Genomic DNA, 72,089 nt, shown 5'->3' on the forward strand with positions numbered 1-72,089 from the left:
TTGGAATTCTAAGCAGACACTCATTTGAGGATCTAAAGTTACGATTTGGAATATAAGGTGTCAGACATTCCAATATATAAAATGGAGCGAGATTATTGAAGGCTTTGTAAACAATAAGCAGAATTTTAAAGTCAATTCTAAATGACACAGGTAACCAGTGTAGTGACATCAGAACTGGAGAAATGTGCTCGGATTTTCTTTTCCTAGTTAGGATTCTATCGGCCTCATTCTGCACTCGTTGCAATCGATTTATGTATTTTTTGGGTGGTCCTGAGAGGAGTGCGTTACAGTAATCTAGTCGACTGAAAACAAAAGCGTGAACTCATTTCTCAGCATCTTTCAATGACATAAGAGGTCTAACTTTTGTTATATTTCTTAAGTGAAAAAATGCTGTCCTAGTAATCTGATTAATATGTGATTTAAAATTCAGGTCACAGTCAACAGTTACCCCTAAATTCTTTACCTCCGTTTTGACTTTTAATCCTAATGCATCAAGTTTATTTCTAATAATCTAATTATATCCATTATTGCCAATCACTAAAATTTCTGATTTCTCTTTATTTAGCTTGTGAAAATTACTACTCATCCATTTAGAAACACAAGACAGACATTGTGTTAGTGAAACAACAGAGTCGGGGTCGTCAGGCGCGATTGATAAATACAGCAGCGTGTCATCAGTATAGCTGTGGTAACTCATGTTATGCCCTGAGATAATCTGACCTAACGGAAGCATGTAAATCGAAAAGAGCAACAGACCCAGGATAGAGCCTTGGGTGCTGTTTAAGGAAAAAAGAATCAATTTGGCGGTCAGAGTTTAAAGAAAACTTAATTAAAATAAAGGGAAATAGTTAATTAGCAGCAGAAACTGGTCACTAATTAGGAAAAGAGTTCGAATAAAAACTTGCAGCCACAGTAGCTCTCCAGGAGTGGAGTTGGAGACCCCCGCTTTATAGATAGATAGATAGATAGATAGATAGATAGATAGATAGATAGATAGATAGATAGATAGATAGATAGATAGATAGATAGATAGATAGATAGATAGATAGATAGATAGATCATGAAAGGCACTATATTCCCATAGATAGATAGATAGATAGATAGATAGATAGATAGATAGATAGATAGATAGATAGATAGATAGATAGATAGATAGATAGATAGATAGATAGATAGATAGATAGATAGATAGATAGATAGATAGATAGATAGATAGATACTTTTTTAATCCCAAGGGGAAATTCACAAAAGGACATAAAACGTTGCCTTTATACTTTGTCTGTTTATCGTGGCAAAACAAGAAGACAGGTTACAAAATGTGCACGTGGCATATCCTTGGGTTCACAATTTTTGAAGTTTTATTATTTATTTTTTAATTAAAGACGTAGATATCACTTTTTCTTCCTTTAAATATTTAGTTAAAGGGATGTGGCTGACGTGTAATAGAGATTTGCTCAGACCGCCACCCTGCTGTTTGAACAGGCCTAAGCAGCATGCTAGCACGGAACCCTTGTTTTAAGGATTGGCGACTTGCAATTTAATTATTGTATTAGGTTGTGGCCTTAAAAAATGTTTGAGATGAAATGTACCCTTTATTGGAAATGTATTTTAGTAGCACAGTACTGTGACAGGCAGCCAGGAAGCAGGCAAGGCAATGCGAAAATTTGGGGAACCATCCTGGTAAGCTTAGCTCAGATTAAAGGGAAGAAAATAATAGTCCGGAAAATAATGAAGACAGGCTTCAAAAGAACTGAAACGATCGTCATCGAACTCTCAAATATGACATGTAATCACTCACCCGAGCTTCTCTCTACTCTGTGAGTCCTCTGAAGACGACGCCACCTTCCCGGGATTCTGCTTCTAATGTCTCTGGGATCGGAAGGTTGCAGGAACTTCTTCTGACCTTACTGATGAACCTGGTTGCCCTCACTGGGTGTGTTTTCTGGGCTGTGGAAAAAGGAGAGGAGACCAATAATGAAAGTGCCCGCTATCACCCCTGCTCTATAGTTTGCACAGTCCTGAATATTGCCCTTCTCCTTATAAATGGTTACAATCCCACTGTTCCTCCACTCCTCTGACAGTCTCTCCTGTTCATAGATCTTCTGCATTAGATCCCACAACACATCTACTTCCTCTTCTCCTGAACTCTTCCACACTTCTGCTGGTATCTCATCCCATCCTGTCACCTTTCCATTCTTCATTCCTTTCAGTGCCTCCTTTACCAGTACCCAACTTAATCTTGGTACTCGTCCTTCATTTGGGACTCCATCTCCAAACACTACTCTTGGATTTTCTCCATTCATCAGTTTTTCAGAGTACCCTTTCCATCTTTTCTTGGTCCTTTCGTGTCCACTCAAGACCACACCTTGCTCATTATCCATCTATTTTATTGAATTCTTTCCAGCCTGGTTTCTAGTCTTTGCCGGCCTTCTAAAAATCAGGGTTTCAACATTTTTGTCGTGACCCAATTTTGCCCATTCCTAGTATTTCTTCAGTGAATGCTGGAACTCAAAGCCGTTGAGATAAATGGAGGTTGTAAAACTAGAGACGTGATAAAAATTTTGGGCACAATGAGGGCGAACCCTGTATAATTGATAAAAAAAAAAAGAAAAGAATTGATAATAACAGCAAGGTCTTAATCACACGGTCGTCAAATAACAATCAGCACAAAATGGCAGCAGCACCATTTAACCCTTGTGGGAGTTCAGCCCGGACACAGACAGACAGACACCAATAAGTCCAACACACGTGTTTATTTACAGTATTTACATGTGCCAAGTCCCGCACAGCACACAGTGCCCAGCACCAATCACCCATAAGTCTGGGCCTTCCAATGCCTTCCTTCACTGCCTCCACCCCTCACCTCCGAGCTCTGTCGTCTTCCTCCCGACTCCGACTGTTGACTGGAGGGAGGCGGCCCCTTTTTTCTCCACCCAGACGTGCTCCAGGTGCCCCCCTGATGAGCTTCCTGCGGCACTTCCTGGCCCCTATAGGGTTGAGCTTCCATGCTGAATTCCCGTGGCCCCCACACAAACCAAGGCGGCTGCCCTCTTGTGGTCCCGGGGAGGCATAGTCCCTCTCCCAGTCCTTCTCAGCGTCCTGGCTGGGTACAGCTGCCCACCACACCCTTAAACTGTCACATACTTGGTGGTTAATGCACCCCTGGACCCCTAATACTTTTTTTGCTGCACTTTTTAAGTAAACGTCACAAATCACCAAGAAAAAGTGAAATTTTAATGGAACACATTTTTTTTTTTTCATGCGAAGAGCATCACGATTACTGCAACACTGATAATTTTACACACTGCCAATGAACTGTAAAAACTTTAAAAAAAACTACTGCAACAATCAATTATTATATGTACAAGGTGCAACTGACGCCATTAATGAGATTCAGTCAATCACCAAGCCAACTGCACTTGAACTGGCTGCACGCTAACACACAGAGGCCAACACTGATGGTGGCAGGCTCGTCTAGTGCAGCGGCTCAATCTCGAGGACAGTGCGGCTGCAGTGCTGCAGGGGGCGCCTGTGGTCATCAGCTGGCTGCTCAACGAATGTACGGCACTGACTGATCAGCTCCGGCGTGCTGGCAAATTGCATTGGGAACCGACTATAGCCGGTTCTGGCAGTTTAAGGGTTAAGAAGAAGGTCAGACTGGAAAGGAGGTGGAGCCAAAGGAGTTGGCCCAGAAGTGACATCACTGGGACTGCCGGTCGTCTGATCTGTAGGTCTGTAGTGGGGAAAGGAGGAGAAGCATCAGGCAACAGCGCCAACCCTCGACTCGGGGTGGAATTACAATCACATGAGCATTTAAGTTGTCTGCCAAGCAGATGTGTGTGACAAGGTTTCAGGCTAAATGGAGGTTTGATTATAGGCCAGAGAGAACAAAATCCAGCAGAAGGATGAGTGGATCCAGTTAGGTCAGGTCACTCTGCTAGTTTTGTCTGTTCTGAATCTAAATCATCTACCAGTAAAAGACTTGAGAATATTACAATATTTAGTCAAGAATTTGTAAAAGTGTTTAGAGATCTTATAGGAAAGGGGGGAGAGGTCACCCATGCTATTAGGACGTTGTGAGCTTTCAGGCCTAACGTTTTGTTTCTGTTCGGGGTACTCCTTACAATCTCTAATTTACGATTTAGGTGGCCATTTTAATTTAATTTCTAACTTGTCTCTTGACTGATTCACTTTTAAGGATGAAGCACAGGTTTCAATGTATAATCCTCGCTATAAATCCCAAATTACACCTTTTGCAGATGTAGTCATTTATGTCATATTCCCTCCTTTTTATTTATCCATCCATCAATTATCCAACCCGTTATCCTCACTACAGGGTCACGGGGGTCTGCTGGAGCCAATCCCAGCCAGCATAGGGCACAAAGCAGGAACAAACACCGGGCAGGGCGCCAGCCCACTGCAGGGCACACACACACACACCAAGCACACACATTAGGGGCAATTTAGGATCGCCAATGCACCTAACCCGCATGTCTTTGGACTGTGGGAGGAAACCCACGCAGACACGGGGAGAACATGCAAATTCCACTCAGGGAGGACCCAGGAGGTGAACCCTGGTCTCCTAACTGCAAGGCAGCAGCGCTACCCACTGCACCACCGTGCTGCCCCCTTTTTATTTAGATTTTTATTATTATGTCCATTTTTGCTAATAGAGTAAAATCCAATAAAATGTTGACAATTTTGAAATGAAGAGCTGTAATTGCTATATACCTATTCGAGTTTGTTAGCCAAGGCAGGTAGGAGTGGGGAGCCAGTGGTTGACGGTCAGGGGAAAACCCCCAAAACCAGTGCCATTTATTGAACAATCTGGAGAGAGGCAAATGGTTTAACTCACCTAACAGAAGACCCCCTAAGAGGTCCAGTTGCTTTAACTCAACTAACAGAAAACCCCCTAAGAGGTCCGGTTGGTTTAACTCGCCTATCAGAAGACCCCCTAAGAAGGTCCGGTTGGTTTAACTTGCCTAACAGAAGACCCCCTAAGAGGTCCGGTTGGTTTAACTCACCTAACAGAAGACTCCCTAAGAGGTCCGGTGGGTTTAAGTCACCTAACAGAAGAACCCCTAAGAGGGTCCGGTTGGTTTAACTCACCTAACAGTAGACCCCCTAAGAGGTCTGGTTGGTTTAACTCGCCTAACAGAAGACCCCCTAAGAGGTCCGGTGGGTTTAAGTCACCTAACAGAAGACCCCCTAAGAGGGTCCGGTTGGTTTAACTCACCTAACAGAAGACCCCCTAAGAGGTCCGGTTGGTTTAACTCACCTAACAGAAGATCCCCTAAGAGGTCCGGTTGGTTTAACTCGCCTAACAGAAGACCCCCTAAGAGGGTCCGGTTGGTTTAACTCACCTAACAGAAGACCCCCTAAGAGGTCCGGTTGCTTTAACTCGCCTAACAGAAGACCCCCTAAGAGGTCCGGTTGCTTTAACTCGCCTAACAGAAGACCCCCTAAGAGGGTCCGGTTGGTTTAACTCACCTAACAGAAGACCCCCTAAGAGGTCCGGTTGCTTTAACTCGCCTAACAGAAGACCCCCTAAGAGGTCCGGTTGGTTTAACTCGCCTAACAGAAGACCCCCTAAGAGGTCCGGTGGGTTTAAGTCACCTAACAGAAGACCCCCTAAGAGGGTCCGGTTGGTTTAACTCACCTAACAGAAGACCCCCTAAGAGGTCCGGTGGGTTTAAGTCACCTAACAGAAGAACCCCTAAGAGGGTCCGGTTGGTTTAACTCGCCTATCAGAAGACCCCCTAAGAGGTCCGGTTGCTTTAACTCGCCTAACAGAAGACCCCCTAAGAGGTCCGGTTGCTTTAACTCGCCTAACAGAAGACCCCCTAAGAGGGTCCGGTTGGTTTAACTCACCTAACAGAAGACCCCCTAAGAGGTCCGGTTGCTTTAACTCGCCTAACAGAAGACCCCCTAAGAGGTCCGGTTGGTTTAACTCGCCTAACAGAAGACCCCCTAAGAGGTCCGGTGGGTTTAAGTCACCTAACAGAAGACCCCCTAAGAGGGTCCGGTTGGTTTAACTCACCTAACAGAAGACCCCCTAAGAGGTCCGGTGGGTTTAAGTCACCTAACAGAAGACCCCCTAAGAGGGTCCGGTTGGTTTAACTCACCTAACAGAAGACCCCCTAAGAGGTCCGGTTGGTTTAACTCGCCTAACAGAAGACCCCCTAAGAGGTCCAGTTGCTTTAACTCGCCTAACAGAAGACCCCCTAAGAGGTCCAGTTGGTTTAACTCACCTAACAGAAGACCCCCTAAGAGGTCCGGTTGGTTTAAGTCACCTAACAGAAGACCCCCTAAGAGGGTCCGGTTCGTTTAACTCGCCTATCAGAAGACCCCCTAAGAGGTCCAGTTTGAGGAATCAAACCAAAAAAAAAGAGAGAACACAGAATAGTATGAAGGGTATTAGTTAGAGGAGCATATTCTGTGGGGGTCCCTGTAAAAGTTGGATTGGAAGAATCTCATCTCATATTCTAAAAAAACATATTTATTTATTTACTCCCAATATATTTACTGTTCTCTTTAAAGGCGACGAGCAGCCAACGTACACAAGCAAGTAAAGAGTTAGTGGAACGTACTGAACCAGTAGATTCCTATTTAGTTTTTAGAAAACAAATCAAATGAACAAAAATCACTTACTGTATCTCCAGATTTCCAGTTATCTTATATATAAACATCTACGCGTGGAAGTGTGTCTGTCTGTCTGTCCGGCCTGAAAGTGAGAGGTGGAGTCGGGGTAAGAGCTGCACCTCCGAGGAAACAGAAACTCGCTTAGCCGCTAATAACACAAGCGTGTCGAGCACATTGGTAAACGATGTCCCTTTTACTTTTCCTTCCGCCGCTAATGCACAAACGATGTGAGCACGTCGGCAAAACGAATCCTCCTAGGAGAGACATGCCCAGAGTAGTTCCTCTCAATTACCTGACATCTCAACATTTCAATTTTTTTTTTGACGATTTCAATAGTTTCTAGAACCTCAGGCTTTTTACAGCACGGGCTTACACAGCTAGTAGAAGATAATGTTCTCCCTGTATCAGAGTGGGTTTCCTCCGGGTGCTCCGTTTTCCTCCCACAGTCCAAAGACATGCAGGTTAGGTTAATTGATGATCCTAAATTGGCCCACTTGCGGGTGTGTGTGCCCTGTGATGGACTGGTGCCCTGTCCAGGGTTTGTGCCCTGTGCTAGCTGGAATAAGCTACAATAGACCCCCACAACCCTGTTCAGGACAAAGCGGGTTAGAAAATGACTGACTGGACTGTTGAAGTATTTGCATGTTTCATTAGAATATTAGAACAATCCGGAACAGGCCATTCAGCCCAACAAAGCTCGCCAGTCCTGTCCACTTAATTCATCCAAAATAACATCAAGTTGAGATTTAAAAGTTGCTAAAGTCCTCCTGTCCACCACACAACTAGGTCACTTATTCCATGTGTCTGTGGTTCTCTGTGTGAAGAAAAACTTCCTAATGTTTATGTGAAACTAGACAAAAAGCCCGTTTCGACAACGTAAGATGAAACGGGCACGAGTTTGTGTCAGTAGTGTATGAAGAACAAATGATAAGTAAGAAATAAATAAGAAAGTGATGTAAGTAATGATAATTAACTAAGAGGTTTGGGATATGTATGACTTTATCACGGCAAAAAATACTGTACACTTAAAAAAGACATGCTGTCTATGACAAAGTTTTTTGGTTGTATACTGGAGGCCTGTCAGTATGCAACTAAAGTTGTAAAATCTCTCTGTAGACTACATTATTTGTGACGACACTCTCACTGTTTGGTAGTAATTTCCCTTGATGTGGCCCATCTTTAACTTGCACCTTCACATCACTCGCCCGCTGAAAGTACTTAATAATACAGTAATCCCTCGCTATATCGCGTTTCGACTTTCGCGGCTTCACTCCATCGCGGATTTTATATGTAAGCATATCTAAATATATAACGCGGATTTTTCGCTGCTTTGCGGGTTTCTGCGGACAATGGGTCTTTTTACTTCTGGTACATGCTTCCTCAGTTGGTTTGCCCAGTTGATTTCATACAAGGGATGCTATTGGCGGATAGCTGAGAAGCTACCCAATCAGAGCACGCAGTTAAGTTCCTGTGTGCTGCTGATTGGCTCAGCGATGGAGTGCTGCATTAACCAGGAAGTCTCATCTCACTCATTCAGCATTAACGTGCTCCTGCTTCAGGAGCCGTGTCCAAGCACCAACAGAAGATGCAAATGATTGCAGAAAAGGTAAAAGTTTTGGATATGTTGAAGGAAGGGAACAGCTACACCGCTGCAGGACACCATTACAGCATCAATGAGTCCACGATTCTTTTTATTTAAAAAGGAGTAAAAGCATATAAGATCTACGGCTGCAGTGTCCTTTAACCAGGGCGCAAAACGAGTTGCAAGTGGACGTGATAAGGCAGTAGTCTGCATGGAATCTGCTTTAGGGATTTGGATTGAAGAGTGCTGGAAGAAGAACAATGGCGGTGCTACACAGTCGCCTGAAGAGGCCCCTTTAGAAGAGCTGTAACGCTATCCTTTGTAGTGCAGTAAAATTAAACGCATCGTAATCGGACAAGTCGTCGTGTCATTGTGGTGAGTAACCATAATTAATTATCTATGTACAGTACTTATTACATGTACATAGTTTAGTGTCACTGTACACACATTTTACTGTATACAATTTTTCTTGCATTGTACGTATTTATTGCTGGTGGCCTGTCTGTCGTAATGGCTGTAACATATGTGATATCGGAGACGCTCGATATCTTCAAAATAATATTTAGGTTTTACTGTATATAAACAATGTGTTTACATACTGTACATAATTTCAACGACTCTTACCTAATATCTAAGAGAATACAAAGGGTTTATGCTGCATAATTGTGCGGGAAATGTTTATAATAGTGTGGGAGAGTTTATAAGGGCTTAAAATATATAAAAATAACCATATGAACATATGGTTTCTACTTCGCAGATTTTCACCTTTCGCGGGGGGTTCTGGAATGCAACCCCCGCGATGAAGGAGGGATTACTGTAATATGTTTTTGTAATAATACGTATTATTTTGAGTTTGAGGGTTGGCTGTGATCGGGGCTAATATCCTACGACTGGGCGGAAGGATTTGGGATTTCAGAATAATAATAATCCTGAAATGCGTAGGCTAAATCCGCCGCATGCCGCGATGTTGGGGTTGGATGCGCAGAAGGCGACTGCGCATTCGGCTTCGAACGGATGTTCGTCGGATGAAGCAAATTTTCTCTTTGGAGGCATTTGTATAAGTTGGAAGTGAGATGAACTTTGAAATGTTTAAGTCATGAATGTACCTGTTGAGTGTCCTGCGGTGGGTTGGCACCCTGCCCAGGATTGGTTCCCTGCCTTGTGCCCTGTGTTGGCTGGGATTGGCTCCAGCAGACCCCCGTGGCCCTGTGTTCGGATTCGGCGGGTTGGAGAATGGATGGATGGATGTACCTGTTGAAGACAGTTGTATAATGTGTAGGCTAAATCCGCTGCCTGCTGCGATGTTGGGGTTGGATTTCGGTCTCGTAAGTTTTTTCGGGCAGCGGCGCAGAAGGCGACTGCGCATTCGGCTTCGGATGGATGTGAGTGAGTGAGTGAGTGAGTGAGTGAGTGAGTGAGGAGGCAGGCGAATTATCTATTAAGATTTACCCTTAACAAGTTTCCAACTGTGTCCTCATGTTCTTGATGAACTCATTTTAAAGTCACAGTCTTGATCCACTGGACTAATTCACTTCATAATTTTAAACACTTCACTCAGGTCTCCTCTTAATCTCCTTTAAAGGCTCAGCTCTTTTAATTTTTCCTCCTAATTCATCCTCTGTAGCCCTGAACCAGCCTAGTCTTCTCTGGACTTTCTCTTGTGATGTTATGTCCTTTTTTTAGCCTGGAGACCAAAACTGCAACCCAGTACTCCAGATGAGGCCCCACTAGTGTGTTATAAAGACCTGAGCAGAACCTCCTGTGACCCGTACACCACACATCAAGGCGCTATATGACCTGATATTCTGTTAGCCTTCTTGATGACTTCTGAACACTGTCTGCCAGTTAATAGTGTCGTGTCCACTATGACTCCTAAATCCTTCTCAGAAGGCGTACTTTTGATGTTCAGACCCCGAATTGTGTAGTCAAACCTGTTTCTCACAACATAAAGGAAGGACAACAAAATAGAGAGAAATCAATGTAACAAATAAGCTTATGTACTCCAATACCGAGACAGGACACTAGCCCATCATGCTACACACACACACACACACACACACTTGAGTTGGTTTAGCCTTGTCAGTTCATGTATTTACTTGTGGAAAGAAGTCAAATCCAATCAAACACAGGGAGAACATACAAACTCCATATTGGGAGCACTTGGTGGGCAAGAACCTCGGTCTCCTTGTTACAAGGCAGCAGTACCAACCACTGCCATCGTGCCGTCCTTATTTGCTATTGAACCCTTAACTAATACACAGAAGAGATTAAGAGGATTCCTATAATAGAAGTCTGGTGTTTTCTTTACAAGAACATTTTCCTTTTTCTTCCAATCTGTGTATTTTTCTACTTAATGTCCAAATAAACAATTTCCAAATATTTTGTCCAAAATTGGTCAACTAAACAATCTTCTCATGCATACGTCAGCGAGTGGAGGGTCCCACTTGCTACTCTTGGAGAATCGTGGACAAGCGGCAGAAGAGGGTGATTGTCAGAACAATATCAATTGTTTAATCAACCTACCGTGACCCATTTCATAAACCATCTGTCATCCATTCCCATTACATACAACAGTATCTTGTGACCCAATGGCACCAACCTGCCACCCATTGTTAAAGACACCCTGCTAAAAATGATTTCTCTCTCCTTGGTTTGTCTCCAGTTCTCCACAGCTCATACTGTGGCTCTCGCCACTGCCCCCTTTGCCACCTTGCTAGACATTTCTCAATCTTCCTCCCTCCTTCCCTGATTGGCACCGTGTCATCTTTGCATCATTCCTAGCCTTTACCATAACTTGCACCTCTCTGCTCCACCACCACGTCTCTCTCTTCCCATCATCCCACCTAAGACCTCTTCACCTACACTGAGTCCACCTTTGCTGTTCTTCTCCCAGCATTCCTCCACACTCTGCTGTATAGAAATAATAAATATAAAGCAAGTCTAATCTAATTTGCTCAGCACTCCAAGAGGAACTCACCCTCTTCCAGTGGCCATTCCTCCCTATAACTCCATGCCCTCCCAGAAGGTGTCGATTGTCTCATGTGAAGGATACGGGGGCATCAGTGAGTTCTAAACCCCCAAACACAAACACACAAGAGTCCTGGGTTCAAATAATGGAAAGTTTATTCAATTTACCTCCATTAAGTATCAAGCCAAGTCAAGTTGGGGAGCGTGCACTGGTACAGTACATTGCTGCACCCACTACACGACGAAAAAACTCCCGGTTGGCAACCCCCCCAGGCAGACACGCGGTCCAGTCCCACCCTCCGGAAATGACCCTCTATCTGCTGCAGCCAGGTGTTACGTGAGCGACCCCTTGGCCTGGTCCAGCCACTCAGGTCCCCAACAATGAGGATTCTACGAGCTGGATCACCCTCGGGTAATCGCGCCACATGACTGTAGTGCTATAACTGACGCTTCTTCACAATGCAGGTCATATGCCTCATTTAGGACTCCATGAGCAACACAAAGTCAAACCAGCGGTACCCAAGGATTTTCCGGAGAGACACAGGACCAAAGGAGTCCAGTCTTCATCTCACGTCACTGGATACCGTCCATGTCTCGCAACAATATAGCAAGACAGGAAGCACCAAGACTTTAAAGACTTGGACCTTCGTCCTTTTGCATAGGTATCGGGAGCACCACACACCCCTTTCCAGCGACCTCATGCTCCCCCAATCTGTCTACTGTCTTCATAGGAAGAGTCACCATTCATCATTCATGTCCTATTAAGTATCACAAGCAGAAAAACACAAGTCCTTAATTCTGTCACCACCGCACTGCCCTCCTCCAGTCAAGTGTTGCCTCTCTACCTCTCAGCTCTGACTCTCCTGGATAAGGGAAGTGCGGTTCCTTTTATTACAGACCCGGGAGTACTTCTGGTGCCAGGGTGATTGCCTGATGCAAGCACTTCCGGGTTACTTGGAAGTCCATTATAACAGGGAGCTTGTCTCCCTGCAGCGCCCTCTTACGGAACCCAGTGACCCCAGCAGTGCTGCCCTGTGGTTCTATTCAATAAGGGCGCACACAAAAAGGCGAGCTTCAAAAGGGCGACCTCAATTGGGAGCAGCGAATAAAAGGCAAACGCAACAAAATTATTACAGAAAATTTATTAGATAAAGGCAATGATTGAATGTATAAAATTTGTCCTCACAGGTGGCGCAGTGGTAGTGCTGCTGCTTTGCAGTAAGGAGACTGTGGAAGATTGTGGGTTCGCTTCCCAGTTCCTCCCTGTGTGGACAGCGCTTTGAGTACTGAGAAAAGCGCTATATAAATGTAATGAATTATTATTATTATTTATTAAAAAGACGGAAGCAAGAATATTAAAATGCCGCGCTCAATTGAAGTCGCCCTTTTGAAGCTCGCCTTTATTTACACGCGCCTTTATTCAGCGTACCCAATTGAGGTCACCCTTTTGAAGATCGCCTTTTTGTGCGCGCCCTTATTGAAGGATACCCTGCCCTGTAGGACTACACTACCCAGCATGCCCTGCTGGCTCCCCACTGGGCACGGATATCTGGGGTTGCTGCCTTCTAGTGTGCTGGGGGAGAAAAAAGCCCCCAGTGACATTTTTCCTTTTCAGTGGGCTGTCCTGTCCTTCCTTCTGGGTCTGATCCTTTTCTCCTCCCTGGCCAGGACACCTGTAAGGAACCATCCCCTCTTCTGGTCGGGATGCCTGTCCAGTACCCTGTGGCACCTACACTCGTTATCGATTTGCTTTCTGCGTCTCATCCGTCTACAATTATTCAGATTTTAAACTTACCTTGGAAACCCACCCCACAGCCCCACTTCAAAAAACATTCATCCCTTCTGCGTTCCCATTCCTCCTTTATTGCCCGCGCCTGCTGATGCCAAGTCCATTTCACGTTTCAAAATTGTGAATTCCATTCATCACCCGTTTCCCATTCCTTCCACAAGTGTCATCCGCTTTGTTTAATTATGCACCGTCTCGCGGCTCGATGTCACTTCAAGCTGCTCTGTAATAAGCCGCTGGACTCGACTCGGCACATCAACATAGTGCCTCTGGCTACCCCTCAGAGTCCGCTTTGAAAGCTACATTCTTTTTTTCCTTGCAGACATGGCCTTCCATCCCAAATTGTTTTATCTTTAACTTTAATATTTTGTGGCAGCCTATCAAATCAGTACACGGGCTTAAGGCAGGAGATGCAGAAGGTAAAATGGGAGAATGTCCATTTCTTTATTACAAGGTACAGGTCAGTCTCTTTCTTTGTATTATATGCTTGGCGAAGGCGCTACATACGGTTGATTGACTGCCGTCGTTTCCACATGATGGATCTCCTTTATTATGGAAGTGGTCTGCTGGGGCCTGGAGCTGCAATTTCCAGGGGGACACAAAAGAGTTAACCTTCAAAAAACACAAGAAAAAATTGAGAGAAAAAGAAAAAAGGAACGTCAATAGCCGAAGCTAAGGGACAGGAGACAGAGGCAGAAAAAAATGAACATCAAAGAGACGCGTGACACAAATATAATGCAAATTGGCAATTCAAATGTGTCATTTCTTTGGGTATTTTATCAAGTGAATTAAAAGCATAATGATGATTGTGCATTGAGCCCCCTGCCTGCAGCTCCCAACGAGACGAAGCCGGGAGAGAACTTGTCACAAGGAGTTACCGGAGTCTTTTCCTAACCGATTCAGCAAGCTTGACGTTATCGGTGGACCATTCGGTGGCGCCAGGCTTCTCTCTTCTGAGGGAAGGTTAACAAACACCGCATAGGAGATCAGCCTGGATGAGGGGAATGGTGAGCCTCAGGGGTTTTGACCCCAAGTCTATAAGGGGGGGGGGGGGGATTACACAAGAGAGAGCAGAGAGAAATGAAGAAGACATAACAAAGATCAAAGAAACATCAGGCCTCCCTGGGGCCTCACTTTGAACAACTTTCAGGAATTTGAATCACCCGGTCGTGTTCTGCTCAGGTCAGGGCTTTTTCAGGTGGTGTAGCCTCAGAAGTTATGGATTGGAAAGATGACCTTAGAACCCTCCAGAGGATGCAGGACTTCAGAGTCCAGCTCAGTTATGGAGGAACCAAGCTAAGCCACTATGGCTATGAATAGGCAAAGGGGAGGTGATGATCCATAAAGTTTGTGGCCTGTATTCTAGCACCACCACGATTGGATTGGATTCGCTCTTTTAGGTAGTTTGCTGTCCTTTGAAGGATGACTCACACAGCCATGATCTGTGACCAGGATTCCATATCTCGTATCTGAACCTCAGGATTCTCCAGGAAATCCTCAGAACACCATAGCAAGTCTTTTCTGAGAGGGACTGTAGGTCTTCTCATCCTAACTTTTGGCATCAATGTAGCGCCGTGCACTGACCTGATGGGTCCTTGCTGTTTTCCTTGTTCTTTTCGGTAGTTTGCTATTCTTAGAAGGATGGCTTGCTTACCCACACTAGTTGGCGATCAAGCAAACTGTGGCAGGATTGCCATTTTTGGAAGCTCCCCTACAGCTGGCGCTGAAGCTATTCATATAAGTGATGAGAAGCTAGCTCATTCTGTTGGTGAAAACCTGCACGAAATGACAACAATTGAGAGGAAAACCCCGGTGAACTGTCGGTACTGTAGCGTTAAATGAGAAGATCGGTGGCAGCATGCAATTTGTCGTCAGCCTGTTGTGTTTTTAAATCTTTAATTATTTCAACAGAGCAAGATGACGAGGACAGGAAGATATGGAACAAGATGATCCACTGTGGCAACCCCTAACAGGAGCAGCCGAAAGAAGAAGAAGAATTATTTCAACAGTGTCCATGTCCCACTCCTGTCCTTCCTTAACATTTCTTAAACATCGAGGTCAGAGTTGATGGTAAGAAGACGTTGAATCTTGAAGCACTGCATTGAGATTGTGAAACCACTATTTTAGTCCATCCATCCATCCATCCTCTTCCACTTATCCGAGGTCAGGTCGCGGGGGCATTCGATGCATACGCACAAACAACAGTTAGGACCCGTCCCCCCACCCGAAGGCGGAGGGAGGCTACCCTCTCGTCCACCGGGGTAAACCCCAATGTACAGGCTCCAAGTCGGGGGGCAATAAGTATGCCCACACCTGCTCGGAGCCTCTCAACAGGGGCAACTCCAGAGTGGTAGAGAGTCCAGCGCCTCTCAAGGAGATTGGTTCCAGAGTCCAAGCTGTGCGTCGAGGTGAGTCCGACTATATCTAGCCGGAACATCTCGACCTCGCGCACTAGCTCAGGCTCCTTCCCCTTCAGAGAGGTGACATTCCACATCCCAAGAGCCAGCTTCTGTAGCCGAGGATCGGACCGCCAAGGTCCCCGCCTTCGGCCACCACCCAACTCACACTGCACCCGACCTCCTTGGCCCCTCCCATAGGTGGTGAGCCCATGGGAAGGGGGACCCACGTTGCCTCTTCGGGCTGTGCTCTGGCCGAGCCCCATGAGTGCAAGCCCGGCCACCAGGCGCTCGCCATCGAGCCCCACCTCCAGGCCTGGCTCCAGAGGGGGGCCCCGGTGACCCGCGTCCGGGCGAGGAAAAACGCCGTCCAAATTTTTTATTCATCACAGAAGGTCTGTTGAACCGCACTTTGACTCATCCCTCACCTAGGACCAGTTTGCCTTGGGTGGCCCTACCAGGGGCATAAAGCCCCGGACAACAGAGCTCCTAGGATCATTGGGACATGCAAACCCCTCCACCACAATAAGGTGGTGGTTCGAGGAGGGCACTATTTTAGTTATTAAAAATGTTTTTTTAAATCTATACAGTCCGGAGTGAGGACCCCCCAAGCTCGTAGTCCCTTGTACTTTGCACAGTCTGCACAATCCATTGCTACACCATAGGTCTTCACGTTATCCTGCTTCTCACACCAATGTAGTGCTATGACTCGCTGTCCCTGGCACAAGGGGTTCTCGCTGTTTACAGGGCTCTTTTAGGTAACGTGCTGCTCTTACAAGGAAAGTTCAATGGTGCCATGCCAGCTGGTGATCCCATGGCTGGCACTATAGTTACTCATTTGAATGACAGAATGCCTGCTCATATCGTTCGTGATTCATGCCCAGGCGGACACAACCTGTCAGCACCATTACGTAGTCCTTCCTTCAAAGTTAGCTGTCCTAAGCAACCACCTCCATCTCCTTTCAATGGAGCACAAAGTGGTGAGATGGTCTTCTCTTCTAGTGTAGATCTGCACACAATGCAGTGTGTTGTCAGGTGGCACAGCAGCGGTGTTAAATATTGATCTTCTATCAATCATACGTGGACAGGTGACCCTCCTTGGGTGGAACTACAGATGTAGTGGTCTTCTGGCGGTCTTCCTTCCTGAACTCCAGATTTAGGATCTCAGCCTACCGACGCTCTCTCCTTGGCTGCCCTGTGATGCCGTTATCATCTGCCTCATCCACCGCCTGCACACTCTCACCAATGGCTGTGCCTCACACCATTCACCTGGGGTCAGTGGCCACATGGTCTTCTACACTTTTCCCTGACTTTCTAAAACTCAGCCAACAGCCACACACCCAAGCCAATAGATCTTAGAAGATGGTGAAATGGTGAAGCTGCTGAGGTAGCCATCTCATCTCTCTTGTGCTGTTATTATTTTCATTTTTCTTTTATTTTTTTTTGTTTTCTGAAAAAAGATGCATATAATTGGGTTTTTTTTGGACCTATGCATTTTGGACCATTTTTTGCTCTTAAACTGAAATGGAGGAACACAATGTCTTAACACTAGCAGCACCACAGCCAACACTGATTGCTGTTGGGTTTCCATCCATCCATTTTCCAACCCGCTGAATCCGAACACAGGGTCACGGGGGTCTGCTGGAGCCAATCCCAGCCAACACAGGGCACAAGGCAGGAAACAATCCCGGGCAGGGTGCCAACGCTGTTGTGTTTTTAAATCTTTAATTATTTCAACAGAGCAAGATGACAAGGACAGGAAGATATGGAACAAGATGATCCACTGTGGCGACCCCTAACCGGAGCAGCCGAAAGAAGAAGAAGAATTATTTCAACAGTGTCCATGTCCCACTCCTGTCCTTCCTTGACATTTCCTAAACAGCTCCCCATGTTGTTGCAACACTGAAATTCTACTGAAAACATGTGATTGATATTTTTCTTTTCTTTTTTAATTTATTTATTTTTTGCATGAAAGACCCCCCCGATTGGTCTCTCTGCTCCTGCTTGCACTTGACTGCATTGGCATCTCCTTTTTATCTCAACAAATTCTCTGCTGCCGCCGTTATTGAGATTATTGGACCTTGCTGCCCGATGTGAATTGCTGTCCGCCTTCAAAAGTCAACTATGAAGAAATCGATGCAAAAAATGACGCCCGTATACTCACTCACATTGCTTCACTGCCTGTGATGAAGAAAAAAAGAAAAACATTTTTGGAGATCCTGTTATTTCAGTTAGGTAGAAAAAGCACTCTAAACTCATTTGAAATGGCATCACAATAATTTTTTAAAAGTACACAGCCAGAATGAATTTGACATGGGGAAGGGAGAACATGCAAAGTGGCACACAGGGGACGAAGCGTTGGAGTTGCAAGTGAAGAGCGCAGCAGTGGCTGGCAGCTCACTCACAAAGTTTTCACAGACACGGCAAACTTGACAATGAATGCAAAATCAAGAATAAACTGTGGGAAATGGAAGGAATGAGGCAACGCGGTACTTGACCTTAAGTGCAGCACCTTTTAGGAGGAAAAAAAAAACTTTCTCAATTAGCAGCGTTAAATAAAAATGAGACAACTGTAATCCTTGAGTTTTAAAACCCATAAATTCAGCCGTGAAAATTAATAAAAAGTGATTATGGGTACAGATTACAACACTGGCCATTCCATCCAATACACATTCCTGCAAAATGCCACCAAACTGAGATTTGAACATTCCTAATGTATTTCTGTCCAGCACACTACTTGGGAACTGGCATCAAATGTCTCTGTGTGAGGAATCTGTTTAAATAATTTATGTAAAATTTAGGTCTAATCAGCCTCTGTGGTCTAATTGACAACATAAGAACATTAGAAAAGTTTAAGGGAGACCAAGTGGTGCTGTCTGCCATTTACTTTCCTTACTTTCCTTGTTCAGTCAAATGAAATGGGAGCTAAATCCTTAAATATCTGATTAGTGGAGAGATACTGAGGTAGCCAGCCTCATCCATTGCTGAGATTTAACGCTCAGGTAGCCAGCCTTGGCTATCATGACATTGAGGGAACCAGCCTTGACCATCACTGAGATACTGACAGTAAGGTGGTAGGCAGCCTCATCCATTGCTGAAATCTGACACTGAGGTAGCCAGTCTTGGCTGCTGAGACATTGCAATAGCCGACTTTGACCATCGCTACAATCTGACACTGAGGTAGCCAGCCTTGGGTATCATGACATTGCAGTAGCCAGCCTTGACCATCACCGAGATATTGACGCTGAAGTACCCAGTTTCATCCATCGATGAGATCTGATGCTATGGTAGCCAGTCTTGGCTGTTGAGACATTGCAATAGCTGACTTCGATCATCGCGGAGATATTGGGACTGAGGTGGCCAGCCTCGAACATCGCTAAATTGGCGTTGCAGTAACCACCCTTAGCGATCACTAAGATATTGACAGTAATCTGACGTTGAGGTAGCCAGATACTTCGATCATCGCTGAGATACTGTATTGACACTGAGGTGGCCACCCTCGAACATCACTAAATTGGCATTGAGGTAACCACCCTCAGCGATCACTAAGATATTGACAGTAAGGTGGTAGACCGCCTCATCCATTGCTGAAATCTGACGTTGAGGTAGCCAGGCTTGATCATCACTGAGATATTGACGCTGAGATAGCCAGCTTCATCCATTGCTGAGATATTGATGCTGAGGTAGCTAGGCTCGACCATCACTGAGATACTGGCGCTGATGACTATTGCTGAAATATTAGCATTGAGGTAGCCAGCCTCAACCATCGTGGAGACATTGACACTAAGGTAGCCAGCCTCATCCGTCACTGAGATCTGATGCTGAGGTAGCCAGTCTTGGCTGTTGAGACATTGCAATAGCTGACTTTGACCATTGCTAAGATATTGGCACTGAGGTGGCCAGCCTCGAACATCGCTAAATTGACGTTGCGGTAACCACCCTTAGCGATCACTAAGATATTGACAGTAAGGTGGTAGACCACCTCATCCATTGCTGAAATCTGACGCTGAGGTAGCCAGTCTTGGGTATCATGACATTGCAGTAGCCAGCCTTGACCATCACTGAGATATTGACGCTGAGATAGCCAGTTTCATCCATTGCTGAGATATTGACACTGAGGTAGCCAGCCTCATCTGTCACTGAGAGCTGATACTGAGGTAGCCAGTCTTGGCTGTTGAGACATTGCAATAGCTGACTTCGAACATCGCTGAGATACTGGCGCTGATGACTATTGCTGAAATATTAGCATTGAGGTAGCCAGCCTCAACCATCGTGGAGACATTGACACTAAGGTAGCCAGCCTCATCCGTCACTGAGATCTGATGCTGAGGTAGCCAGTCTTGGCTGTTGAGACATTGCAATAGCTGACTTTGACCATTGCTAAGATATTGGCACTGAGGTGGCCAGCCTCGAACATCGCTAAATTGACGTTGCGGTAACCACCCTTAGCGATCACTAAGATATTGACAGTAAGGTGGTAGACCACCTCATCCATTGCTGAAATCTGACGCTGAGGTAGCCAGTCTTGGGTATCATGACATTGCAGTAGCCAGCCTTGACCATCACTGAGATATTGACGCTGAGATAGCCAGTTTCATCCATTGCTGAGATATTGACACTGAGGTAGCCAGCCTCATCTGTCACTGAGAGCTGATACTGAGGTAGCCAGTCTTGGCTGTTGAGACATTGCAATAGCTGACTTCGAACATCGCTGAGATACTGGCGCTGATGACTATTGCTGAAATATTAGCATTGAGGTAGCCAGCCTCAACCATCGTGGAGACATTGACACTAAGGTAGCCAGCCTCATCCGTCACTGAGATCTGATGCTGAGGTAGCCAGTCTTGGCTGTTGAGACATTGCAATAGCTGACTTCGACCATCGCTGAGATATTGGCACTGAGGTGGCCAGCCTCGAACATCGCTAAACTGGTGCTGAGGTAGCCAGCCTCAGCGATCGCTGAGATACTGATAGTAAGGTGGTAGGCAGCCTCATCCATTGCTGAAATCTGACGCTGAGGTAGCCAGCCTTGGGTATCATGACATTGCAGTAGCCAGCCTTGACCATCACTGAGATATTGACGCTGAAGTGTCCAGCTTCATCCATCGGTGAGATCTGTTGCTGAGGTAGTCAGCCTCAGCTATTGTGACATTGTGGTAGTCAGCCTCAACCTTTCGTGAGATATTGGTGCAGAGGTAGCCAACCTTGATCATCACTGAGGTAGCCAGTTTCACCTGTCACTGAGATTTTGACGATGAAATAGCTAAACTTGAGCATCACTGAGATATTGGTGCTGAGGTAGACGGCCTCGATCATCACTGAGGTTATTGCTGTTGAGTTACTCAGCTTCATCCATCGTTGAGATTTTGCCACTAAGGTAGCCAGCCTCACCCCAAGTGACATATTGACACAGTGGTATTTAGCCTCAGCTCTTGCTGTCTGTGATGAGTGAATGTCCCATAGCTAAGTATTGCAGGATGCACATGTAAATCAAGGCTAATAATTTAGACATTTCCAATACTAACTTGTTAACTAACATAACAAGAACCTTAGAAGTTTAAATACTTTTTGTGAACACTTTTACATGAAAAAAAACATGCCATGTATGGACTGCCGGGGAACACCCACATTCCTGTGGAGGGAGTTGTCCCTTGAGAAACTGTTGTTGGTACAGGGTGGTCTTGTCTGTCTCAATTTTTGTCCCTCAAGTGGGTTAGCAGTTGGAGAGTGAACATTTAATCCCCCCGATTCACTATTGGATGCAATGTCACTTGACCTATGAACATTTGGGGGGATTCCCTGGGAGGACCTGGAAACTACTGTGAGGGAAAATGAGTTGTTCAATAAGGTGAAGCCATTGACACATGGTAGGAAATCATTTATTTCAACTGATTTTTATTTTAAAATGTGTTCCAAAAATATGCAGGAGTAAAAAAAAAAAAAAAAATCACAATCCAAATTCCATTAAAGAAAAAAAAAATCGATACGAACAAACATCTCAACTCCAGAGCCAAAAAATTCTTGTTCAGCAAGTTTCGCTTTCACTGACGTGCCAACGAGGAATTAGGCCTCGCTCTCCTTAATGACAGAGTGAATGATGGCTGTCAAGAAATGGATTATTTTTGCCCATCTAGGAATAAATTATTTACAACTACGGAAGGAAGCCAAGAGGCCAACCCAAAACCCAATAATTTGGATCAGACAAACGTTATAAACAAGGAATATGTGTTCTCTGCACTGACTGAGAGAGAGACCAGCCCTTACATTATGTGGGAGCCATTACACTGCACCGCCCCACTCTTCATCAGTAAGACTGCCTTGGATGTAGGCTTTGCAAGTCTTTGTGTACTGAGGGCTCACCAAATGTCTGGTGGTGCGAGCGATCGATGTACACTGTCAAGTTAATGGGAGACCGAAGTTGCCAGCAGTCGGTAATTCTCATCAACCCTGGCCTAGAAGACCTGATAGAAGGTTTGAAGCTCAGTCTCCCAAGACCCTTCATGTCTTTGATAGAATGTTGATTAAGACTAGAAACGATACAAAGCTTTGGTCCTCTCAAGATCAGATGACGCAGCTGTTATTCTTCTTCCTATCATGTAATTGGCCATTGCAATTTGCTTCACGTTCAGCAGATGTTGCTGCTCTTCTTTTTCATCTACTGTGTCACCTTCTCGATCAGTCTGCCTATGCAGTTAACGTCACAGAGGTTAATGCTAGGTACATTTTCTTGCTTCACCAGGGTGTATCATATCATAACTTTTTGATTAAGACCAATGGTTTGCGAGTAATTTACATGATAGACAGACACAGCCCTTAGCATTCTTTATATATAGACTAGCTGTGCTACCCACCTAATATGGGTTGAAATCTAAGTAATCGACGTAGCCCTCAGCATTAAAGTTTACAGTGCACCATCTATTGTAATGTACAGTGCATCCGGAAAGTATTCTCAGCACATCACTTTTTGCACATTTTGTTATGTTACAGCCTTATTCCAAAATGGATTAAATTCATTTTTTTCCTCAGAATTCTACACACAACACCCCATAATGACAACGTGAAAAAAGTTTACTTGAGATTTTTGCAAATTTATGAAAAATAAAATAATTGAGAAAGCACATGTACATAAGTATTCACAGCCTTTGCTCAATACTTTGTCGATGCACCTTTGGCAGCAATTCCAGCCTCAAGTCTTGTTGAATATGATGCCACAAGCTTGGCACACCTATCCTTGGCCAGTTTGGCCCATTCCTCTTTGCAGCACCTCTCAAGCTCCATCAGGTTGGATGGGAAGTGTCGGTATTCACAGCCTTTGCCATGAAGCTCTAAATTGAGCTCAGGTGCATCCTGTTTCCCTTGATCATCCTTGAGATGTTTCTGCAGCTTCATTGGAGTCCACCTGTGGTAAATTCAGTTGACAGGACATGATTTGGAAAGGCACACACCTGTCTATAGAAGGTCCCACAGTTGACAGTTCATGTCAGAGCACAAACCAAGCATGAAGTCAAAGGAATTGTCTGTAGACCTCCGAGACAGGATTGTCTCGAGGCACAAATCTGGTGAAGGTTACAGAAAAATTGCTGCTGCTTTGAAGGTCCCAATGAGCACAATGGCCTCCATCATCCGTAAGTGGAAGAAGTTCGAAACCAGCAGGACTCGTCCTAGAGCTGACCAGCCATCTAAACTGAGCGATCGGGGGAGAAGGGCCTTAGTCAGGGAGGTGACCAAGAACCCGATGGTCACTCTGTCAGAGCTCCAGAGGTCCTCTGTGGAGAGAGGAGAACCTTCCAGAAGGACAACCATCTCTGCAGCAATCCACCAATCAAGCCTGTATGGTAGAGTGGCCAGACGGAAGCCACTCCTTAGTAAAAGGCACATGGCAGCCCACCTGGAGTTTGCCAAAAGGCACCTGAAGGACTCTCAGACCATGAGAAAGAAAATTCTCTGGTCTGATGAGACAAAGATTGAACTCTTTGGTGTGAATGCCAGACGTCACGTTTGGAGGAAACCAGGCACCGCTCATCACCAGGCCAATACCATCCCTACAGTGAAGCATGGTGGTGGCAGCATCATGCTGTGGGGATGTTTTTCAGCGGCAGGGACTGGGAGACTAGTCAGGATAAAGGGAAAGATGACTGCAGCAATGTACAGAGACATTCTGGATGAAAACCTGCTCCAGAGGGCTCTTGACCTCAGACTGGGCCGACGGTTCATCTTTCAGCAGGACAACGACCCTAAGCACATAGCCAAGATATCAAAGGAGTGGCTTCAGGACAACTCTGTGAATGTCCTTGAGTGGCCCAGCCAGAGCCCAGACTTGAATCCGATTGAACATCTCTGGAGAGATCTTAAAATGGCTGTGCACCGACGCTTCCCATCCAACCTGATGGAGCTTGAGAGGTGCTGCAAAGAGGAATGGGCCAAACTGGCCAAGGATAGGTGTGCCAAGCTTGTGGCATCATATTCAACAAGACTTGAGGCTGGAATTGCTGCCAAAGGGGCATCGACAAAGTATTGAGCAAAGGCTGTGAATACTTATGGACATGGGATTTCTCAGTTTTTTTATTTTTAATAAATTTGCAAAAACCTCAAGTAAACTTTTTTCACGTTGTTATTATGGGGTGTTGTGTGTAGAATTCTGAGGAAAAAAATGAATTTAATCCATTTTGGAATAAGGCTGTAACATAACAAAATGTGGAAAAAGTGATGCGCTGTGAATACTTTCCGGATGCACTGTAACTAACCATAATGTAAGCGGGCGTATCGCCTAATGCCGCTGATTTATGATGCAAAGTGACAACCTCCTCAACAGAGCAGAGTTCTGGAGGTCTTTTGCTAGAGTCTATTGGAGCCCTGAAGGTCTGCAGCTAGTCTATTGGTATTCATGGCCATGTGCAGCATTCCGAGAGGCCTGTCACCCATGATCAACACACGAGATTGAGAGACAGCAGGTCTGTGATGCCCTTTCATGTTCAGGGCTACACGTGAATTACATTGAATAGTTTAATGAGTATCTACCCGGAGCCAAGAGGTGTTGCTAAACCGTTGAACTCCATTCATGATGGGGACTGGGATTTGCTATTGTTCCCCACAAGCAAGAAATTATCTTTCATCATAAACTTGCACTGGTTAAGTCCCTGCCCTTTCGTACACAGTGCCCATCATTACTATCAATTGGGTGATTTAGTGAGGTTCTCAGATCACTTCCTACTGTGGTCGCTCACAGCCTCTGGTGGAACACCTAGAAGATTCTCAAACTTGACTAATGAGGAAATAAAAGTTGTATCAAGGCTTTTGTAGGCCATTCTTACTGTGCCTCAAGGAGCGAGACCAGAGAGTGCCATGTCCAACCGACCCTATCTCCTCCACCGGTCCTCCCACCAAGCTGGCATTGGACCAGAACCTAACCCCATTTTTCTCTTAGGATTAATGCATTTTCCGTATCCACTGGGTGTTTCAGGAAAATAGCCCCTGCAGAAATCGAGAACTAACTGTAGTATAGAATAAACAAACAACAGAGAAGACTCAAAAGTGGAAAATGAATATAAGCCAGCGACTTACACACCCTGGCTATAAAATGCCATCGAGTCCATCTGCAGTCAGGACAGTTTTAGGCGGCTCAAGACATTCTGAGGCCCCTGTCAGCCGCATCTCTTTTGACTCCACCCACTTTCCACGCCCCCCCCCCACTCCCGTGTTTGCGTTACACTTTTGTGCCAAATGTATATTTATAGTAATTGTGGCAAACTGAACATGTGTGCAAAAAAATATTTATTATAAATAAAAAAAGCTTCACCAGAATAAACTGTCATGCTAACGTAATAAACTTGCTGCGAGGTCGTGAGTCATCATCCCCAGTGGATACGCACAGCCGCTCGGCTAACAGAGAAGGTCTTAGTTGGGCAACTCAGGCGACTACTTTATGCCTCTTTGTCCTTCTGAAGGTGAGTGCGTCATTTCTATGGAGCAGAAACTCCGCCACAATTAATGAATCGTCAATATAAATATTAAAATTTTGTACACCAGTAATAATACAGTACTAATGATATAACACAGAGAGGAGCACAAAGACAGGACTCTAAAGAGCTCCTAAACGTAGTATTGCATATTTTGACTGTTTGCACAAATTATATGATTTATTTGATTCAGAATCCATAAGAGCATGTAGTGTTAATCATAGTTGAGTGCAGCATATCATTTATTCTTCTTCTTCCTTAGCATTTCCCATTTCTACATGGTGTCAGCCTTCGGATTACCAGTGTACATCCATAGCCACAGAGCCACTACTCCGTTGAGTGCAGAATATAACTAACGTATTAAAAAGTGCAGTCTCATGAATGAGACGTGGCAAACTCAGATATAATACGTATACTATTGTAATGGCCGACCCCTTACCCAGCTGGCAGCCACACTACCAGGACCTGTGGCCTGGATGAATTATTAAGAAAACCTATCAATACCAAGCCGTATCTCTGACAAATAATAATAATTTTCCCTCCTCCCCAATCGACGGTTAAGGACTAGCAAACGAAAGCAAATATGTAAAATAAGTGTGGGAATATATTAAATACAATACAATGACAGATACAAGAGTATAAATCTGTGATGTAAAGTATATCTACATATACACACACATATAAATATATATATCCATCCATCCATTTTCCAACCCGCTGAATCCGAACACAGGGTCACGGGGGTCTGCTGGAGCCAATCCCAGCCAACACAGGGCACAAGGCAGGAACCAATCTCGGGCAGGGTGCCAACCCACCGCAGTATATATATATATATATATATATATATATATATATATATATATATATATATACTGTATATATACTGTGAATGAAAGCCGGGTCCCATGCCCAGCAGGGACGCCCCTGCTGCATCTGTTCCGGGGGAGCCACCATGGGCAGCTCAATACCTCCCCCGGGACTCTTGGTGGCAGCTTCCCTGGCGGACGGTGATCCCCCAGCCTAGCGCATGGTTGGGGGCTTGGATGGCCGCTAGGGGGAGCTGCATGGAGTCTGCAGCCCGGCTGGTCGAATCTTCAGCCCCACCTGGAAATGCAATTAGGACCAGGTGGTCAAGTGGTGGGAGAAGAGAAAAGAGTGCTGTTGTTGTTGTGTGGAAAAGAGTGCTTTTGGGACTGTGTATTGCCTGTGGGTCATGGGGAAGACGTGCGCCCACGGGTGAAGAAGAAAAATAAAATGTCCTTGTTTTATACGTGCCTCTGTGTCCTTCTGTGCCGGGTCAGGCGCCTATATAGCGCCTTTTCTACTATATATATATATATATATATATATATATATATATATATATACAGTACTGTGCAAAAGTTTTAGGAAGGTGTGAAAAAATGCTGTAAACAAAGAATGCTTTCATAGATAGATAGATAGATAGATAGATAGATAGATAGAGAGATACTTTATTAATCCTAATGGGAAATTCACAAATGGAAGTGTTAATCATTTATTTTCATCAATCAACAAAATGCAGTGAATGAACAAAAGAGAAATCGAAATCAAATCAATATTTGGTGTGACCTCCCTTTGCCTTCAAAACAGCATCAATTCTTCTAGGTACACTCGCACACAGATTTTGAAGGAACTCGGCTGGTAGGTTGTTCCAAACATCTTGGAGAACTAACCCCAGATCTTCTGTGGATGTAGGCTTCCTCACATCCTTCTGTCTCTTCATGTAATCCCAGACACACTCGATGATGTTGAGATCAGGGCTCTGTGGGGGCCATACCATCACTTCCAGGACTTCTTGTTCTTCTTTACGCTGAAGATAGTTCTTAATGACTTTGGCTGTATGTTTGGGGTTGTTGTCCTGCTGCAGAATAAATTTGGGGCCAATCATACGCCTCCCTTGAGGGCACTGCATGATGGATAAGTATCTGCCTGTATTTCTCAGCATTGACAACACCATTAATCCTGACCAAATCTCCAACTCCATTTGCAGAAATGCAGCCCCAAACGTTCAAGGAACCTCCACCATGCTTCACTGTTGCCTGCAGACACTCATTATTGTACCGCTCTCCAGCCCTTCAATGAACAAACTGCCTTCTGCTACAGCCAAATATTTCAAATTTTGACTCATCAGTCCAGAGCACCTGCTGCCATTTTTCTGCACCCCAGTTCCTATGTCTTTGTGCATACTTGAGTCGCTTGGCCTTGTTTCCACATCGGAGGTATGGCTTTTTGGCTGCAACTCTTCCATGAAGACCACTTCTGGCCAGACTCTTCCACACAGTAGATGGGTGTACCTGGGTCCCACTGGTTTCTGCGAGTTCTGAGCTGATGGCACTGCTGGACATCTTCTGATTTTGAAGGGTAATAAGCTTGATGTGTCTTTCATCTGCTGCACTAAGTTTCCTTGGCCGACCACTGCGTCTACGATCCTCAACGTTGCCCGTTTCTTTGTGTTTCTTCAAAAGAGCTTGAACAGCACATCTTGAAACCCCAGTCTGCTTTGAGATCTTTGTCTGGGAGAGACCTTGCTGATGCAGTAGAACTATCTTGTGTCTTGTTGCTGTGCTCTTGTCATGACATGAAACTGTCTTCCACTACCTCACCTTGGTAGCAGAGTTTGGCTGTTCCTCACCCAGTTTGAAGCTGTTTCTGTTTCAGTTAATGACTGTGTTTCAACCTACGTGTGACATTGATGATCATTAGCACCTGTTTGGTACAATTGGTTGATCAGACACCTGACTAGAATCCTACAAAATCGCTGACTTTGTGCAAGGGGACCTATAAGAATTGATGCTGGTTTGAAGGCAAAAGGTAGGAACACCAAATATTAATTTGATTTAGATTTGTCTTTTGTTCACTCACTTTGCATTTTGTAAATTGATAACAATAAACAATCATTATTTATATTTCTGAAAGCGTTCTTTGTTTACAGCATTTTTTCACACCTGCCTAAAACTTTTGCACAGTACTGTATATATATCTCCCTCCACCAAGGCAGCTAAGTGAAAACAACACCTGTACAATAAAACACCTGTACAGTAAAACGTATAACAAACACAAATAATAGCAATGTATGAGTACTGAATGACAATGAACGTGAAACTGAGTCCGGGTAAATCACTGTCCAGAATACGGATGACTGATCAAAATGGATGTGTTTGAATCTCCCGAATAAAACAGAACAACCTCACCGTGCTTCCTCTGTGAATGGTGGATTATAATGTTCAACCCCAGGGTTGCTGGCGATGATGGTGTTGTCGTGATTTCGGCGGAATGGGAATCAGACTGGAACCAGGCGCGATGTAAATAATAGCAGAATAATGTGGATTGGTTGTTGGTACTTGCAATCTCCATCTCTCTCCCTCTCGTTTCTTCTTTCCCTCCTGATGGTTTAAATAATGATGAGCCAGATGTAACTGTTAAAATCCCGGTCCTGATGTGTCCAGGGGGGTCGCTGCCTCCCTGCAACACCCTTTCCCTGTTTCTTATTACAGGGATGACATTTAAACAGACACACATTAGTTTAAACGGGGTGCTGAGACGAGATGCGACTGGGTGCAACACAATAACCACCAATACCTATGTGGCCCCGCTACACTATAAAATACGAAATGTTAAGATTTTTTTATTCAATTTGTTTCTAACAACTGCTTTGGATGCAGAGCTGAAAAACCTCGATAGTTGAGAAATTTAATAAATGATGAATCCATGTTTGAGTTCAGGAACTAAAGGGAATTGAAATCATCAAGAGGGGCGTGCGTGTCATATGGGCATCAGTTTAGCAGCGAAACAGGGGAGGGGCTTCGGAAAGGGGCGTCGATTTATGGGCCTCATAGTGTCCGAGGCCTAAAACTGTCCTGACTGCAGCTGGACTCTTCTCATAAAATGGGCCGGACCATGCTGTGGACAGGCCAAACTCCGAAGCAGGGACATCAGCACATTTCCGAATATGAGTAACAGGCATTGAGATGCCCAACAAAACAATAAAAGTTTATTGAAGAAATATAAACAGCTGAATGATCAAACCAAATGAAAGGAGCTCATTAAAGAAGAGCCCATGTTTGAGATGTTGGGCAATAATCAATGGAGCTTGTTTGAAGGCAGAGAGGGGAATAACAGCATAGCCAGTGCATGAAAGCACGCGGATCGATGAACGCAAGGAGCTTCATCATAGCCAAGGGTGTCAGAAAAACAAAAAAAAGAAAACAAAATCAAAGGAAGTGAAGAGAAACGCTTCCTGGTCTGGTCCACCAGATCCCACAGGATAGGAATTCCAATTATAATACCGTGTACAGTAGATCCCAAGCCCAGAGAAAACCAGCTCTGTGTTCGCTCCTGATACTGAGGTGTCTTTTTGTAACAATTTGCTTTCTTGGTGCCTGTTGAGATATAAAAGCAGCTGCTGTTCCTTGAAGAATTCATCAGCATCTTGGATCTCCTAAGATTTCTTCTTCTTTGTCTTTTCAATGGCGGTTGAACTGGTGCCACCAGCTAGCCTGGAGTGTGATGCAGAAACCCTCCATTTAAATGCTCTCTAATGAATTAATTAACTTCAACTATCAATGTGAAGGCTTAGCAGCACTTTTGATACTCCTAGCTTGTTCCCTTACCTTCACCTCTCTCCTCATCCCTCTGCCACCTCCACCCTCAACCTTCTTGGCAGGTGATGACTTTGCAAGCATTTTTCAGGAAGAGACGAATGTCAGCAGCAGTCGATTCTCGTTCCCCCTTGGCCGGTCTGCTCCCACCACCATATTCTCCTTCTCCATACAAACAAGTCAAACTTAACAAACCTAAATTCAATTCAACCCCCCCACCCAAGAGAAAGAGAGGAAGGCCAACAGCCCGAGTAAAACTTTAAGAGTAGAAAAGCGGGGAGAGAATCCTTTTCCCCAGTATACAGTAAGTGCTTATTCTAAAATGTTATCGATTAGATCCTGCCAGATTTTATAAAAGTTTGGAACTGATCCTCTAAAATTTGTTTCCAATTTCAAATAGTGTATAACATCAGTTACCTTCTGACTTGAAAGAAGTGGGCTTCCGGTTGGGCAATAGTGCCAATAGTGAAGTAAAGGTGTAGCAGTCCGGTGCCGCTAAGATTCACACCGACGAGAAGACGGTGATTTATTTATATTTTGCAGAGGAGATTCCAGGGACGCTCCCAGCCTTGGCCCGACCCGCATACACTCAAAAACAGAGACAAAATACTGTAAAGCACACTGGGAACAATTAAGAATATGATGAAATTAAATAATATAAATGAAAACAATAATACCACCCCTGTACCCCTTACGGCGATATTACATTAAACATATAAACACAAACAACTCCACACAGCAAACAGTCCATGGAAACAACACCGGATGCAATGAAAGATGACGATGGTGAGTCCAGAGATCTGCACGCTGAAAGAGAATGAAAAGACAGTCCTACCGGTAGACCCTGTAAGGGTGAAGATGGATGGATGGTTCACGAGCGCTCCTTTTCTTGTGGGGAAGCCAATGAATCCACAATCAGTCCTCAGCACACAGGTTGACAGAAGATGATCCAGACCCCAACAACAACACAATCCAGGACACAAAGACTAAATACAACTTAATCAACAGTCCGACAGGTAAACGCAACACAAAATACAACAACAACAAAAAACACTTTCTTCCTTAAACACCTGCTCTCCTTTAAAACCCTTCTGACCACCTTTGACCCCCAACAGCCCCTGCAGGGACTGCTGGGAGATGCAGTTTTAACTAATAGTAGCACTGCTACAAAGGCAATTACAGTTGGTCTGTCCTTCTCTACTTTAAGCCCATCTGGAAGCCCACCAAACACAGCTGTTAATGGGTTAGGAGTAATTGTGATGCCCAGGCTGTCTGATAGGCATTTAAAATTTTGGTCCAGAATGATGTTCATTTTGTGCAGGCCCAGAACATGTGGCTCAATGAGGCTGGAGCTCGATTGCAAAGTTTGCAGGTTGGATCTTACCCTGGAAACATTTTGGACAGATGTACTGGAGAAAAAAATTTAAGTTGAATATCCATTCATCCATTGTCCACTGCTTATCCGAAGTCGGGTCGCGGGGGCAGTAGCCTAAGCAGGGAAGCCCAGACCTCCCTCTCCCCGGCCACCTCCTGCAGCTCCTCTGGTGGGACCCCGAGGGGTTCCCAGGCCAGCCGGGAGATATAATCCCTCCAGCGTGTCCTGGGTCTGCCCCGTGGCCTTCTCCCAGTGGGACATGCCCAGAACACCCCGCCCTAGGGAGGCGTCCAGGGTCATCCTGACCAGATGCCCGAACCACCTCAACTAACTCCTCTCAATGCGGAGGAGCAGTGACTCTACTTCCGAGTCTCACCCGGATAACTGAACTCCTCAACCTAACTCTAAGGGAAAGTCCAGCCACCCAGCGGAGAGAACTCATGTTGGACGCTTGCATCCGCGATCTTGCTCTTTCGGTCACTACCCAAAGCTCGTGGCCATAGGTGAATAATTGAATAATAAGTTGAATAATTAATAATAACTAGCCGACGCCTGGCGTAGCATACGGCGATGTAAGAATAGGAATGGAAAACGGTGAGAAGGGAATTCAGAAATCAAGAATCAAGAATAAATACTTCTTGAAAGACACGGAGTGCATGTAGAATTACCGGCCAAGCAGGATTACATGTGAAAGTGATAAATAAATCAGGGTTTCCGAATTTACGTACTATGGCCATGGCATCCTGATAGTTTTGTTGCATGTACCTTGGACGTCCTGGAAATGTGGTGTGAAGGACAGCCGGGTCCCATGCCCGGCAGGGACGCCCCTGCTGCATCTGTTCCGGGGGAGCCAACATGGGCAGCTCAGTACCTCCCCCGGGACGCTTGGTGGCAGGCTCCCTGGTGGACGATGATTCCCCAACCTGGCGCAAGGCTCCATGGGAGATGGAGTCCTCCACAGCCTGGTTGGGGGCTTGGATGGCCGCCAGGGGGAGCTGCATGGACTTTCCAGCCCAGCTGGTCGACTCGTCAGCCCCACCCGGAAGGTCAATTAGGGCCAGGTAATCAAGCACCTGGAACGCTTCCGGGTGGGGTATAAAAAAGGCCAGCCACCACCACTCGAGAGAGCCAGAGTTGGGAGGAAGAAGGACGAAGCTTGTGGTGGAGTGGTGGGAGAGAAGAAGTGTGGTTTGTTGTGCTATATATTGAGTGTATTTGGGACTGTGTTGGGCCTGTGGGACACGGGGAAGGCGTGCCCCACGGCTGAAGAGAAATAAAAAACTATTTATTTACGTACGTGCCTCTGCCTGAGTCTGTGCCGGGTCGGGCGCTATATAGCGCCTTTTACAGTGGACGGTAATATGATCATTTTGCCTTCACGTACGTTGTTATTTTCAGCGTTTGCTTGCAGTGCGTCTGATAGTTCCACGTGAGGAAGACATATTTAGAAATAAGGTGCTTCAGTCTTTCCAAATAATAAAGTATGGTGCTAATAGAACTATAAGAAACATGTCACTTATGTATTAATAAATAAGGAGATATTAAGCTTGTAGCGGGGCCACATAGTTAGTGTTGTAAATGTCAGTTCTGAGTGCTTCTTGTTTCATTGTCCCGTTTCCTGTTTGTATGTGTATCAGTTAATGCCGTCCCCGAAAAAGGGGAACGGATGATGGAAGGAGACCACAGCCGCAAACCTGGAAAACACCTGTTCACGATTAATCAATTACTGCCGTCACAGGACTATTTAAGCCAGCAGGAGGAGAAGGAGAGAAGAGGAGAGAAGGAGATTTTTTCACATTCACAACCACAAGCCATCTGTACCTGTTATAGTCCACATCGCTCATTTCCATCCAGTTTGTTTTTCTATCCGCCAGACTTGCTTCAAGAACCTCATCACGAGAGACCCTGGGGTCGGAATTAATTTGAGTAAGCCTTATTCGCTTGGCGGTTCTTTTATCGGGAACATGTTGTAAATCTTTGTGCCAGCCAATGTCTCCGTAAGGGAATAAAATAAAACCATAGGATCGCAATTCATATTGAGCGTGGAAATCTGTTTACAGGAGTTGCCTTATGGGATAGGTTTAGGTTAGGTTTAGGTTAGGTTTCTTTATTTAGTATATATAGATGGGATAGATGCAAAGGTCCCTTTCGGCAGGTGGTTCGCCATCTTCTCCGACGAAAATCACTGAAACATCAGTGTGACATGTCGGGGGAATTGTATCGTCATAAATCCTGCCTAGGGGTTTCCTTGAAAACCATTCGTGCAGATGCTGTTGGATTGGACTGAGCGATTTCATGCATGTGTTTGTATGATTTAGCAAAGGGGTTGATGGTTCTGAGTGTGGAATCTAGCTGGAGAAGTACATTTTCGCTGCATGCAGAGTTTGCTTTATTTTGTAAGTGTACTTCAGTAGCTTGCGCCGTGTCAAAAATATACAACTGTCCATATCCTGGAGAGGTAGAAGTGTTAGCGTATAGTGGAGAGATTTGGTGATAAATTTGCCCGTGTATTTTAAAACAGTGTGGTCCGTGGCCAGGAGGTTGAGTTATCTGGGCACCCATGGAAGCAAACACTAAAGAAGAGTTGTATTCTCGAATGTGTTCACGATAATTTTTAGCTTCTGATGTTTGCTGTGTAAGAAGCTGTTGTAAAGACACAGGTGGCTCCAGCAAAGGTGGTAAAGCTACTTTACCGTTGTGGCAGCACCTCAAGTACTTGTTGGCTGTATTACGCTCAGCAGGCCAGTATAGTGCACGACATGGAAGAGGACGAATAGGAATCGAGAAATGCTGTGTCGGCTGTGTGTGGGTGGGACCGGTTTGGAAGTGGAAGCAGGACGAACCAGAAGAGAAATTTATATGAGATAATAATTCATTTTATTTATAAGGCACTTTACATTTGTAGTAAACCTCAAAGTGCTACATAAAAAAATGTAAACAAAGACACAACAAGATAAAAACAAAGATAAAACAATAATTAGAGGCAATTTTGTTAATATGCTTTCCTAAATAGAAAAGTCTTTAGCTGTTTTTTAAAAGAGCCCACAATCTGCTGTGTTCTCAGGTTCTCTGGTAGAACATTCCAGAGCCGTGGAGCAGCGACTGCAAAGGCTCAGTCACCCATTGTGTGAAGTTTGGTCACAGGGGGGCGAAGGCAGTAGGTGTTTGCAAGACGAAGGTTTCTTGTAGTGGATTGTCATATAAGAAGTTCTTTAAGATATTGTGGAGCATGTCCATGGATACACTGGTGAGTAAACAAACCGAGTTTGTATTCAATACGGAGGTGAATAATAATAATAATAATAATAATAATAATAATAATACTGCGGTGGGTTAGCACCCTGCCCGGGACTGGTTCCTGCCTTGTGCCCTGTGTTGGCTGGGATTGGCTCCAGCAGACCCCCGTGACCCTGTGTTCGGATTCAGCAGGTTGGAAAATGGATGGATAATAATAATAATAATAATTCATTATATTTATATAGCGCTTTTCTCAGTAGGAGCCCATGAAGTGACCGAAGGATTGGTGAGATGTGTTCATATTGTATGCTTTGCACATATGGAGCCAGAATTAATTCTGTGAATGTTGAGTGAGAGATCATTTTTCCACTGTACTCTGGGATCTTTAAAAGGAAGGGACTTTAGAATGGTTTTATATATCAGGGGTAGGCAACGTCGGTCCTGGAGTGCCACAGTATGTGCACGTTTTTGTTCCAACCCAGTTCCTTAACGAGAACTCAATTATTGCTGATGAAGCACATATTGCTTAAGTGACATTTTAATGCTTCATTTTAGTGGTCTCGCTTGTTAAGGTTCTCCAACCTTAATTGCTTATTTCAATCTTAAACTGCTGCATTCAGTGTTTTAATTGCTCCTTATTAGCAATAAGATGTAAAACAGGGGTAGGCAATGTCGGTCCTGGTGAGCCGCAGTGGCTACAGGTTTTCATTCAACCCAATTGCTTAATTAGAAACCAATCATTGCCAATCTCAGACCTTATTTAATTTCATGGCTTGTTAGTCTGTGCAATGTAAGGCTTTTATATCGTAGATTTTTTTCCTTTCCAAGGATATCATCCAAATGATTTGAAGCCTAAAACAGATCATTTTCAGTCTGTCACATTTTTCTATTAAGTGTTTTATTAAATCAAACCGTGCATGATGAACACACACAGATGTAATTGGAAAAAAGCTAGCTGGAGAACTGCTGGCTGCTTTGTCTTTTACATCTTATTGCTAATAAGGAGCAATTAAAACACTGAATGCAGCAGTTTAAGATTGAAATAAGCAATTAAGGTTGGAGAACCTTAACAAGCGACACCACTAAAATGAAGCATTAAAATGTCACTTAAGCAATATGTGCTTCATCAGCAATAATTGAGTTCTCGTTAAGGAACTGGGTTGGAACAAAAACCTGCACATACTGTGGCACTCCAGGACCGACATTGCCTACCCCTGTTATATATTATAGAAATGCTGTCAGAGTCCTCAAGACTGATCAATATTTCTTCCAGAATAGAAATAGATGACCGGTGAGGAAAAGTGGGAAGATTTTGTTTAGCAAAGTTTCTAATTTGGAAATAGTGGAAAAATTGTGTGGATGGAAAGCTAAATTTGGAGTGTAATTGTCTGTAGGATGCAAAGACATTACCTGTATGTAAATCTCTAAATGATATAATCCTATACGTTTTCCAAACATTAAAAACTGCGTACGTTTGAGAGGGTGGGTGGATAAAGGTTATCGTGCAGAGGTACCACAGATAAAAGCTTCTGTATCTTGAAATGCCTCCTAATTTGGTTCAATATTCTGAGTGAGTGAAGGACAGTTGGGTTTTTAGTATATTGATTATAACTTGTATTTACTGGGACACAAAGCAAGGAATATAAAGAAGTACTGCAGGATTTTATTTTGATTGCGGACCAGGTTTTTATATATTTTGTATATTTGCCGCCCAGTAATAAAACTGAAAGTAAGGTAGTGCCATGCCGCCTTCTGATTTAGATAGATAGATAGATAGATAGATAGATAGATAGATAGATAGATAGATAGATAGATAGATAGATAGATAGATAGATAGATAGATAGATAGATAGATAGATACTTTATTAATCCCAGGGGGAAATTCACATACTCCAGCAGCAAAAATATTAAATTAAAGAATAATAAAAAATGCAGGTAAAAAACAGACAATAACTTGAATAATGTTCAACGTTTACCCCCTCTGGTGGAATTGAAGAGTCGCATAGTTTGGGGGAGGAATGATCTTCTCAGTCTGTCAGTGGAGCAGGGACAGTGACAGCAGTCTGTCGCTGAAACTGCTCCTCTGTCTGGAGATGACACTGTTTAATGGATGCAGTGGATTCTCCATAATTGATAGGAGCCTGCTGAGTGCCCGTTGCTCTGCTACGGATGTCAAACCGTCCAGCTCTATGCCAACAACCTTTGGATGAGTGGATGTTTTGAATTCCAAATGAATGAGGTTATGATCAAATCCATCCATCCATCCATTTTCCAACCCGCTGAATCCAAACACAGGGTTACGGGGGTCTGCTGGAGCCAATCCCAGCCAACACAGGGCACAAGGCAGGAACTAATCCCGGGCAGGGTGCCAGCCCACCGCAGATGATCAAATCTAATTTCTTAAAAATGGTTTGTTAATATGGGGATGCTTTGAAATAGAAAAAGAAGCTTGGGAAGGATATTCATCTTGAAAGTGTCCATTCTCCCTGCTAAAATGAGATGGAAGGTAGACCTATAGCCTTAGATCTATGCACGTCTTGTTTAAGTTTTTCCATGCAGACAGCAAAATTTTGTTGAAAAAGAGCTTTATGTTTACTTGTGATGTTTACCCCGAGGTATTTAAACTGATCTGTGATGATAAAAGGGAAGGTGTCCAATCTAATGTTGTGTGCTTGACAGTTCACTGGAAAGAGCGTACTTTTAGTCAAATTAAATCTGAGACTGGAAATCTTTTAAAATTCTGTTAGTGCTGTTAGGACTGCAGGCACAGTACAGTCATATGAAAAAGTTTCGGACCCCCTCTCAGCCTGCATAATAATTGACTCTCCTTTCAACAATAAAGATAACAGTGGTATGTCTTTCATTTCCTAGGAACATCTGAGTACTGCGGTGTTTTCCGAACAAAGATTTTTAGTGACGCAGTATTTAGTTGTATGAAATTAAATCAAATGTGAAAAACTGGCTGTGCACAAATGTGGGTCCCCTTGTCATTGTGCTGATTTGAATGCCTGTCACTGCTCAATGCTGATTACTTGGTGTGATGAGCTCGTTAAGCCTTGAACTTCATAGACCGGTGTGTCCATCATGAGATATAAAGGTATTTAAGGTGGTCAATTACAAGTTGTGCTTCCTTCCCTTTGACTCTCCTCTGAAGAGCGACAGCATGGGATCCTCAAAGCAACTCTCCAAAGATCTGAAAACAAAGATTGTTGAGTCTCCTGGTTTAGGGGAAGGCTACAAAAAGCCATCTCAGAGGTTTAAACTGTCAGTTTCAACTGTAAGGAATGGAATCAGGAAATGGAAGGCCACAGGCACAGTTGCTGTTAAACCCAGCAGGTCTGGCAGGCCAAGAAAAATACAGGAGCGGCATATGAGCAGGATTGTGAGAATGGTGACAGACAACCCACAGATCACCTCAAAGACCTGCAAGAACATCTGGCTGCAGATGGTGTATCTGTACATCGTACTACAATTCAAACATCTGTATGGCAGGGTGATGAGAAAGAAGCCCTTTCTACACTCATGCCACAAACAGAGTCGCTTGTTGTATGCCAATGCTCATTTAGACAAGCCAGATTCATTTTGGAAACAAAGTGCTTTGGACTGATGAGACAAAAATGGAGTTATTTGGCCATAACAAAAAGCGTTTTGCATGGCGGAAGAAGAACACCGCATTCCAAGAAAAACACCTGCTACCTACTGTCACATTTGGTGGAGGTTCCATCATGCTGTGGGGCTGTGTGGCTAGTTCAGGGACTGGGGCCCTTGTTAAAGTCGAGGGTCGGGTGAATTCAACCCAATATCAACAAATTCATCAGGATAATGTTCAAGCATCAGTCACAAAGTTGAAGTTACGCAGGGGTTGGATATTCCAACAAGACAATGACCCAAAACACAGTTTGAAATCTACAAAGGCATTCATGCAGAGGGAGAAGTAGAATGTTCTGGAATGGCCGTCACAGTCCCCTGACTTGAATATCATCGAAAATCTATGGGATGATTTGAAGCAGGCTGTCCATCAAATTGAACTGAACTGGAGAGATTTTGTATGAAGAATGGTCAGAAATACCTCCATCCAGAATCCAGACACTCATCAGAGGCTATAGGAGGACAGCGTCTAGAGGCTGTTAGATTAGCAAAAGGAGGCTCAACTAAGTATTGATGTCATATCTCTGTTGGGAGGCCCACATTTATGCACCTGTCTAATTTTGTTATGATGCATATTGCATATTTTCTGTTGATCCAATAAACTTAATGTCACTGCTGAAATACTACTGTGTCCATAAGGCATGTCAGATATTAAAAGGAAGTTGCTACTTTGAAAGCTCAGCCAATGAGAAACAAAAATCCAAAGAATTAAGAGGGGTTCACAAACTTTTTCATATGACTATTTTATGAATCGGATATATACAGTACCATATCATCTGCATATACAGACATTTTCTGTTCATATCCTTCTCTGATAATCCCCTTTATCTCATAAGCATTTTGAAAGTGAACACCCAGTGGGTCAATGGGGATTTCACATAGCAGTCGTGACATGGGGCATCCTTGTCTAGTACCACGTAGTCTGAAGTAATGTTGTTAATATAAACCAAAGTCTCTGGACTGGTATACAGTAGTTTGATCCATGTACATATGTTCGGGCCAAACCCAGATTTGTTCAATGTGGTGAATAGGTAGTCCCATTCATCTATATCAAATGCTTTTTCTGCTTCCAAAGATAATAAGATCTCCGGGGTGTCAGACTTTATGGGTGAATATATTACATTAAACAGGTGTCAAAGATTAGAAGCTAAATGTCTGCCTTTAATAAATCCAGTTTGGTCTTGTGATATTACTGAAGGAGGTACTTTCTCAGTCTTACTAGCTAGAATTTTGGAGAGGATTTTAACATCGTTATTCAGAAGTGAGATTGGTCTGTTTGATGCACATTGTAATCCTTAAGTCCTTATTTTTCTTAGGAAAGATGGTCATTAAAGCTTGGAAAAAAGTTTGAGGTAAAATTTTATTGTCTCTGGCGTCTATAAATGTTGCTAATTAAAGGGGAGCTAACTTAATTAAAAATTGTTTTATAAAGTGATAAACTGATATACCTAGAGGCAGAGCATGTCCAAAAAACAAAACAAGCCCCCCAGCAGAGGTTTAAAAAGATTAAAATAGAGATATCTATTGGCAATACAGTCCAAATAGTATAAATTTACAATATAATCTTAAACAGTGCCAAAAGAATAAACCCAGGGACTGATGCTGAACAGTACCCATGGAGAAGCAGATAATGTATGATAACTCAATCCTAATACAATCAACCAATGTTAAACAGTCCCCATTGGGGAGAGAAAATAAAGCTATAATTATAATTGTAATTAAAATGTTAAAATAGTCAAGAAGGAAATAATTACGGCAAAGTCTCATTGCGAATGGACCGAATTGAAGGTAAAATCATCTGTTCCTGGCCAGGATGCAGTGAGACTTGTGATTGTATTTAAGAAAAATGTCAGGATCAATTTTCTTAGCTCTTTTTTTGCTTCGTCCAGAGAATAAAAAATGTAGAACTTGCCCTGAATATCCACTCTCAATTTAGCAATCTTTCTACACTAAATTTTCTACCGTCTTCCACTCACTCATTTGTGGAGTCGCACATCTCATCAACACTTCACTCAGCACAGACACACTTCCTACTCTGTTTGAACAGGCCCACATAACTCCCCTTCTCTAGAAGCCCACCCCAGGTAATTAGAGACCATTCTTTCTCCTCTCCTTGCTATCCGAAAGAGTGGAATGTGCCATCTCTAAAAAACGTTTCTTACTAATCACTCTGGATTCAAGACTGACCACTCATAGGACATATTTCTTCTATCCTTATCCTACCTGATCTCTCCTCTGACACAGTCACTCACCGGATCCTCACTGCCACCCTCTCTGACACTGGCTTCACTGGGGATACCCTTGGACAGATCCTAATTATGTGTCCTGGGAAAGAGAGAGGTCAAAGGTGCACCAGGGGCATGGGGGTGCTCTAAGGAATGGTGCTGAGGACCGCTCTTCCACTATATGTACACCACCTCACTGGGCCTTATCATTCAGTCCCATGCTTTATACTGTCAGTGCTATGATGATGAAGGGCAGCTGTACCTGTCGCTCCCTCAAGAAGGCAACAAGGGATTGGCTAAAATCTCCGCATGTCTTACTGGAGCTCCTAGATGGTGGAAAGAGCTGCCCACCTGCATTCAAAATTCTGACTCCCTCAAGATGTTTTTGAAGCTTGTCACGGACACCCGGGTCCCATGCCCGGCAGAGATGCCCCTGCTGCATCTGTTCCGGGGGAGCAACCATGGGCAGCTCAATACCTCCCCCGGGACACTTGGTGGCAGCCTCCCTGGTGGACGGTGATCCCCCAACCTGTCGCATGGCTCCATGGGAGATGGAGTCTTCCACAGCCTGGTTGGGAGCTTAGATGGCCGCTAGGGGGAGCTGCATGGAGTTAACAGCCCAGCTGGACGAGTCTTCAGCCCCACCCGGAAGTGCAATTAGGACCTGGTGGTCAAGCACCTGCAACACTTCCGGATGGATTATGCAGTGCATCTGGAAAGTATTCCCAGCGCATCACTTTGTCCACATTTTGTTATGTTACAGCCTTATTCCAAAATGGATTAAATTCATTTTTTTACTCAGAATTCTACACACAACAACACCCCATAATGACAACGTGAAATAAGTTTACTTGAGGTTTTTGCAAATTTATTAAAAATAAAAAAATTGAGAAAGCACATGTACATAAGTATTCACAGCCTTTACCATGAAGCTCAAAATTGAGCTCAGGTGCATCCTGTTTCCCCTGATCATCTTGAGATGTTTCTGCAGCTTCATTGGAGTCCACCTGTGGTAAATTCAGTTGACTGGACATGATTTGGAAAGGCACACACCTGTCTATAGAAGGTCCCACAGTTGACAGTTCATGTCAGAGCACAAACCAAGCATGAAGTCAAAGGAATTGTCTGTAGACCTCTGAGACAGGATTGTCTCGAGGCACAAATCTGGGGAAGGTTACAGAAAAATTTCTGCTGCTTTGAAGGTCCCAATGAGCACAATGGCCTCCATCATCCGTAAGTGGAAGAAGTTGGAAACCAGCAGGACTCGTCCTAGAGCTGACCAGCCATCTAAACTGAGCGATCGGGGGAGAAGGGCCTTAGTCAGGGAGGTGACCAAGAACCCGATGGTCATTCTGTCAGAGCTCCAGAGGGCCTCTGTGGAGAGAGGAGAACCTTCCAGAAGGACAACCATCTCTGCAGCAATCCACCAATCAGGCCTGTATGGTAGAGTGGCCAGACGGAAGCCACTCCTTAGTAAAAGGCACATGGCAGCCCGTCTGGAGTTTGCCAAAAGGCACCTGAAGGACTCTCAGACCATGAGAAAGAAAATTCTCTGGTCTGATGAGACAAAGATTGAACTCTTTGGTGTGAATGCCAGGCGTCACGTTTGGAGGAAACCAGGCACCGCTCATCACCAGGCCAATACCATCCCTACAGTGAAGCATGGTGATGGCAGCATCATACTGTGAGGACTGGGAGACTAGTCAGGATAAAGGGAAAGATGACTGCAGCAATGTACAGAGACATCCTGGATGAAAACCTGCTCCAGAGCGCTCTTGACCTCAGACTGGGGCGATGGTTCATCTTTCAGCAGGACAACGACCCTAAGCACATAGCCAAGATATCAAAGGAGTGACTTCAGGACAACTCTGTGAATGTCCTTGAGTGGCCCGGCCAGAGCCCAGACTTGAATCTGATTGAACATCTCTGGAGAGATCTTAAAATGGCTGTGCACCGATGCTTCCCATCCAACCTGATGGAGCTTGAGAGGTGCTGCAAAGAGGAATGGGCGAAACTGGCCAAGGACAGGTGTGCCAAGCTTGTGGCATCATATTCAAAAAGACTTGAGGCTGGAATTGCTGCCAAAGGGGCATCGACAAAGTATTGAGCAAAGGCTGTGAATACTTATGTACATGTGATTTGTCAGTTTTTTTATTTTTAATAAATTTGCAAAAACCTCAAGTCAACTTTTTTCACGTTGTCATTATGGGGTGTTGTGTGCAGAATTCTGAGGAAAAAAATTAATTGAATCCATTTTGGAATAAGGCTGTAACATAACAAAATGTGGAAAAAGTGATGCGCTGTGAATACTCTCCACATGGACTATAAAAAGGGCCAGGCACCACCACTCGAGAGCCAGAGTCAGGAGGAGGAGAACTAAGCCTGAGGAGGAGTGGTGATAAGGGAGAAAGGATTATTGGTGTGTTTAAGTGCTTTATGGACTGTGTATTGCCTGTGGGTCACGGGGAAGACGTGCCCCACAGCTGAAGAAAAATAAAAGTCCATTGATTTATTACGTGCCTCTGTGTCCATCTGTGTCGGGTCAGGCGCCTATATCTGTTACAAGCTTTAGAAGCCTCTCTTGTTAATAATAATGATAATAATAATAGGTTACATTTATTGAGCACCTTTCACAAACTCAAAATCGCTTTACATACAGAGTATAAAAAATTTTTTTTAAAATTACACAGATGACAAAAGTTTGTAGAAGAGGAAAGTTTTCAAATGCGATTTAAAAGTGCAGGAGCAATCTCGGAGAGACTGAGGAAGAAAATTCCAGAGTTGAGGTACTTTAGCACTGAAGGACCTGCCTGTCCTCCAAAGGTGGAGAGTCTGGTGTGCGGGACAGTAAGGAGATGACTGCTGGAGGACCTGAGAGAGCGACAAGGAGTGTAAAGGTTATGTGGGGGCAAAGGTTATGTGGGGCTTTGAAGGTGAGAAGCTGAATCTTGAGTTTAGTCCTTGATGGAACCGACAACCAGTGAAGTTTAGGAGAGAACAGGGGAGACGTGAGTAGAAACACTTTGTGTGGCTGCGGTGTTCTGAATGTTCTGTAGCCTCTGTATAGATTTTGCAGGGAGGCCAATGAAGAAGGAATTATGGTAATCAATACGAGACATTAGGAAACAATGAACCAGAGTTTGAACATCAGGCATGGACAGAAATGGACGGAGACGGGCAATGTGATGGAGATGATAGAATGAAATTTTGGAAAGAGACCTAGTGTGTAACTCAAAGTTAAGTGAGGAATCAAACAAAACAAGATTTCTGACAGCAGGAGCAGGTTTGACAAGTGGACCATCAACAGAAACAGAGAAGGTGGATGCCTTAGAAAGTTGGGATTTTGGACCTACCAGTAACACTTCAGTTTTATTGGCAATAAGTTTGAAAAAGTGATATTCCATCCATAGTTTAAGATCAGTGATGCAGTCCGTGAGTGTGCTGGGAGGCGAGTCTCTAGGGGACTCTGTACTAAGATAGAACTGTTGTGACAGTTTAGGACGCTCTCGCTCCCTTGAACCCTGTAACAAAGGCGCTATATACGCGCCTGACCCGGCACAGAAGAACACAGAGGCACGTAATAAATCAATGGACTTTTATTTTTCTTCAGCCGTGGGGCACGTCTTCCCCGTGTCCCACAGGCTCAACACAGTCCCAAAACACTCATAACAATTCCACAACACTCTTCTCTTCCTTTACCACCACCATTCCTCCTCAGGCTCAGTCCTCCTACTCCCGACTCTCGCTCTCGAATGATGGTGGCTGGCCCTTTCTATAACCCACCCGGAAGTGTTCCAGGTGCTTGACCACCTGGTCCTAATTGTACTTCCGGGTGGGGCTGTAGAATCGTCCAGCCAGGCTGTTGGAAGGAGACAGCCCCCCCTAGCGGCCACCCCTGGCCCGAACCAAGCTGTGGAGGACTCCATCTCCTATGGAGCCCTGCGGGAGGCTGGGGAATCAGCGTCGGCCAGGGAGGCTGCCACCAAGTGCCCCAGGGGAGGTATTGAGCTGTCCATGGCTGCTCCCCCGGAACATACACAGCAGGGGCGTCACAACCCTCAGACCAGACATCAGACACCAGATAAAAGTCCAATAATAATATTTATTATCCTCTTTAATAAAACCCCTGTGTGTGTCCATGTGTCTGTGTGTGTGTCTTCTGGTGAAGTGCGCGTGCGCGGGGCGCGGTGCGATGCTTCAAAGGCCGCCTGACGCGTCACACAAGACAGAGAGGGCGGGACCTATAAAATATCGCGCGGGCCCGATCCAATCGGATTTTGGTAAATGAGGTAAGACCTAAAACATAAGGCACGAAAAATCCAATCGGGTACTGAGACGCAGAGACCAGCTTCCCCAAAGAGGTGGGATTAGTGTTAGTTGTTCACTCTGAGGATGTCAGATTTGCGATTAACAAACTTGGCCCGGCAAAGTGTAAAGTGTTTTCCTAAATATACGAATTTTCATGATATTACAATAGGATGACATTTAAAAGTAGATTTATTTTCGCGCACATAAAATCCGTTACTGGGGAGACGCCACACACACAATAATCAGCTGCACGCCAGCACAGATTAAAATACTTGCTGGAGTGACGTATTACTGTGAGAGAAAATTAAAGGCACACAATACAGTGACGCATATTACAGCCACATAGAAGCCAGTATTACTGTAACAGAAAATAGACGGTCCTTTGCCATTTAATATAGACTGTTCCTACTAATGTTTATGCACTACTATTCTAGCGCCCGTTATTGTAACGGGCTTCATGTCTAGTTATAAATAAGTGCACAAAGCACCCTCCTCTCCACAATACTTAATAAATCCACAATAACCAATACTCAATCCTCCACTCCCAGACACTTAGCCACCCTGCCTCCCAACTCAGCTCGTCTGTCTGGGATCTCCCACAATCCTTTTATAGACCTTGACCCGGAAGTGCTTCTGAGCCCTCAGTCCATGTGATTATCCAGCACTAAAAACTTCTCTTTTTCTTCAGCCCGGAAGTATATCATTTCTTTCGTTCCCATGACTTCCGGGCTATACGGAAAATATAAATCCCTGGGCCTCCCTGCAGTGACTCCTGGCGGCCCCCATGATATCGAGCAGGGCTGTGCATTATAACTCCACTGTCCATGATTCCCTGTTGGCATTCGGGGCACCTTCATGCTGCAAGGAGGGCTCCATCTGGAGGCCTGGGGCTATTGGCTGGCCATATCTCACACTATATCGTCTGCATAACAGTGGAAGTTAAGGCCATGTCGGTGAGTAATCTGACCCAAAGGAAGGATATAAAGTAGAAAGAGTAACGACCCAAGGACTGAACCCTGAGGGGCACCACGTGACACAGGTGAGGTGAAGGATTTATATCGGCCGAGTGTGACAAGCTGTTGCCTATTAGAAAGATAAGATGTGAGCCATTGAAGGGCTAAGCCAGAGATTCCTACAGCAGAGAGACGTGAGAGGAGGATTTCATGATTAACAACGTCAAATGCTGCACTTAAGTGAAGAAGGAGGAGATCATTAAGTGAACTGCAAACTGTAGACCGATAAAGATCATTGACTACACGGAGAAGAGCCGTCTCAGTGCTGTGCTGTGTACGAAAGTTAGACTGAAAAGACTCATAGAGTGTATTGTCTAGAAGAAAAGCATGGAGTTGTGTAGTAACCACGCGTTTCATCACCTTAGCTTAGATTAGAGATAGGCCTGTAACTGGAGACAGAAGAAGGGTCCAGGTCAGGTTTTGTAAAGATTGGGGTAACTGCAGCAGTTTTGAGGGCAGTAGGGACAGAACCTGAACTGAAACATGCAGTTACCAGGTTAGGGTTAGGGTTAGGGAATTTCTGCCTGATATTAGCGGTTAGGTTTTGTAACCTAGGAATTGTAACAGGTTTGAGTTTGTTTCTTATCTCCTCACTTGTGGTGATCAATTGTGTACCCTCGTCCTGTCACACTTGTTCCCAAAGAGTCCTCCAGATTGATGTTTACTCGATTGTGCTGACCTCTTCTATAAGTCGTTTTAGATAAAAGTGTCTGCTAATCAAACAAATGTAAATATACTGACTGACATTACTGCCTAAGGAGATCAGTTACATCATCCTTGTCAATGTTTGCCAGCTCATCAACACCAATGATTCACTTGGCTACCAGCACACTAATGATGAATCATTCTGACCTCGAATGCTGGTAACTTCAACCAAGGGAACTTTGAAAGGAACAAACTTCTATCAGTGTGCTCCATTCATGGACATTACAAGCTGGACTGGCTCTTTTCAAAGGTTTACGTCTTTAAATGTAAAACTGTGGCGCAACTGGGCAGATCTGGCAACATCTTACTGCCACCTACGAGCCTGGCAGCACACGCCGGCTGCCGCTCTCTTATTATCCAAGTCAGAAGTTCTTGTGTGTGTTGGTTTTGGTCATGTGTTGTATTTACCCCATTTTTTGGCACCCATTGCACACCCAACCTACCAGTAAAGGGGGTCTCTCTCTCTCTCTGAATTGCCTTTCCCAAGATTTCTTCCATTTTGTTTTCCTTACAGGGGTCTTTTTTGGTTTCTTGTCTTAAGGAGTCAAGGCTTGATGGGCCTGTTAAAGACCACTGCGGCACCCCTTGTGTGATTTTAAACTGTAGAAGAAATCAATTGTTGTTGTTGTTGTTTATTATAATATATTTATGGCTTTACAATTTGCGGACCTGCCGATTCGTGGGTTTGTCATCAATAATTAAATTGAAATTATTTTGTGAGTTTTGCAACCTGCAGAACACTAAAGATGAGGTGCATAGGCTAGAAAATGTAAAGACGACTACTAAGGTCTAGTAAGGCATAAACACATGAAAATATTGTTTACTGCATTAAATATTCTCAAAAATTATTATAAGTTACATTTTGTAAAATGTTACAATTCACCAAAGGACTGCAGAAATACGCACTGTGTCTGGGGGACAGCACTCATCTTTGTGACGGCAGCCAGCATCACACGCTCATGGGAGTCGATTGAGCGGTGATCATTCAATCTCAAATTCCTCGCAACGTATTTGGTGCAATAACCTTAGCATATAATCACGGGTCCAAAACGTAGTTCTGGACGACAGCGATGACCCTACAAGAACAGGCCATATTATTGGGTAGGTTTTGTTTGATTGACGTCAGCTGCTACGGATGCTCGTCTTTATAGCGTTAACAAGTTGACATAATGAGTAATGTAGGCATTAATAATAATAATAATTTCTTACATTTTCTCACCAATAAAAACACTTTTCATAGTGAATGGGGAGCCAATTCAAGCACCACTAATGTGTAGCATCCACCTGGGTGAGGAATGGCAGCCTTTTGTGCATCAGCACGCTCACCACGCATTGGCTGGTGAAGGGAGGAGAGAGAGTTAGCCAATTAGAGACACGGATGATTAAGGGGCCAGAATGACTAGGCCGTGGTGGGCAGTTGAGCCAGGACATTGGGATACACCCTGCTCTTTACGAAGAGATGCCCAGGGACCACAAAGAGTCAGAACCTCAATTTTACGTCTCATCCAAAGGACAGCAACATTTTTACTGCACCGGGACTCACGTTCAGACCACAGGGTAAGTGCCTCACCAACACCTCGCCCAGCAGCAGCCCAAGGCTTTTAACTAGATGGTCTCCTGTCCATGTAGATAGATAGATAGATAGATAGATAGATAGATAGATAGATAGATAGATAGATAGATAGATAGATAGATAGATAGATAGATAGATAGATAGATAGATAGATAGATAGATAGATACTTTATTAATCCCAAGGGGATATTCACCTACTCCAGCAGCAGCATACTGATAATAACAATATTAAATTAAAGAGTGATAACAATGCAGGTATACAGACAGACAATAACTTTGTATAATGTTAATGTTTACCCCCCTGGGTGGAATTGAAGAGTCACATAGTGTGGGTTAGGAATGATCTCCTCAGTCTGTCAGTGGAGCAGGACGGTGACAGCAGTCTGTTGCTGAAGCTGCTCTTCTGTCTGGAGATGATCCTGTTCAGTAGATGCAGTGGATTCTCCATGATTGACAGGAGTCTGCTCAGCGCCCGTCACTCTGCCACAGATGTCAAATTGTCCAGCTCCATGCCTACAAGACCACCACGTAGAAGAGGACGCTCGCCACAACCGTCTGGTAGAACATCTGCAGCATCTTATTGCAGATGTTGAAGGACGCCAGCCTTCTAAGGAAGTATAACCGGCTCTGTCCTTTCTTACACAGAGCATCAGTATTGGCAGTCCAGTCTAATTTATCATCCAGCTGCACTCCCAGGTATTTATAGGTTTGCACCATCTGCACACAGTCACCTCTGATGATCATGGGGTCTATGAGGGGTCTGGACCTCCTAAAATCCACCACCAGCTCTTTGGTTTTGCTGGTGTTCAAGTGTAAGTGGTTTGAGTCGCACCATTTAACAAAGTCCTTGATTAGGTCCCTATACTCCTCCTCCTGCCCACTCCTGATGCTGCCCACGATAGCAGTGTCGTCAGCGAACTTTTGCACCTGGCAGGACTCCGAGTTGTATTGGAAGTCTGATGGCTGAACAGGACCGGAGAAAGTACAGTCCCCTGCGGCGCTCCTGTGCTGCTGACCACAATGTCAGACCTGCAGTTCCCGAGACGCACATACTTTGTTACAGACGTCTGTACTGTACTGTCTGTAATGTATTGGCCGGGCCTGACCATACTTAGCTTCAGGTGGATGGCCTCTTCTAAAGTGCATCTGGGGGTGGCTACTGGGTATTAACTTTGTGTTTTAGTGGGTTAATGTTAGGGTTAGGGATAGACAAAAGTACCCATGGGCTCTGCCCACATTGCTAAAATTCATGCTGTTTGTTTCCGATTCCCAAGGTCGCCCAGAGATGCCATGGGTTACCGTCACTTGTTTTTTTGGGAATTTTTCTATTATACCGAGGCCCCCTTATGTTTTTAGCCTGTTCAGACTCTGAGCTTTTTTTTGTTTGGGTCCGATCCCCTCTCTAATTTTTTTCTCCCCCTATTAAATTATTGAAGGTTTAGAAATTTGGTCCAGTGAGTGAGGTTTTTTTTCAGCTGTTTTTGTCCCTTTCTCTGTGGAAGTCTTCCCAAGGGACAGGGTTAGGATTAGGGTTCAGGCGATTCACAAGCGCCGGCTGCATTTATATTTTTATTGTGCTTCTGTAACTAAGCTTTCAATGAACTCTTGTCATGCACAGGTGACTGAGGATCACCTTCAAGTCTTGGACGAGGTGTGTAATAACGCACTGGAACAAGAGGGGGCAGCAAAGCTAACCATATACTCTCTTTTAGAAAGCCGCCCAATGAGGGCATCCCAGCCACTCCCCCAGCTCAAGTAAACCACACCCCTTCCGGTCAGGACTGTGTATATCTGAGGGCTCCTGGGAGATGGCGCCTCAGTTGGTGGTATTGTGTCCTGCAAGCACAAACTCCCACACGCAGACCCGATGATTGTTTAGAGAAGCTGTTGAGGGGCACCCGTTATGCCAGTTTTCTGATGGACGAGTCATGTAGGTGGCAAGCGCCCGCATTTTACTGCAAGTCCATAGTGTAGGTTAAAAAGGGCACCTGCTTTCTGTTGTGCCCATTTCTGTTCATTTTTTTTGGATGCTTGCAGTACACGAGGTGGCCCAGTTGGTACTCCAAGTTTTCTTCAGTTCTTCTGTTCCTCTTTTCTCACTTTCACCTTCCATACTATAATTTGCACTGCAAGTATAATTGTATGTAAATAAATGCATTTTTATTGACAGCTTTTAGAATGGGAAAGGTGCTGTATAAATATGGAATATTGTTACGTGTATAATTTCCATTATTCGTATTATTTTAATTTTATAATGTAAATCAGGACCAAAGGAGGCATCATAGTACGTTGACTGACTGTGTTAGGAAATACAATGAAAGACGCTATACAGACTAATGGCAGCAAGTATTGTGGATTGACGGTATGCTGTCATGTCCTCAGTAAACGGCGTTTAAAATTACGACGGAGAAAAAGAAGAAAATAAGACGGAGCTGAATATTAGTGATCCAGTAATTAGTACGCAATTACTCGTCTCTAATGGCTCTCCCGGCACACTTGGCAGTTCCACTTTTTCAGTCAGTTGATGGAAATTTCAGCTGTCATTCAAGCTGACACGGCGGAGCGGAGGTTTGCTGAAATGCTAGGAGAGCATCTGGGTGCTTTGGACTTCCTGGTCGTCAACAGCTGGCATTTGTCACTTTCATCCGCGTTGGCCCAGATGAGCACAGTTATCTTGTCCTTTACAGATTTTCATCTGTGTGTGTTTTATTATTATTATTAATTTTTTTTTTTTTTGCTCCACACAAGCATTAATGAGCCACTTTTTTGACACGGATCATCAGCTTCATACCGCCTGGGGTTTGAAATGGCATCGAGCTGAAGGGCTGATTTATTGATTTATTTAAAGGTGACTTACGCAACAGGCCACCCTGGCACAGCTTTCGCCTTTTCTTGGGCTTCAGTTTGGGGGTCCGTCCTGTGGAGTGAAAGTGGAAACTCAGCAACGTGTAGGAAAAGTGGAGAGGGCGGCGATTCACCCTAACAACTTAACTAGAGGTGGGCTGCTCTTTGCCCACATTGCCCCGTCCCCTTTACTTATTCAACCTGACACTTTCATCCAAAGCAACTCACAAATCACAGCAGCTTACCAAAGTCCTACAGAAAAGTTACAAGACACCTTAAGTCGACTCTCTCATGGGACTGCCGCCCTGCCCAGGTGTCTCTGATACTTGCTGGGGTGGGCTCTGGATTCACCGCTGCCACACCCTGGATAAGAGGATTTAGAAAAGGGATGGGTGTTGAAAACTAAGTAATTAATGTAATGTGTTCCATCCATCCATCGTCCAACCCGCTGAATCCGAACACAGGGTCACGGGGGTCTGCTGGAGCCAATCCCAGCCAACACAGGGCACAAGGCAGGAAACAATCCTGGGCAGGGTGCCAACCCACCGCAGACCTTAGTGTTCCTCAGCATTAATGTTTGCTCTCTTTGACAGAATGTTAATTAAGACTAGAAAACACGTGAATCTCTGGTCCTCTCAAGATCAGACGATGCAGCTACCATTCTTCTTCCTGTCACATATTCGATTCTGCAATTTGCTTCATGCTCAGCAGATGCGGCTGCTTTACTTTACATATTGATATTAATGCCACCTTCTCAATCAGTCTGCCAATGCAGCTTGCAGTAAGAAAGATGCAGACCCTGATAACTTCATGGACGCTGTTACTTGCTTCATCAGCAAACATCATATGAGCTTTTGATGAAAGACCAATGGTTTCTGAGTAACTGCATGACAGAGGAACACAACCCTTAACATTTGTTGTTGTGCTACCTGTCTAAGTAGTTGATGTAGACCTTAGTGTTACGTTTGCAGTGCACTACCTACTGGAATGCATTTTACTGTAAAGTGCATGTAGTAACAAAATACATTTCATTTGTTGTTCCAACAGACTTTCCATCACAAACATTTGTAGTAATAAAAATTTTTGTGATGTACCATCTGTTGAAATGACAGATGCAATGCAATATTTCTCTGCTATATGCCATTTGGTATGGGATTCATAATAACAGTGTTAATGTTTGTGATGTGGCATCTGTTGGAATGACAGATGGAATACATATCTCTCTGTTATATGCCATTTGGTATGGGATTCTTAAAAACAGAGTTAATGTTTGTGATGTGGCATCTGTTCAAATGTCAAATGCAATGCAAATGACCTTTGCTGTGGCACTCCACATTGTGCTCAGTTGCCACCTGTTTGTTTGAGTTCTCCTTGAGACATTTCTAGAACTTGATTAGAGTCCAGCTGTTGCAAACTGAACTGATTGGACATCGTTTAGAAAGACACATGTGGACCTGTGTATAGAAACGCCACAGTTCACATAGCAAGTCAGGACAAAAACCAAACCATGAAGTCCAAGGAACTCTCTGTAGACCTCCAGGATTGAAGTGTGGCGAGGCAGAGATCGGGACAAGGGGACAAAACTGTCTTGTCAAACTAAGTACCCGGGCAAGAAGGGCCTTGGTCAGGATAGATAGATAGATAGATAGATAGATAGATAGATAGATAGATAGATAGATAGATAGATAGATAGATAGATAGATAGATAGATAGATAGATAGATAGATAGATAGATAGATAGATAAACACACACTGCGGTCTGAACACACACTAGAATGACTGAAAAAGTGAAGAAAATTGAAAAAGCAAGAAAACTTCTGCCTTGGCAGTCCCAGTCCCAGTATGGTGCTGTACAGGTGTATTGCTGCCGGTATAATGGAGCCCCCATTGTGTTTCTTGACCACTTCTTCTGAATTATTCGTTGGCTGAAAGTCCTCAGCGTTGTTGTGCCACAGAGAGGATGTGTAGCGTTGTTCATAATAGCACTCAGTTTTGTTTTCATTCTCTCCTTCGCTACGAGCTCCAGAGTGTATCCCATAAGTGAATTTGCCTTTTTAATTAGCTTGTTCTTTCGGTGGTCCTCTCTTGAAGTGATGTTACCAGTCCAGCACACCACACCGGCCATCACAGAGTTGTAGAAGATGTGCAGGATGTCACTTCCCACATTAAAGGAGCTCAGTCTCCTAAGAATGAAGAGTCTGCTCTGCCCTTTCTTCTCTCGTTCCTCTGTATTCTGAGACCATTCCAATCTGTCATTGATATGGACCTCCCAAATACATGTAGGAGCAGACCACCTCTACATCCACTCCCTGAATAGTGGACAGACATAGAGGCTGTTTAGTGAGGTAAAAGCCAATAACGTTTCCTTGATTTTTCTGATATTAAGTTGCAGATAATTCTCAAAGTTCTCCCTCTGACTCCCCTCCTGTGTTTCATCCCCCTTATCAATACACCCCATAAGTGCAGAATCATCGGAGAATTTTTGGAAGTGGCCTGACCTGCTGTTATATTTCTAGTCGGAGGTGTCCAGAGTGCAGAGATGAGCAGACAGGCCTGTTCCCTCTGATGCTCCAGTGTTGCTCACACAGTCCTTGAGTGTCACAAACTGCAGTCTGCCCCCATAATCTGGGAGACCACAGGTGTATCCATCTGCATATCTCTGAGTTGACCCCTTAAGAAAGCTGGCTGGATGGTACTGAGGGCACTGGAGAAATCAAAAAACACAGTTCTCACAGCGCTGCCAGCTTTGTCCAGCCTTGTGAAGTAAACAGATTATTGTATCTTCCATTCCAATCTTTGTTCAGTGGGTAAACTGCAGTGGGTCCAGGTGGTCTACCAAATGAGGACTCCTATAGTCCAGGACCTGCCTCTCCAAGGTCTTCATGATGTGAGATGTCAGTGCCACTGGTCTGAAGTCATCAGGTGAAGATGCGACACACACAGCAGTGGCTGTAAAAAAAGGCTCGTGTGTCTTTAAGGCGCTGAGGCCAAGTCACGTGAAGACAGCGAGTACGAGAGACGTAACACGAGAAACTACTGGAGACGCTAGAGAAAGTTTACATTTGTGCATTTGTTGACCAAATGTAACTTCTTATGTACATATTAGAAGTACAGTGTTAAATAACTTAAATAAAATTAAATAACTTTGTTTAATTTTAACGTTTTAAATTTTTTTTAATTTTAATTTTTAACGGGGGGGGGGGGGGGGGTAAACGTTAAAATTATACAAAGTTATTGTCTGTCTGTTATACCTGCATTGTTATCATACTTTAATTTAATATTGTTATTATCAGTATGCTGCTGCTGGAGTATGCGAATTTCCCCTTGGGATTAATAAAGTATCTATCTCTGTTATATAGTGCCTTTCTATCTATGTATCTATTATATAGTGCCTTTCACATCTATCTATCTATCAATCATATAGTGCCTTATCTATCTATCTATCTATCTATCTATCTATCTATCTATCTATCATATAGTGCCTTTCCTATCTGTCTATCTATCTATCAATCATATAGTGCCTTATCTATCTATCTATCTATCAATCATATAGTGCCTTTCCTATCTGTCTATCTATCTATCATATAGTGCCTTATCTATCTATCTATCATATAGTGCCTTTCCTATCTATCTATCTATCATATAGTGCCTTATCTATCTATCTATCTATCAATCATATAGTGCCTTTCCTATCTGTCTATCTATCATATAGTGCCTTATCTATCTATCTATCATATAGTGCCTTATCTATCTATCAATTATATAGTGCCTTATCTATCTATCCATCAATCATATAGTGCCTTATCTATCTATCTATCATATAGTGCCTTATCTATCTATCTATCATATAGTGCCTTATCTATCTATCAATTATATAGTGCCTTATCTATCTATCTATCAATCATATAGTGCCTTTCCTATCTATCTATCAATCATATAGTGCCTTATCTATCTATCTATCTATCATATAGTGCCTTATCTATATATCTATCTATCTATCAATCATATAGTGCCTTAAGTATCTATCTATCTATCTATCTATCAATCATATAGTGCCTTTCCTATCTGTCTATCTATCTATCATATAGTGCCTTATCTATCTATCTATCTATCTATCAATCATATAGTGCCTTTCCTATCTGTCTATATATCTATCATATAGTGCCTTATCTATCTATCTATCATATAGTGCCTTATCTATCTATCTATCAATCATATAGTGCCTTATCTATCTATCTATCATATAGTGCCTTTCCTATCTATCTATCAATCATATAGTGCCTTATCTATATATCTATCTATCTATCAATCATATAGTGCCTTATCTATCTATCTATCTATCTATCTATCTATCTATCTATCTATCTATCTATCTATCTATCTATCTATCATATAGTGCCTTTCCTATCTGTCTATCTATCTATCATATAGTGCCTTATCTATCTATCTATCATATAGTGCCTTTCCTATCTATCTATCTATCATAAAGTGCCTTATCTATCTATCTATCTATCTATCTATCTATCTATCTATCTATCTATCTATCAATCATATAGTGCCTTATCTATCTATCCATCAATCATATAGTGCCTTATCTATCTATCTATTATATAGTGCCTTATCTATCTATCTATCTATCTATCATATAGTGCCTTATCTATCTATCCATCAATCATATAGTGCCTTATCTATCTATCAATTATATAGTGCCTTATCTATCTATCCATCAATCATATAGTGCCTTATCTATCTATCTATCAATCATATAGTGCCTTATCTATCTATCTATCATATAGTGCCTTTCCTATCTATCTATCAATCATATAGTGCCTCATCTATCTATCTATCTATCTATCTATCTATCTATCTATCTATCTATCTATCTATCTATCTATCTATCTATCTATCTATCATATAGTGCCTTATCTATCTATCTATCTATCTATCTATCTATCAATCATATAGTGCCTTTCCTATCTGTCTATATATCTATCATATAGTGCCTTATCTATCTGTCTATCTATCTATCTATCTATCTATCATATAGTGCCTTTCCTATCTGTCTATCTATCTATCATATAGTGCCTTATCTATCTATCTATCTATCTATCAATCAATCATATAGTGCCTTTCCTATCTGTCTATCTATCTATCATATAGTGCCTTATCTATCTATCTATCTATCTATCTATCTATCTATCTATCTATCTATCAATCATATAGTGTCTTTCCTATCTGTCTATCTATCTATCATATAGTGCCTTATCTATCTGTCTATCTATCTATCTATCATATAGTGCCTTATCTATCAATTATATAGTGCCTTATCTATCTATCCATCAATCATATAGTGCCTTATCTATCTATCTATCTATCTATCTATCTATCTATCTATCTATCTATCTATCTATCTATCTATCTATCTATCATATAGTGCCTTATCTATCTATCTATCTATCAATCTATCATATAGTGCCTTTCCTATCTATCTATCTATCTATCTTATAGTGTCTTTCCTACCTACCTACCTACCTACCTACCTACCTATCTATCTATCTATCTATCTATCAATCAATCATATAGTGCCTTATCTATCTATCTATCATATAGCGCCTTTCCTATCTATCTATCTATCTATCTATCAATCATATGGTGCCTTTCCTATCTATCTATCTATCTATCTATCTATCTATCTATCTATCTATCTATCTATCTATCTATCTATCTATCTATCTATCTATCTATCATATAGTGCCCTTCACATCTATCTATCTATCTAAATGTTAGAGAGAAACCTGTTCTGAATTAATACTCATGTCAATATTTTACGTTACTTAGTGTTTATTATTATTATAAGCCGGGGTGGCACGGTCGCACAGTGGTAGTGCTGCTGCCTCGCAGTTAGGAGACCTGAGGTTCGCTTCCCAGGTTCTCCCTGTGTGGAGTCTGCATGTTCTCCCCGTGTCTGCGTGGATTTCCTCCCACAGTCCAAAGACATGCAGGTTAGGTGTATTGGCGATCCTAAATTGTCCCTAGTGTGTGCTTTGTGTGTGTGTGCCCTGCAGTGGGCTGGCACCCTGCCCGGGGTTTGTTCCTGCCTTGCACCCTGTGCTGGCTGGGATTGGCTCCAGCAGACCCCCGTGACCCTGTGTTAGGATATAGCGGGTTGGACAATGTCATGATGACATTATTATTACTGTAAATAGCGTCAATACCATTCTGTAAACCAGAGGATGCGTCTACTCTGTTTAAGATAGACTCGGCCTGTAAATTTTTGGGATATTTCATTAAATCTTTAAGAGATGTTGTGTATTAATATGGATGTAAACCTGTTTCGTTGCTGCATTGAGGTTATAATATGTAAATACGTTACGTTGAAAGTGTGTAGCTACAGTGCCATCTATTGGACGTTTCTGTATCGCATAGTGTAACAGTTTCTCTATGTACTAAATGTTCTGTTTTGTTGCTTGCCTTGCTAGGACCACACACTCGCATCCCTGTACAGTTGTTAGATCATCAGAACACTCTAGACGAGAACAGGCCATTCAGCCCAACAAAGCTTGCCAGTCCCACCTCATGTGTATTTCTGGCATTTCAACATTAAACCAACATCCCTCCAATGGTGTGATTAGTTCCTCTGTTCTAACCGACACACCCCAACGACTACAGCGAACTGCCAGTCTGTCTTGTCACCTTCCTTTCCAATGGTGGCACTTTCTGGAGCCTTAGGCACGGACTGAACAGGTGACAGAGGACACCACAGAGGTGGTCACCATACACCTTAAGATCTCCAGGACTGACTCCATCTGGTTGTGCAGTTTTTCCTGTGTGTGGTTATAGATGGCCAAGAACCCAATGGTCACTCAAACAGAGAGCTTCAGAAGTCCTCTGCTGAGATGGGAAGACGATCATCTCAGTAGCACTCCACCAATCAGGCATTTTTGGCAGAAGAGCCACCCTTGAGTAAAAGGCACATGCCAGTTTAAAGGACTCTGAAGGCATGAAGACAAAGATCGTCTGGTCCGACGAGACCAAAATTAAACTCTCTGGGATAAAACTCCAAGCACTATGCTCCTCCATCATCTGCCTAATAGCATCCCTACGGTGAAGCATGTTGGTGACGTCATCATACTATTGGGGGTGCAGGGACAGGGTGACTAGCCAGAGTTGGTGGTGAAGGATGAATGAAGCCAAATACAAAGAGGTCCTTGAAGAAAACCCGCCCCAGAAGGCAGGCCACATCAGACTGGGGTGACGGCTCACCTTTCAGCACGACATGACCTGAAGCAGATGACCAAGACAACCCTGGGGTGGCTTCATGACAAGTCCCTGTGTGTCCTTGAGTGGTCCAGCCAAAGTCCAGATATAAAGCATCTGTGGAGAGCCCTGAAGATGGCCGTTTACAGACACGTCTCATCCAGTCTAACGGAGATTGTGAGGACCTGCTAGGAGGAATGGGATTTGGGTCCCTCTGCTGGCTTTGTTCAGTTCTGATTATTTTAATTGTTACTTTTGTTCCTAAACCTTTGTTAGGTGTTCCTTATGTTTTGTGGGCGGTTCCACCTGCCCATCACCGACAGGGACGGCCCCCAGCCCTATGAAGGTGGAGCGTTTCCCACAGTTCCTGGCGGTTAATTCAAATGCTCCGGGGAGTCGGTGAGCACACGTCACTCGGGCTTATTGGGATTTTTTGGATTTGTGACCTTCTGATGTTTTTTTTTTGGATTGCTGCATTGAGATTTTGTTTTTTTGTTTGCTAATAAGATGTTACAGGCAACTCCTTTTCCCTTTTCTGCTCTACGGAGCTTTCTTTTGCTACAATGCATTTTGGTATTTATAAATCTTATTTTATAACTTTAAACTTCGATAAACAAAAAGGTATCGCTAGCTATGCGGAGACAAGGTACGCTCCAAAACGCAGAGCTAGACCGAATCCCCACTCCTGACGTCACGCTTCCCCCTCCCCTCAGCCTGCAGCCTCTCTCTTCGATTAGCGTGAATACGCATATCGCTCCTGCAAGTGAACTATGATTCTTAGTGAGATGAGAGAAGTCGGAAAATCAACCGGAATGTTCAAGCAAATTCTAGAAAAATCCTGATCTAAATCCGTTAAGTGGTCCTCTCGTTTACTAGCTAAGCGGATGTAAGATACGCCCTGAGGCTGGAGTGTGAGTGAGGAGGCCCCGCCCCCTCCTCCCCTCGGCCCGCTGCGTGTTTCTCGGATTCGTGCAAATAAATCAGAACCGCAAGTGAACTGTGATACTTAGCGCGATGACAGAAGTCACAAAATCAACTGGAATGTCCCAACAAATTCTAGAAAAATACCCGATCTAAATCCGTTAAGTAGTTCTCTCATGAAAAGCGGACAGACAGACGGACGTTGGATTTTCTCTCTATTATAAAAAAAAAAAAAATCTTGGAAGGCTTGGAAGGAGACGATACGTTATCTTCTCGGAGAGACTTTAACATCCTGTGAGGCAACACGGCCAGCTGCTGCACGGGCTTTTAAATGATCGACACGCAGCTCGGCAGTAGCAAGACAGCAGCTGATCCAACCGCATCTCCTTAGCGTGCATTCAGCCCCCCACCTTCACAACGCAAGGTGGCAGAGACACGTGCCCCCGTGTGGGGGGGGGGGGGGGGATTGGGCAAGAGAAGCGAGCAGGGGGCATTGCCCCCTTGTATATACAGGGTTGTCCAGATCGAATTATGCAATTATTGCATTGCATTGTATTAAAAGTTGCAAGTTAGATCTGGACCACCCTATACAGTGCATCCAGAAAGTATTCCCAGCGCATCATCACTTTTTCCACATTTTGTTATGTTACAGCCTTATTCCAAAATGGATTAAATTCATTTTTTTCCTCCGAATTCTGCACACAACACCCCATAATAACAACGTGAAAAAAGTTTGCTTGAGGTTTTTGCAAATTTATTAAAAATAAAAAACTGAGAAATCCCATGTCCATAAGTATTCACAGCCTTTACTCAATACTTTGTCGATGCACCTTTGGCAGCAATTCCAGCCTCAAGTCTTGTTGAATATGATGCCACAAGCTTGGCACACCTATCCTTGGCCAGTTTGGCCCATTCCTCTTTGCAGCACCTCTCAAGCTCCATCAGGTTGGATGGGAAGCGTCGGTGCACAGCCATTTTAAGATCTCTCCAGAGATGTTCAATCGGATTCAAGTCTGGGCTCTGGCTGGGCCACTCAAGGACATTCACAGAGTTGTCCTGAAGCCACTCCTTTGATATCTTGGCTGTGTGCTTAGGGTCGTTGTCCTGCTGAAAGATGAACCGTCGCCCCAGTCTGAGGTCAAGAGCGCTCTGGAGCAGGTTTTCATCCAGGATGTCTCTGTACATTGCTGCAGTCATCTTTCCCTTTATCCTGACTAGTCTCCCAGTCCCTGCCGCTGAAAAACATCCCCACAGCATGATGCTGCCACCACCATGCTTCACTGTAGGGATGGTATTGGCCTGGTGATGAGTGGTGCCTGGTTTCCTCCAAACGTGACGCCTGGCATTCACACCAAAGAGTTCAATCTTTGTCTCATCAGACCAGAGAATTTTCTTTCTCATGGTCTGAGAGTCCTTCAGATGCCTTTTGGCAAACTCCAGGCGGGCTGCCATGTGCCTTTTACTAAGGAGTGGCTTCCATCTGGCCACTCTACCATACAGGCCTGATTGATGGATTGCTGCAGAGATGGTTGTCCTTCTGGAAGGTTCTCCTCTCTCCACAGAGGACCTCTGGAGCTCTGACAGAGTGACCATCAGGTTCTTGGTCACCTCCCTGACTAAGACCCTTCTCCCCCGATCGCTCAGTTTAGATGGCCGGCCAGCTCTAGGAAGAGTCCTGGTGGTTTCGAACTTCTTCCACTTATGGATGATGGAGGCCACTGTGCTCATTGGGACCTTCAAAGCAGCAGAAATTTTTCTGTAACCTTCCCCAGATTTGTGCCTCGAGACAATCCTATCTCGGAGGTCTACAGACAATTCCTTTGACTTCATGCTTGGTTTGTGCTCTGACATGAACTGTCACCTGTGGGACCTTATATAGACAGGTGTGTGCCTTTCCAAATCATGTCCAGTCAACTGAATTGACCACAGGTGGACTCCAATGAAGCTGCAGAAACATCTCAAGGATGATCAGGGGAAACAGGATGCACCTGAGCTCAATTTTGAGCTTCATGGCAAAGGCTGTGAATACTTATGGACATGTGCTTTCTCAATTTTTTTCATTTTTAATAAATTTGCAAAAACCTCAAGTAAACTTTTTTCACGTTGTCATTATGGGGTGTTGTGTGTAGAATTCTGAGGAAAAAAATGAATTTAATCCATTTTGGAATAAGGCTGTAAGATAACAAAATGTGGAAAAAGTGATGCGCTGGGAATACTTTCCGGATGCACTGTATGTTTACAAAGAAGAGTCTACGCAGTCCTCTGTGATATGAGCAGGGGTTTTTTGAAGGTATTTCTCCCTCTGGTTGGCATTTTTGGAACTGTTTGGCTCTTACTTGCTTTGGGACTCTTGCGTACGTAAGAAATAATAATTCTTTACATTTACACTTTACACAGTGAGTGGGGAGCCACTTCAATCACCACTAATGTGCAGCATCCGCCTGAATGATGCAATGTCAGCCATTTTTTTTTGTTCTTTATTTCGCCTTATACAATTTCTTGTATTAGGAATTTGTTAGTTTTCGCATACCCCTTGGGGTCCGAGTGCAGGGTCAGCCATTGTACAGCGCCCCTGGAGCAATTACAGGTTAAGGGTCTTACTCAAGGGCCCAGCAGAGTAGGATTTCTTTTGGCAGTGACAGGGATTCGAACCGGCAACCTTCTGGATACCAGCGCAGATCCTTAGCCTCAGAGCCACCACTCCACCCAAATTTTGCACCAGTACGCTCACCTCACATTAACAGTTAGGTGGTAAAGTGATGAGAGAGATAGCCAATTAGAGACAGGGGATGATTAGGAGGCCAGAATGACTACTAGGCTGTGGTGGGCAGTTTAGGTAGGACATCGGGGTACACCCTACTCATTATGAAGGATGCCCAGGGATCTTTTATGACCAAGGAGAGTCAGGACCTCAGTTTTACATCTCATCCATTTTTACAGCCCAGTGTCACCGTCACTGCAGTGGGGCATTGGCATCCACACTCAGACCACAGGGTATGCGCCCCCTGCTGGCCTCACCAACACCTCTTCCAGCAGCAACCCAAGCTTTTCCTGGTTGGTCTCCCATCCAAATACTGGACAGGCCTAATCAGTAGTTTCTGGTATTTCATAATGTTAGTCGTACAAGTCGAATGCGGAAAACTCACGCTATTGGTCCAAGAGATTATGATATGTTAACACCCACCTGAGAGAGGAAACACGGAGCACACGGCCGTTTTCTTGTATGTGGGTGCGGCAATGCGCCGTATCAGCGTGTGCTGCTAACCTCTCTCTCTATAATCGGGGTAAGGGCTTAGCCGCTAATAACACAAGTGAGGCGAGCAGGTCAGCAAAACGAAACCTCAGAAGAAAGACAAAGTCTCTTAGCCGCTAATAACACAAGTGATGTGAGCACGTCGGCAAAATGAATCCTCCTAGGAGAGAGACGCCCAGAGTGGTTCCTTTCAATGACCTGACATCTCTACATTTCAGTTTTTTTGTCTGACAATTTCAATAGTTCCTAGGACCCCGGGCTCTTTACAGCACAGGCTTACCCAGCTAGTGTATACAGTATATATATATGTATATGAAGAGGGCACCGTGGCGGATGTTTGCTGAATGGCAGACCAACCACAAGCGTTGGCTGGTAGGTAACCACCCACACAATTCAGGTCGTCGAGACTCAGACTACGAATGCAATGAATATATTATAATAATAATAATAATAATAATATATATATATATATAAATGTTACGGCCAAAACCCGAAGTTCAGCCAGTTCCCGAAATGGCCAGCCATTTCGCATTTTTGCCGAGAAGTGTGGCCAGAGTCCGAATTACTAGAAATGACTAGAGTATTTACTACTTTAGCCGGCCATTTCACGAAGTGGTGAGAACTCCCTGGCCAAAATTCAATGTGCTGATGTAAGACTGTCCGCTGAAGGTGCGAAGATGCTTAAAAATTTCAGATGCAGATTCAGAAGCGAGTTTTCCATTCTACATGAGAAACTGCTCAAGGCGGGTCTTGTTCAGAAAGCGGACTCCACTTTAGACGGCCTTCCCCTCGTCCAAACACTAACCTTAAAGTCAATAAAATAGGTCCCTGATGTTAAGTCACTATTTTAGGGCTAAAATGGTAACAGAAATGTGAAACTTACTTATATACCTAATCTTAATTATTGTGAAACAACCAAGTGGCGTCCGCTTTCTGAACAAGACCCGCCAAGGCTACACTCGATGCAACTGCACTACTAAGTGCGCAACACATCGCTGTTCATGCCTTTATTCTTCCGACTTAGGCCGATCGTCCCATGTTATTTTGCAAACTGGCTGGACAAATGCCAAAATCAAGGAAAAGATCGGAGATTGGCTGGTCAATTTACAGCGACATTGGCCATTTCTCAATTTGGCCAGACACTTCCCGCTTTGGCCAATTTCAGGTTTTGGCCGTAACATTATATATATATATATATATATATATATATATATATATATATATACAGTATATATATATATATACAGCATACGTGCAGTGCTGGCACTTTAAATAACGCCACCTGAGGCAAGGCACACTTTTAAAATTCCCAAACCATGACCATAGTAGACCTGAGACAATGCAATTAATTCACATACAACTCATATTGTGCTTCACAATTTGGTGGAAAAATGATAAATAAATTATTAAAAGGTATGGGAAAAAATGGAGACATTAGCTTTGAAAGAGGTGAACACACTTGACTGGCTCAGCAGATTCTGAAGGACTCAGACCAGAGCATCTGGCACCAACAGCCATGCCACGTTCAAAGTCCGCTTTCTTGCCCATTCTGATGCTTGGTCTTGCTGAAGTTTACAGTGAGCTGCTGCCATGTGATTGGCTGATTAGATATTTGTGTTAATAGGCAGGTGATCCGGTTGTGGTCACTAGGGGTCGCTGTTGCCCCATGAAACCCACCAGACAGACGTCCAAGACACACTTATAAAAAGCACCAAGAAGAATTTTAATATTTTTCTTCAGATACAGTGCACAAAGCACCACACTCTCCACAATTCTCCAATAATAATAATCAATAATCACAATAATCCTCCACTCCTCCCAGAAGCTCCGTCACTCTACCACCCAACTCCGGCTCTCCTTGTCCTTCACCAGTCCTTTAAAAAGTCCACAACCCCAAAGTGTTCCTCCCGGGTTAAACGCCACATCATCCGTTCTCAAGTTAGCCCGGAAGTACTGCGGGTTTCCGTCCTCGTGACTCCGAAGTACTTCCAGGGTTGGCGTAAGAGTAGGAGTCTCCCTGGTGGCACCCAACAGGGCTGAGGAAACGGACTCCATGTCCCAGGATGCCCTGAGGGAATCCAGGGAACCGTTGCCGTCCGGGGGAGCTGGCACCTAGTGTCCCGGGGGAGGTAGTGCCCTGAAAAGGCTAACCTTCCTCCATGCTTATTTTTCAGGGACGTCCCGGCCGGACTGACACACGGTGTACCTAATAAAGTGGCCGGTGAGTAGATACTTTGCTCCTTTCACCCTTTCCTGCGCAGCACTGTGGTTCAGTTTTAGCCGTTGTTGTAAATGTGCTTTATAATTAAAGTCTGACTTGACTGAGCAGAACTTAAGTGTGGAACAGGTGGATAAAATGAAGGAGTAAATGGCAGCGTGTCCTTTAATAGATCTTGGAAAGAAAAAGGAAAAGAGGAAGAAAGGAGAAGAAGAAGAAGAAGAAGGAAAAAAACACAAGTTTGCATTTGTAACTACTGATCAAAGTAAATCTCCAATGAGATTTTTTAATGAGAGAGTTGTAAAAAGTAGATTAGTCTCATTCTTCATTCCTATAGAGGATGGAGAATTCTGTTCGGTTTCATGGTGGATTTGAAGCGCTCGTTCTGTACCTTTTAACATCTTCACTGTGAAGCAGAATAAGGCCAGGTTAATTAAACCTCGGGGAGCGGACGCATTTGAATATGTCACATAAATAGCGGCGCGTCAGTCGGACAGCAAACCCAGCAGACTGCTGAGCTTCGGAAAAGAAACTTGCGCGCACGCCATAACTTCTCGGCCTGAAATTCGTCTGCGAGTTATTAATGTTTTGTCATTAAGAGTATGATGCTGTAGGACAGTGACTTGAAAAGTGCAAATTTAAATGGGACAAATATTGACAATAGCTCGCTCTTGGGTATTCCGAGAAGAAAAGATGCAAACTATGTTAATTAATGGTAATTAACCACCAGGGTTTTCTTATCCTGGATCCTAAATAAATTGGTCCCTGTGTTGCCGGAGACACCAGTCCTGTGCTAATCCTTTATTATAAAAAGATAAAGGAAAACGACATCATTAGCATAAATTTGATGAGATAAAAAGTTGAATTATTCTTGTTAATTCCTGAACAGATAATTGAACATAAGCCTTTTAAAAGAAAAGATGCAGCAAGCCAAGAGCCTTACAGATTTTTTTTTTTAGTAAAGGAGTCCATTGTTTTTCAGATGGTGCACACAGGAAAATGGAAGAGCAGGACTTACCCACAAGTCCAAGGGAATTCCAGAAAAAAATGATAGCTCGTCGGCGTGAGGGGATTCTGGGAAGAAAAACCAAACAAAAAGGGACGTTAATGGCAAGCGTTTGTGTCATCGGATGACAACTCGCCAGACTCATCCAGCTTTCTTTTTTAATTATATGACGCCACGGGGTAGCGCCCTAAGTTCGTAAACTCTGTTTTTTTCCCCAAATTAATTTGTGAGAAACCCCTTTAATTTTAAATGCGTGTTTTTAGAGGATAAATTAGAATCCCTTAACTAATACCTGCGCCCCTAGTAATAAGCTGCAAGCTGTTTCGCGATTAGTAACACGTAACACAATACAAATATCCATCCGTCCATCCATTCTCCAACACGCTGGATCCAAACTACAGGGTCATGGGGGGTCTGCTGGAGCCAATCCCAGCCAACACCGGGCACAAGGCAGCAAACAAACCCCGGGCAGGGTGCCAACCCACCGCAGACAATACAAATATGTTCCCAAAATATAACCAAATGTATTAACTAAATTGGAAAAATATCTAAAAAGAAATTAAACAAAACTATTTATCGTTAAGTCCAATCAAAATTTCCACAAATTATAGATTATAAAAATTAGAAAACTCACACAAATTGCAGTAAATTGACCCTTCACAAAAAATACTTAAACCTTTGTCACAGGAGGCTGGGGCTGGTACCCAGCAGGGATGCCCAGAAGGACCGGAGGAGAGCTTACTGTGAGACTCGGCCCCCACCACTCCTCCATTCGCACACTGAACACCGGTACCCCACAAGGCTGTGTGCTGAGCCCCCTCCTGTACTCTCTCTACACCCACGACTGCAGTCCGGCCCACAACAACAACAACCTCATTGTCAAGTTTGCCGACGACACCACAGTGGGAGACGAGGCAGCTTACAGAGAGGAGGTCCTGAAGTTGGCAGCCTGGTGTTCAAAGAACCATCTAGCTCTGAACACCAGGAAAACCAAGGAGATCATTGTCGACTTCAGGAGGCACAGCACCGACTTAGCCCTCCTTTACATCAACGGGGAGTGTGTGGAGAGGGTCCATACCTTCTGGTTTCTCGGCGTCCTTATCTCCGCTGACATCAACATCACAGCAGTCATCAAGAAGGCTCAGCAACGGTTACACTTCCTGGGGGTCCTCAGAAAGCACAACCTGGACTCCAGCCTGCTACTGACCTTCTACCGCTCGTCCATGGAGAGCCTGCTGACGTATTCTATCACAGTATGGTACGGCAGCTGCACCATGGCAGACAGGGAGAGGCTTCAGAGAGTAGTAAAGGCAGCACAGAAGATCATCAGCTGCCCTCTCCCCTCCTTGATGGACATTCACACCTCCCGCTGCCTCAGCAGAGCGAAAAACATCATCAAGGACAGCTCCCACCCTGGCTCTGATCTGTTTGACCTGCCGCCCTCAGGGAGGCGCTACAAGTGCATCACAACAAGGACAAACAGACTCGAGAACAGTTTTTTCCCCAAAAGCCATAACCATTCTAAACTCACACGGGCACTGACTACACAGTCTAACTCCCAACCCCTGGACTTCCTTCTATCCATCAACTGTGCAATATCCAATATCTAAATGGTACTGATAATAACTGTGCAATATCTGTATACTGTACAATATCATTACTCTCAGGGTCCAACATCCACTACTCACTGCACATGATCAGCATTATTGTGCAATATTTAAATTATGTGCAATAATCCAATAGTGCAACAGTTATTTATTCTTTCCAGTATTTAAATAATGTGCAATAACTCGATTTAGTTATTATTCTTTCCATTTGTATATAGCGTCTTTTTTGCAACTTTTTGCACCATTTGTTTATCTACTTGTTGTGTTCTACATATATGTCTGCACTGAAGGAGCTGTTTTTAATCTCATTGTACATGTGTATAGTGACAATAAAAGGCATTCTATTCTATTACGCCTCCCCCAGACCACGTGGGGGCGACCGCCCTGGTGGCTTTGGGGACCACGGGAACAGAGCTTTGAAGCTCAACCCTATAGGTTGGTCACCACCAGGGGGCACCCTGATGCCTGCGGAGCTCTGGTTCTCAAGCACTTCTGCCACACCCGGAAGTGCTGGTGGGGGAAGAAGACCAGGGACACCCGGAGTGCTTCCAGATGCGTAGCCACTGGGGAGTGCCGGCAGAGGCTAATCGGGAGGTACCTGCAGCACATCTGGGTGATTACAAAAGGGGCCGGCTCCCTCCATTCAGGGGCTGGAGTCGGGTGGAAGAGGACGGAGCTCGGAGGAGAGGAGTGGAGGCGGACCAGAGAAAGAGAGAAGAGGCATTGTGAGGCCTGGACTTTGGGTTGATTGGTGCTGCAGCACTGGGTTGTGTGTGTGTTTCATTTGTAAATATTATGTAAATAAATGTGTTGTGGTGCTTAAACGATGTCTACCTGTCTGTGTCCGGGCTGTTTCCCCACACCTTATAAATGTACTTAATGACCAGGCCTTTAGTGACCTCTTGGGCACGGCCATCAGCAGTGTGTCTGTCTGCGGAGAGAGTGCCAACTGAGTCGAGAGGTTTACTTACCTTGCAGTGACATTCATGTGACTCTGGTGACTCTTCCTATGAAGTCAGTAGACGGATTGAGAGAGCATGGGGGGGTCATGAGGTCACTGGAACAACAACAACATCATTTATTTCTATAGCACATTTTCATACAAAAAGTAGCTCAAAGTGCTTTACATAATGAAGAAAAGAAAAATAAAAGACAAAATACAAAATTAAAATAAGACAACATTAGTTAACAAAGAAAGGAGTAAGGTCCGATGGCCAGGGTGGACAGAAAAAACAAAAAGAAACTCCAGACGGCTGGAGAGAAAAAAATAAAATCTGCAGGGGTTCCAGGCCACGAGACCACCCAGTCCCCTCTGGGCATTCTACCTAACATAAATGAAATAGTCCTCTTTGTAGTTCGGGTTCTCACGGAGTCACTTGATGCCGATGGTCATACAGACTTCTGGCTTTTAATCCATCCATCATTGTTGGAACATCATGGTGCTTTGGGTAGATGGTGGTGACGCAAGCCACCACCAAAAGGACACCGGAAAAGGAAACAGAAGAGAGAGTAGGGGTTAGTACAGATTTTAGAGCCACCATGAATAGTTATTATAATGAATTAGATATACAGAATATCAGGATTTAAATTACAGTGAAGTTATCAGAAGGCCATGTTACAGTAATGTGTTTTCAGCAGTTTTTTGAAGTGCTCCACTGTATTAGCCTGGCGAATTCCTACTGGCAGGCTATTCCAGATTTTAGGTGCATAACAGCAGAAAGTGGGAACTGGAAAGGGGTATGTGGAGCTCCTGATATCTGCAAAACGATGAAGGTCCAAGTCTTCAGAGTCCTGGTGCTCCTTATGTGGTTGTGAGACATGAACACTATCCAGTGACCCGAGATGAAGACTGGACTCCGTCATGTGTGTTCCTCCGGAAAATCCTTGGGTGCCGCTGGTGTGACTTTGTGTCACTCACGGAGTCCCGAATGAGGCACGTGACCTGCATTGTGAGGGAGCGTCAGTTACGGCACTACGGCCATGTGGCGCATTTCCCCGAGGGTGATCCGGCTCATAAGATTCTCATTGTTGGAGACCCGAGTGGCTGAATCAGGCCAAGGGGTCGCCCACGTAACACCTGGCTGCGGCAGATAGAGGGTCATTTCTGGAGGGTGGGACTGGACCGCGTGTCTGCCTGGGGGGGTTGCCAACTGGGATCCCGAGTTGTTTCATCGTGTAGTGGGTGCGATAACACACTGTACCAGTGCATGCCCCCCAACTTGACTTGACTTGTACTTAATGGTGGGCAGTGTACTTAACCCTTATAAATGCCCTTTTAACTCTTTGCTTTTAGCAGCACTTAAAATATCCCACTGTTAAAGAAAACGCAATAACTAAATCTATAATATGAGCAAAATTAATTACTATAACCTCACTTTAACTTAACAACTTTATGAGCCCACACACACAAGCCGGCAACCACACAAAATTAAAATAATATTAAAACAAACCCCACCTTCGTTGCAGGCCTGGTCGACGCTTTGGTGGCCAAAAACGTTAAGGCCCGTTCACTCTAAGGCCGGGTTTATACTTCACGCGACGCGACGCCTGCTCCAGCGGACGCTCCTGCTACACAAGTGTTGTGTTGTTTATACCTGTGCGTGTACTTTACGTAAATCTGGAGGAATCCAGCAGGTGGCAGTGTGAGATATCATCACGGTGAGTACAGGTTCGGCTTCGCTGTGCTATGAATTGCCTGAAACACCCATTAAATTCCGAGGACACCTTACCGCAATATCTCTGAAAAGGATGTTTAATGATTAAATCCATCAATCCAGGGATGTGCCCATTCCAGCTAGTATTGGGCACAAGGCTGAAACAATCCCTGGACGGGGCATCAGCTCATCGCAAGGTGAATACAAGCACTCACACACACACTGGTGTCATTTTAGTTTCTTTGGATGGAAACCGGAGCCCACTGTGGAAACCCAGCAGGAAAACACGAGAACTCCAGGCAGGGAATACCAGCGACGTGACTCCCTACGAGACAGTAGTGTTACTGCTCTGCCACCGTGTCACCCCCCTGTGTGTCATTATTAAAACGAAATTATCGATTTATCTGTAAAATGTAACATACATACTTCAATGCATTTCATCATGAAAGTGATATCAAGTATAAATCTAAGGATTCTAAATGTGCAGAGAGTTGGAATATCAGACATGTAATGTGCTCAATTTGGTGATCCATTGCTGTTTGCCACTGCTGTCAGGTCACGAGGAAGCCCCAGGAAAAAAGGACGGCACAGAAGACAGTATGTGAGACTTTTAAAATGTATCGTGTTGTAACACTTTTGCTTCACCACTTTGAACCATTCATCAAACATCGAAGCGCGCACATCAATCCCGGAGGATCCTCAAAGCGGCTTTCTGTCACGTGTAGACAGTAATCAGAGACTCTGACGTCACATTCCAACTTTTAGCACACTGCGTCTCCCGACTTTTTGTTGGTACTGCAACTCGTGCACGCGTCGTTTTAATTTCTGAGGACGAGTCAAATGAACGCTGGGAACGTGTGGCAGCCATGATGTGTGTGTCCTCCACAGCTCTGCCCAGACGTAGCAGTGAAACAGGACAAAAAAATAAAAAATCAATTAAAAAAAAATGTAATTTGTATTGAGAAGAATTTATATTGACAGCTTTCATATCCGAGGGCCTCTTGATATATAATATTTTTGGTTTTGCCATCAGGGGTGAGGACATATCGGTTTCTTGGGGAAGTAACAAGGGAGAAAGCGACGTAAAGCTGACCACGCGAGAAGCCTGGTGAGTTAAGATCAACCGCGGCCAACTCGAGGGTCTGTCCTGTTAATTGACATTGCAAAGCAAAGCTTCACCGGGGACGGTAAAAGGGCCTGTCCGTCACGATTTTGGGGGGGGTATGGGATATTAAAACCCTCTCGCCAATGCCACATCCTGTGTTGATCATCGCCCCTATGAAGTTGTTCTGAAGCTGACAGACCCGGAGACGGGTACCACTGCAAAAGGTTTGGGTGGGCTCAGGTTTCTCAAAAGTTGTGGGGTGGCATGCCCAGAGGATTAATTTAATTTAAAAATTCTGTAGGATAACAAACTGAATCGTTGTGTTCTAAAACGGTATTTATTAAAATGCATGTCTGAGACAGCGGGTCAAATAATTTGAGCACCAACTGATTTAATTTTATGCCTCAGCCGCTCTCTCAGATTCCCACAAATAAATCGCTGCCACAAGCGAACTCTGATACTTAGACGGATGAGAGAAGTCGCGAAATCAACCGGAATGGTCAAGCAAATTCTAGAAAAAGTAGTTCTCTTGTGAAAAGTGGACAGACAGACAGACAGACATTGGATTTTATAAATATACAGTGCATCCGGAAAGTATTCACAGCACATCACTTTTTCCCCATTTTGTTATGTTACAGCCTTATTCCAAAATGGATTAAATTCATTTTTTTCCTCAGAATTCTACACACAACACCCCATAATGACAACGTGAAAAAAGTTTACTTGAGATTTTTGCAAATTTATTAAAAATAAAAAGACTGAGAAATCCCATGTCCATAAGTATTCACAGCCTTTGCCATGAAGCTCGAAATTGAGCTAAGGTGCATCCTGTTTCCCCTGATCATCCTTGAGATGTTTCTGCAGCTTCATTGGAGTCCACCTGTGGTAAATTCAGTTGACTGGACATGATTTGGAAAGGCACACACCTGTCTATAGAAGGTCCCACAGTTGACAGTTCATGTCAGAGCACAAACCAAGCATGAAGTCAAAGGAATTGTCTGTAGACCTCCGAGACAGGATTGTCTCCAGGCACAAATCTGGGGAAGGTTACAGAAAAATTTCTGCTGCTTTGAAGGTCCCAATGAGCACAGTGGCCTCCATCATCCGTAAGTGGAAGAAGTTCGAAACCACCAGGACTCTTCCTAGAGCTGGCCGGCCGTCTAAACTGAGCAATCGGGGGAGAAGGGCCTTA

Source organism: Erpetoichthys calabaricus, chromosome 7 (assembly GCF_900747795.2).
Source record: "Erpetoichthys calabaricus chromosome 7, fErpCal1.3, whole genome shotgun sequence".
NCBI lineage: Eukaryota > Metazoa > Chordata > Cladistia > Polypteriformes > Polypteridae > Erpetoichthys > Erpetoichthys calabaricus.